General features: G+C 30.6%; 1 protein-coding gene across 5 annotated transcripts; it reads right to left on the bottom strand.

Annotated features, from left to right (window-relative positions):
- Window positions 1-2400: 2400 nt before the first annotated feature.
- LOC142322173 (hydroxylysine kinase) lies at window positions 2401-39418 on the bottom strand. 5 transcript variants are annotated; one of them, XR_012755793.1, is made up of 9 exons: window positions 39183-39418; window positions 33391-33536; window positions 28648-28777; window positions 25825-25902; window positions 24770-24921; window positions 21812-21986; window positions 18666-18931; window positions 13400-13743; window positions 2401-2815 (listed from the first exon to the last, which is right to left on the bottom strand). XR_012755793.1 is itself a non-coding variant. In XM_075360943.1 (8 exons), the coding sequence occupies exons 2-8, from the start codon at window positions 33532-33534 to the stop codon at window positions 13552-13554; spliced, it is 1137 nt and encodes a 378-aa protein (XP_075217058.1). In that variant the 5' UTR covers window positions 33535-33536; window positions 39183-39418; the 3' UTR covers window positions 12310-13551. The 5 variants fall into 5 exon arrangements, 2 of the variants coding, with proteins under 2 accessions (XP_075217058.1, XP_075217059.1); XR_012755794.1 differs by having other exon boundaries at window positions 2401-2818; window positions 13405-13743; XR_012755792.1 differs by having other exon boundaries at window positions 13405-13743.
- Between the last annotated feature and the right edge of the window lie 21530 nt (window positions 39419-60948).

Here is a 60948-nt window from a genome sequence, read left to right as displayed (position 1 = left end):
AGTTTCTGATCAATTGACTCGGTCCTTCTCTGATATGCCTGGAAGACCAATAATTTTAAGGATAACCACTACGTAGTTCAAAAAGGTTACAATGTAGTTCTCAAAAACAGGTTGGATGTCTCCCATGCCAGCGGTGGTGTAGCCATCTTCATTAGTGATCAACTAGCCTATTGAGAAATTCAACTGCATACTTGCCTTGAAGTTGTAGCTGTGACTTTGACACTTGCTCTTGGAACGTTTACAGTATGTAAAATCTATCTCTCCAGCAGTCAGGACTTTGCTGTAGAAGAACTGACGGATGTACTTAGGCAACTGTCAAAACCATTTCTACTGATGGTAATTTTAATGCTCACAGAACCAGCTGGGGCTGCAATAAGTTGGACGCTAGGGGTAAGTTAGTGGAAAGATTCCTTGAGAGGCCGGATATTGTTTTCCTTAACCTGAGCTCATACACACATCTCAACAGCTCATATGGGACTTTAAGTGCCATTGATGTAACAATCTGTGATGCCTCCTCAGTCCACCTCTACGAATAGGGAGTCCTACAGGAACTATACAGCAGTGACCACTTCCCCATTGAAAAAGTGAACACTGCAGTGTAACCGGTTTTTAATTTAATTTTTTGATGGCCTTCTCTCATTCCTTAGAGCCATCTTCAGCCTCTATGATATTCTCTAAAAGAGCAGTGGGGAAAAACCACCTTAATTTTAGAAGATGAACAGCAAATCAGTTATGAAAAAAACTTCATCCTGACCCCTCTTTGAGAAGACACAACCTTGTGATGATTCTGGTCATCACACCACACCCTCTGTTCCTAGCTCTGATAAGCTTTACCAAATGTCGTTTTATAGCCCCTCTAAATCTGATTATATATCGGTCATCAGTTTGGTCTCCATCGAGATGCCCACTGATACAAAAACTAAAACACACCAATGGAAATATTCAAGGCAAATGCCTTGGTAGGCGTTTCCATCTGTGTGTTTTAGCTCATCTTTGCTATCACCTTCACTGTAGGCTTCTTGCAAGACCTTTTCACTCACCTACTTTAATTTTTAGTCCTCTCAACTATGTAACTGTAACTATTTCTCAGAAGCATGATCCCATGCCTCACTCTAATACTGAAGACAAACACAAAATAATCATTCACCAAATAAATTCAAAACTAAACTGCAGTAACAAATATATAAATTAATCATAAATAAAATTTTTGCTACTGTTGAAATACCTCAACAAAAAAAAAAGCAGAAATAATACCTATATTTAAAAGTGGAAGTAAAGGTAGTGCAAAAAATTATAGATCAATTTCCCTTATTTCAAACAGCAGAAATCTTTGAAAAAGCAATAAAAAAATAGGATTGTAGAATTTATGAAAAAATTAGATTAATTGATGATTTTCAATTCAGTTTCTGTGGAAGTAGATCAACAACAGATGCACTATCATATCTTACTACATACATATACAAAAATCTTGACATCAGTAAACCTCAATTGCTATATTTTTGGATTTTGCAAAAGCATGATACAGTTGATCACGAAAAACTTGTTAAAAAATTGGTTTTAGAGGGATCACTAAAGTTTTATTTAAAAATTATTTGGAAAATAGAATGCAAAAGTAAAAGTTGGAGATATAAAAGCTCAGTAACAAAACGCTATGTGGTGTGCCACAGTTACAGTACTTGAACCAACTCTATTTATATTACAGACATTAATGATCTCAAAATACTAGATAAAGGTGAAATGATATCTTTTCCTAATGATGACACAAAACTGTGTAGTAAAAAATACTGTGAAGCTCTTGTAAGAAAACTAAACATATTAAAAAATTAAACAAATGGTTATATTATTTGGCTTGTGTGAATCGTCTAGATACATATCCAGAAAAGCTTGAAATCAGAATTAAAAATGAATGGATTGAAAGCACTCAATTGTAACAAAATACAGTAAAATCACTGGAAAATATAGTTAAATATTTGGGAGTATATGTAAGCTTAAAATAGGAAGTGTGTATATTAAATATTGTAAATAAATGTAAATACTACATATGTTCGCTAAATTATGAAGCACTCTGCAAACTAGTCAGATTAAAATATTATATTATGCACTTTTGAATCGATAATAAGATATAGAATTATAGCTTTGGACAGAGCATATAATAATGTAACAGAAAATTTACAAAATATACAGGAAAGGATAACTAAAATATTTTTTGGTAGAAATATATTTATTTATGAATATTCCGGAAGTCTTCAGATATTCCATGCAGGTTTCTGGAATCAGAGCCCTTAGTTAATATCTGTTTTACCAGGGGATGTGAGTGTTAAAAATATATTCATTAATTTTATTAGTATTAAATTTTTTATTAGAAATAAATTATAAAGAGTAAAACTAGATTATTGTAAGGAAGCTAAAAATTATTCTAATGATTATCTTAAGAAACAGAATAATAGAGTTATGTAAATAACTCTATTATACTGTTGTGTTGTTATAATTACACAACTTAGAACTTAACTATTTATTCAGTGATGCTTAACAAAATATGTTTCAAGGTCTTTTACTTTTCATTTTCCTGGGTTTAATATTTTTCTAAGTTCCATTCTAAGCCAACATAGTATGAAGATTTTTTGTAGTACTGTAGATAGAAATCATCATGCAGTATGCCACACACACTATCCAAGTGGGTGGAGTTTTTTGTGAGAATTTCCTCAGTCATCATTGAAATTCAAATTAAGAACACAGCATCCAGTTAAGTTATTACACCATTGCTATTGAGAGTGAGCATCTGGCAATAGGTAGTTTACTGGTTTATATTGCATTACTGCTGAAAAAAGCAAAGAAGATGGTTAGTTATTTATTATACTAACACTTTACATACATAATATCATATTATTTTCAATTCTGATAATATTATTGAGAGAGTCATCTATAGACATCTGTTAACACAATACATAATTCTCTACATAAGTTTTTTTTCTACTTGATATTGATTTCATTCTTCAACCAGCAATACATAAGGTATCGTACTGAATTCAAAGTCAAGCTTTATTTTTATTCTCAATTTTTTGTTTCAAATCTTTTACAGGTTATTTATCAACTGAATAAGTTGTAACATTGCTTTAGTACAGTCAATAACAACTGTTTTTATACAGGAGATGGCTGACCTTAGTCATATACATCAGTTAATGGGATTGAAATTATAGACCATGTGTGATTACTAACCGAGTTACCAATCTGTAACAAAGTAGTATAGTCTCAAATAAATAAATATATATACATGAGGAATTCATATCACAGTTTAAATTTTATCTGAAAAACATAACCAGGAGCCAATGCTAGATTCATCCAATCACTTTAAATTAAGTATATTAAAAACTTTGTTTTTTCTGTACTTCTGAGCAGAAAAGGCAAGTACATACGTCTTTGTATGTTAGTTGTAAAAAAATTAAGCTATAGATTATTTGCTTTAAAATTTTAAACTCTTATTCTCATTTTTATATATTACCAAACTAGCTGAAATTAACATAAGTAGGTGAACATACTACAGTAACGCATCACTTATATGCCTGAAGTAGTACAAACATAATATATTGATGAAGAAAATTAAGGCTATTTCATTTAAGACATTGAATCACAGTACTTATTCATATAAATATATTTTTTTTATGTAATATTTTTTTATGAACAGATTGAAAGGGAAAAAGGAAGATCTGTTTTTAGAAACTATACTAGATATAAAAAATTCCACCCAGAGAGAAGCTCAAGCTTTTTTCTCTAAAAAAATGAGTGGCCATAACACTTAGAGAATCAGACAATTTTTAAGTTGCAACAAAAACCCCTTTTCATCCAGAAATTAAACAACCACTAGAAAACATACTTAAGATTTCTAAAGGAACAATCTTCCCCGCAACTAGAATTTTGCTATGTTCAAGTTTTCAACTGAACTAATTTATCATAACCCCCCCACTAGGGCTTAAACTTTTGAATCTAGAATAAAAGTAATGAGGCAGATAATCATAACATAATTTTATATAATAAATGTTAAACTTAAGTTGTATACGTTTTAAACGTTAATAATAAAATGAAGATTAGTGGGAAGGAAATAAAGAAGTAGTAACAAAAGGAAATATTTTACCTACCTGTGCTTGCTTAAAATTTCTTCTCCATTTAATTATATATGTATATGACATTTCCAATATCTAGATACTGGCTGAAGTCATGGAAAGAATAACAAAATAAAATGAATTATAAATTTCAGACATGTATTTTGTTATACAGATGTTTATCAACATTTAACAATCATACATCTATCTATCTGTACATGGTAGTAATGTTATGTTATTAGATATAACTGTGTATAGATTACTACTGGAATTTATCATAACAATCCTTAAATAACTTTTACCATATGATCTCTTAAAAAGGGACAAAGTACATTTGCTGTGCAAAATTGCTATACAAATTTGTACAGTTAAATGTAAGCTCTAATCAAATGTGCATAAAATAAAAAAAATATTATAGATTATATTAAACAGGCTATAAAAAAGTTGCATGAAATGCACTACTCCAGCACAAATGTACAAACAAAAATTAAATAAATAATTATGAAAACTTCTGTTTTTAGAATTTAGGTTAAATTGATACATTTAACAAAATAAAATATGGCAAATATAGTAATTTTATTCTATTACAATTTTTTTATGATAATGATTACATTTTGTCCACATGTGACTGTATTTATTCCTATCTGAAATATACCATCTCTTGGGCGCTCTCAAATAACCAGAATTATAAGTGATCATATAATGAATGAATCATACAGAAAAAGAAATATCCAGCTGTATCAAACCAGACAAAAGAACTGTTTTTGTGTAGCTCAACACAATTCTTTGTCTTATGAGAAAGTCTTATTGTATTTTGTAGCATTTTTAATATATTTCCAAACAAATTAAAAGATTTTGTCACAAATTTATTTAAAATGAAATTAAAAGATTTCTTTTACAGAAACAATATTACTGTCAATACTTTTTTAAATATTATGAATTAAAATAGTAATAAAGAAATCTGAATTTTTGGCATCTTTGTTTAATGTGTACATAAATATGTGCTGAAATAATTCTCATTATTACCTGAATTTTAATTTATTTTGCAGTTATTTTATGTAGTTAGTATCTTCACATATTTTCAATGATATTTCAAGTGATAGTTACATTATCAATTATACTTTAACCATGTCTCTATTTTATTTTATAATTAGTTTGTATTCTGTGATACTATTTTGATCAAGGATTTGTTATAGTCTTCTATGATCTATCCAGGCAAATACTGGGACAGTTTCTTTATTTTTCTATGGTGTAGCATAACTACCCATTTTGATGTGATCTTTATAATGTGACTATTATTACATACCAAACAGAATTAAAGATTTATTTATTCAATAGAATATATAAAAGGTTTAAGGCAATATGAAATAAATAATATTTCCTTGCATTTATTGATCTGAAATATTCATTTTCTTTGACAACAAAATCTAAATGATTATAATTAATTATTAATAATATACTATATATTAGTTTTTTCTTTTTCTGTTTATCCTTTGGAACCACCATAAGGTATTACTTCAGAGGTTCTTGTTCATATTAGTTATTGTTTATAATTTATATTACCATTTTGTTAGAAATTTTTTGAGTAGCTGCCATTAGTTGGTAAAGATTAGTTAAAAATTATTCTCCTGTTGTTTATCAGCTTGTGAGGATGAAGATGATTAAATTCTTCTGCAAATATGAGTGTGTATGTTAGTATGTATGCCAAAAAATATAATTATAGACAATTCCTAGATTTGGAAACAGATCATTACTTTCCGAAAAATTAATTTGCCTGTTTTATTAACGTGATGTGATTTGCAACAAATTGGATATCAATACAGAAATAATAAAGGCTTTTAGGTGTTTTGAGGTAGATACAACTGAATCTCCTTTATTGTTATCTATATATTATTAATCAACACAGATTTACATGTATGTTGTTTTGTAAAAAAAATTGTTATAAGTCAATCAATAAACGTAAAAAAACATACTGATTATGTGCAATGCAATTTATTAACTTTTTAAGTTTCATTTTAATTTTACAATCTTTTATGTGTAGCTGCATTTTAGCTTTAACAAATGTCAATTTTCTGAGTGAAAAATAATATACGGTCAATGTTATAATGAGTGGTTTTAAAGATTTTTGTACCTCCAGGAAATGAGTGTGAAAATGGTCTACTTGTTTAGTCAATATATACAACCTTACTTTGTGTAATAGCATTAAAATAATACGAATACATATACATCCAACCTTGCGTATTTAAATTATATATATATATATATATATATATATATATATTTCTTCTGTCGCATGTATGTGACTGAACTCCTCCTAAACGGCTGGATTGATGTTTATGAAATTTTGTGTGTGTGATTAAGTTGATTCGAGAATGATTTAGATTCACAATTTGATCCAATAGAAAATGTTTTTTTAATTTATTTATTTATTTATGTGTTGTTGATCTTGGGATGGTTAAGGTTCAAAATTGGATCCGGTAGGTAGCGTTGCGATAGCTTTTAGAATTGTGCGCTTATTCAGAATATTATATTATATTATTATTTATTGAAATAACGTTTGAAAGTGTAATTAAAAAATTTACATTGTTCAAATTTGTAAGGTGCAGTATTGAAGTGAGTATTTTACATGAATTTTAATGATTTATACACGTGCATTCATTAACAATCAACTTAACCTACAAATTTAAATTGTCAGTTCTCATTTAATTCTATGCAACTTATGAAGTAATGAACGGCGTTTGAAAATAAAATGTAAGTTTGTAAAATAAATTATACATTTATAAAATTAAAATATAAGTTATAATTTTTATAGAAAATTTTCTAAAATTGTTTTTAATTTACAATTATCTAAAATTTGGTAAAATAGATGTTAAAATAAAGAATGAGAAAGATGATAAAAATTTCTACAAAAATTTTAACTACGTTGCTTTTTTTACAGTGCTTTAATTTTTTTATTAATTGATTAATTAAGCTATCACATGGTTATGAAACTTCAAAATTATTAAATAAAAAAAAAATGTAGGATGTACTTTTTTAGAATGTTCGTAAGTGCAAATTACCAGTAATGTGGATGAAAATTTATTAATTACACTAATTATTAATTTTACGACGTACACGGCATGCACAAGTAGTCCGTAACCGTCGGTTAAAAAGAACGGCGAAGGATCAATTGACGGACAATGTAAATTTAAGAGATCAGGTTGCAAACACACGTGCAATTGAAAGTAGAGAGCATTATAATGAACTTCTTTGAGTTAATGCATTGAGACAAAAGAGGCACGTCAACGAGTCACCGACATAGACAGAGCACATGGTCTACATCGCGTGCAAGAACGTCGCGCATTGACACATGCATCACTTCACCGCCTTGCGTCCGAATATGAGCCGGAAATAAACTATTCGTCACATGCACTAATTGTCATCGGCAATGTGGACAAAGAATGCCAACATTGTCATGCATTTAAATACAAAGGTGAATCGACCGGTCTTTGCTGTGCACCAGGAAAAGTTTCACTTCCACCATTGAATTCGCCCCCAGAACCATTGAAAACACTATTGGCTGGAGCCACATCTCAATCGAAATTGTTTTTGCATAAAATTCATAAATTCAATTTTTGCTTCCAAATGAAAAAAATCATTCAGAATGAGGATGGTCGTAATTTTGAATCAACATTTAAGATTCAGGGCCAAGTGCGTCATCAAAGTGGTTCTCTTTGTTCTCAGTGCCTGATGCCGATACAAAATGTTTGCTAATCTACTTCATGGGCAATGAGGAGCAACAAGTTAACGCACGCTGCCAATACATCCACATCGAGCAGATGGAGGAGCGAGAAATAGTGGCAACTTTGGAAATGTTTTTGCGTTGGCAAATGCTTCATCAGGCATTGCAGTGACCTTGCTTGACGGTGGGCGGGCTGCGCATTCAGCACTCAAGTTGCCATTGAACATTCTCACAGATCCAGACACATTGTGTAACATAAAAGAAGCATTCAAGCATGACTGAAGTTTTGCAAAAATGCAAAATTATTATCTGGGATGAATGCACTATGGCTCACAATCATTCACTTGAAGCTCTCGATGGAATGCTGAAAGATCTCATAGGTCGAATAGTGATGGTGGCGTCAGGTATTTTAAAAATAATTTTTTTTAAAAATATTTTTTCATCAATGCAATTCAAACAATTTATAGTTTATTTCAAAATTTTTTTAATTTTTGGATTTACAACGTTTGAGCAGGACAACGTCTGACGAGTCTGCTAATATATATAAATTATAATTATAAATATATTATTATATTTTTCCCCTCTTATATATATATATATATATATAAGAGGGGAAAAAGTATGAACATCTTAACAGGTAATCAAGTGTTCTGGTAAATTTGGCTGTAAGATAGGGAGAAGAGGGTTAACTGACGGATGTATACAAATACAGTATAAAGTTTCAATACTGTTTTTTTTTGTTTCTCAGTTTTTAGAAATTAATTTCCATCAGTGTAATTATCTTATTAAAAAAGATTGTTTGTCATTTTTAAATTTCTTCTGTGTTTGAAACATAGTACTTCTAAATGGTGAATTAACTTGTAAATTAAAGTTTCTTTAAACATTAAAAAAAAACATCCTATCTTCATCTGTTAAAGCTTCAGATAATCATCACTTTTTCTTCTTTCAAAGCATAGGAAAATTGCCTGTTCCGGTCTCAAGAATATATCCTACCCACAATTAAATCACCAATATATTCTTGGTCTCCCAACATCTCTTCGTCCTGCTGCTTTAATATTTCCATATCTTTTTTGGTATTCATCCATTAGTCATTCTTTCTAGATGAGCCAACCATCTTTCCTTATTATTTAGTATTCTGGTTTCTTATTTGAAAGTACCTAATTCCTTCCAGATGTCTTCATTACAGAGTTTATCTAACCTTGAATACCCCTTCACCAATCTCAGAAAATGCTTCTATTACATTGGAATATTGTTTAAATATCTACTAGGAACCCACATCTGAGAACCATGCAGTAAAACAAGTACACCCATCATTCTGTAAAATATCAACCAGGTTTCTTTGTTTGTTTTCTTAGTCAATGTACATCTATCTAAAACTATCTTGGTATGAACTAGATATTTTCCCAGAAAGTCATAGTTTTTGTCTTCTATATTGAGAGCTTCATATTATATTCCAAACAAACCTGTTGCCGTTTAAAAACACAGACCTCTAAAGTTTGTACTCACTCTACTGAATTATAATTTGATCATCAGCAAACAGCTTTGTATTTAAAAATATAGCATTGATCTTCCTGGATTCACCATCAATTTCCACCTTCTGACAATATCATCAATATATATATTAAAAAGTGTAGGAGATACACTACAGCCTTGATGTACTCCCTAATTAATATAAATTTCTTCAGATAGTTCTCTTCCTGTATCCAACAATATTCTTGTGATAAAATACATACTCTTAACAATTTATATGAGATGATTTGTCTACCCGCTCTTATTGATAATACTTCACAGAAGTGACCTTTTAACCCTAAAGTCTTTTCATAATCAATGAAGGCAAGGTGTGTCTGTAAATTACACTCCCATCTCTTTTCTATCAATAAATTCAAAGAAAATACATCATCAATGCATGATCAGCCCTTTCAGAAATCTGCCTGCTTCTCCAATAGCAAAGCATCAGAGATAGAATGCAATCTATCATTAACAATTTTCCCATACATCTTTTATAATTTTTAGTAGACTAATACCTCCTTTGCTTTCCTCCATTCATCAGATACTGCCCATACACCTGATGCACGGTACGTTGATATGTGCTGCTTCATGTCCAGCGCATATTAAACAAATGTAACAGTCTAAACTTAAAGAATGTGCCAGTGTATTTAATTAGTTAGCTTATACGATCTAATCCTGCTGCCTTCCTTTTTTATGGACATTATAACATTTCTAACTCCTGAAATGTTTTTTCATCCACAATGTTCACATATGCTCCTTCTCTTACCTAGCACCTAATTAGCCTTTTGTAATAAAAGATGTTGGAGATATTATGAGATTATTTAGGGAGATATGCATACATAAAATTTCCATTGAGTGAATTTTATGTTCTGAATAACAATTAATTATCAAAGTGTTTAAGAATTATGGCATAAACGTTTTTCTATTTGTCATTTAAGTTAATTAATTAGTCTAATTTAAAAAAAAATTGTAGTAGATAATTTCTAATTAGAAATTTAAGAAGAACGCAGAGATTAGAATAGTCAGTCACACTTGAGTAAGATGATCTGAAATGTAACGATCAGTATAATTAGTCTACACATGGAACCCACCGGGTTGGTCTAGTGGTTAACGCGTCTTCCCAAATCAGCTGATTTGGAAGTCGAGAGTTACAGCGTTCAAGTCCTAGTAAAGCCAGATATTTTTACATGGATTTGAATACTAGATCATGGATACCGGTGTTCTTTGGTGCTTGGGTTTCAATTAACCACACATCTCAGGAATGGTCGAACTGAGAATGTACAAGACTTAACACTTCATTTACACTCATACATATCATCCTCATTCATCCTCTGAAGAATTATCTAAACGGTAGTTACCGGAGGCTAAACAGGAAAAAGAAAGTCTACACATGCAATTTCTGTAGCAAAGTGGTACTCTACCTTTCATCTGGAAGGTTTTCAGTTCTCAGGTATGGGTTGGAATTTTACATAATTGACAATTTTAATTTTATGATAAAAAAAGAGTGGGTAGATAGCTGTAATTGGGCATAAGCCTGTAGTCACTGGAATCCGAATAAATGTAATTACTTCTGTTTATTGGTTGCCATATCCAAAAGGTTGTAAGCCACCTCTTATGAGATATCAATCATTTTAGATTAGGTATTCTCAAGAATATATAGGATCCAAAGGCAAACTTACTAAGGAATGTGAGGAGTGAGGTGGTTTTTCATTGTATTCTTCATTGAGTTGAATATGATGATATCAGCTTGTCAAACTCATTGAAATGCAAATAACATTCAGCTTTACAGCTGTCACTTTCATTTCATTCAATTAAGCAGTTGGCTGTGCAATGAACATCATTATTCTGAGAAAGAAACTCTGTATACTGTTATTCAAATCTCAAATCCTTTACTTGTATCATACTCATTAAGAAAAACTGATGCATATAGTATAAGACAACAAATTAATGCACCCCTTTCTGTAGAAAACAATGTAATTTATATATTATCCCCCACTCAAAATACATGAGCTAAAAGTTTGCCCTTGCTCAACTGCTGTGTCTAGTGTTCTAGTCATCATATTGTACTAGTCGTTTGCATTTTACGTACAAATGTGTCATGTTATTAGTAAGCGGATGATGTAATCTGGTTAGATATCCCCGCTCACCCATCTTGCCTAAGCCAGCCGACAGTTTGTTTGACAAAGACAGAAGCAAACCTTTAGTTTTCTTATTGTAGTATAGGGAGAATGTATCTAAGTAAGCTTAATGTAAGATGAGGTTTAGAAAAAAATTAATTAGAATTCAAATGTAATCATTCTAAAAGTATGTACACTGAGTGACTGATAAAATTACATTGGTATATTATTTGTTAGAGCCAAAAGTGTGATTTTAGAAACTTGCGAAGGTGTAAAAAAGTTTATCAAAATCATTTTTAAAAGAGCTGAAGTCAACTTTTTTGTTTAGCTAATAACTCTCAGTGATACCATAGCAATGAACATGATATTTTAAGCAGGAATTAATTGCTCAATGTAATATTTAATTATAGAAACAGAAAGTGATAGATGTAGATGAACTCAATAACTGGAATTACCATGATATTATGACTTTCTCTTTGTTTGTTATTATGGATGACAGTGTTATTTTAATATTCATAGAATACATTTTTTGTGAGGTACAAGGCAATGAAGAGGCAGAAATAAAAACCAATGAAAAAAAGATGGCAAAGATGACAAACACAAATAAACTCTTGTACCTAAAATAAAAAGCAATGAGATTACAAGCTGCCAAAGTCATATACTATTAGCTCAAAAGAATATTAACAGAAAAATTATCTTTAACTCCATTAGAATCTTGGAAGAAAGAGTGTAGAAAATATTGATCACCATGAAAAGTAGGTAAAAATAACATTGATCTTCTCTGTAATAATATATGTCAATGTAAATAATATATTTCTTTAAAATAAACAGGTAATATATGAAACAATTTTTTACCAATTATCTCTAACACTTATTAATATTTACCTATTTTGTCATGACAATGATGCTGCTAATTTGTGTAATAGTTTTTGATATTAACTCTAACTGCTGCTCTCTCTAGAAACATTTCCTTCTCAAGTTTAGTAATGAAATTAATAGGCTTATATTGACATTTTTTTGCAGTCGGGTGTATTCAGTACACAGCAAAAAATTCTTCTGTTAAGATTCCTACTTTTCTTAGTGAAATCTAGATTTGTCATTCATAACACACTTCATTTTCACTAACACACTGCAGAGGCAAGAGTTACCTTTTAATGTAGAACTTTTATCATGTATATTTATATTTTACTGTGAAATAATTAAGTCTATTTTATTGTTAAATTTTAAACATATACTAAATTTAATAAAATAAACTGGTACTGATATGAATTAATTCCATATATAATTATGAAATAATTTTCCAGTTTTATGAAGTATTCATTTATCTCTTCTCTAAATCATTAACTTTTTTTTGTTTTGAGAGAATATTTCCTTTGATTTTTCCTGTTAATGAAGCTTGGTAATAGGACATTTTATCAGTGTTAAAATTTTTCTTCTTGATTCAGAATAATAACAATTATTATCATATCATTTCTTAGTAAGAAGATTGAATCATAAGAAAATGTTATTAAAATTTGTTCAGATAGATTTGATTGTGACCATTTATATGCAAAAAAGAACTGATTTATGGTATGTTACGCATATTCTTATTCTTGAATAGGCTTATCACGAATTACCACTTATAATTCTGATAACTACTTATTTTAATCTAGAGCTTAAAAAACAAATAATCCTTTAAGTAGAATTTTTTTTAATAAAAACTTTATTCTGTTAGATAAAAACTTTAAAGTTTATACTAAAGCGTTAGTTAATATTCTTGGATGTATTGCCATTGTGTCAAGTTATTTAATATAAATTTATATCTTCAAAGATTTTTAGTGAGGTGTTATAAATCAGAGATAAGGCATATACTTAATTACAATGCCACAATGAAACAATTAATAGGCTTAGAAACTAGATTGTTTGTTAAAACATAGCTAGAATTACAACTTGAGAGCAGATAATTAAAAAGCCACCTTACTGATCACTGCTGAAAGAATTAGATTATGTGTTATTCCACTTCTTGTTTCAATAATTGTCAGCATACAGAACAGACATTAACCATTTGACTTTAATGATGAGAGTAATTATGTATTAACATGTATGCTATCATACATAAGCTTGCAGCTTAATTTTCTTGACATTTTATTATATTTTTCATCCATAATTTATAAACACTATCTGAATCAGTAGATCTAATTTTATGTAAAATTTTCCATCCTGCTGCCTGTGTACTTAGTACATAGTGATTTTCAGGATCCAAGGAATGCGAATAAATTCCTAACACAAGACTTTGGCATAATCGAGCACTCACACAGATCTAAAAAAAATTAAACAAAAGAAGACTTAATCAATAAATGGTTACATTCTTAGCAAAAACATAAAGTTAAACATAAAAATGCTAGACTTCCTTTTACCAGTGGTATATATCATGAAGTTCATGTACAATTATGTTTTTCTTTTAAATTTTAAATAATATGATTCCTCTTCTATGAAACAAAACAAAAATATTTTATTTTCATAATAAATTAATCACCAAATCCAAAAATCTGTCATCCAATTTTTTTTATTTTTTAGATTTTCCTATTTTTCAGAGATAAATACAACTGTTGAGCTGAATAGCTATCTCTTTCAATTTTATATAGTAAATTTAGAAGTATAAAATCTATATTGTGTTTGAAAACATGACTTCTCCAGGAAATTACTTGTTTTCAGACATAACTTCAAATTTCACCAAATGGCAGTAAAAGTATCTTAATTTGTCAGCCATTAACTTTAACTTAAAATTGTCTTTCAGTTCTGTGTATATTGGCAACTGTGGGTTTGTTCAGTTTGTTCTATTTGTGCTGTCTGAATTATTGAGTTTGTAATGCATTAGAAGAAATATTCTGGATTTTAAGTAGATATTTTGTAGCCTTACAAAGAATTAAAAACCAAGTTAAAGATCAAAATTTATCTGATAATGTCAAACATAATACAGCTGAGCTTATTATTTGCAATATTTGTATAAAAAATTCTATTTAAAGTCAATTAAAAGACTATTGGTAAAAGAGCTGTGTATCTGTAAACACATAGGCTATAAGTAAAATTTACTCCTTCTTGATACTCCTACTCAGGAAATCTTTTACTACAGGTAGCCATGGTGAATCTATCTTGTACATGATTTTAGAATAAAGTTAAGTGAATTAATTTCTATTCCTAACATGAAGGAATCATTCACAAAGGACTAAACGAAGTTTGTTCCTTCTTATACAATTAAATTAAGAATTTAAGTGAGAATATAAAAATATATATTTTTATAAAATACTATCAATTTTAATTGTAATTAATAATTATAATTCTCGTCAATAAAATCCATGAAATTTACTGCCAAGGATGTGGACTTCAAACAAGCTATTAGCAGTTTATTATATTAGCAGTTTTCAAAAACTGCTAATATAATAAAACGAATACTATCAAAAAGCTCACTTGAAGAAAAAAAATAATGAAAAACAAAATTTTCAAACTATGATTTCTTAAATAAAATATCAGCATCTGGTGAAGTTCAAGTAAGAAGCTTTCATTAATGATGTTTGTAAATTGTAATTTATGTTATATAAAAATAGTTCCCTAAAAGTTTCTCAACTTCAGTTAAAGAAAGCATATTCTAAAAAATTCCAATTAACATTAAAAAAAATTGAAGTTATCAACAAAGTTCTTCAATACATCCCAATGAATTTTTTGTCTTGATATAATGAAATAAAATTAATCAGATTTTTTCTTTTGAAAGCCAGTCATAGCTTATCATTGATTTCTTTCCAGTCCAGTATTTCAGTTTGAAATAATCAATATCCTGGAGGGAGTACTCCAATATCCCAAATACTGGATTACTGCTGGGCTATACTGCTTGGAAACTGGGTATATCCCATTATTACAGTAGGTCCTCCACTGAGGAGAATCTAATAATTACCTTTTAAAGGTCTTTGGAAGAAAACTTTCATTAATCTGTAACAGTCATTTAATATTTATTTAATTATTTTAATTCTTTGTTTACATCTATTCTTGAGCTAAAAATTAAGAATTGTTAAATTGTTACAAATGTTACTGCTTTAGGAAAAACTTACTCTTAATAAAACATAAATTTTTTAACTCATTTTGTCAAGAAAAATAGTAATGGTAAGAAAATGTTTTTAACAATTAACATTCTTGTTGATAAGTCTGTTTTGAGTGAATTATATATGTATATAAAACAACATCTCATACCCAGCAAAAACTACTGAAGATAAATTGATCAAAATCTGTAGACACATTCTTCTTACAGTCTATGTGCATACTAAGAAAGGATTTTTTGAAATCCTGAGTTTAAAAGGTTAAAATGGATTTTTAAATTTTTTTGAAAGCAAACTATTTTTTTAATTTCTTGGTAACAAATGAAGACATCAACTTGATTTTTGATGTGTGTAATCTTCACATATCTAAAAACCAACTTGTAGATTTTTCAAAATTTGATCTTGAAAGGGGTGAAGAAGGATAAAAAAATTTTGAACAATGATTTCAAATTTTCCGACTATACTAAATGAGATATTCAGTAGATTTTGGCTTGCAAATGCTCTTTAAAAAAATATTTAAAAACCATTTCCAGGTTTTTTGAATTTCATATTTTTAAGGGGTGTTGGCAGTGTATGGTGTGGCAGCTAAACAAACATAGCCACTGTCGCTGTTACTGTATATGCAACATGACTAAAAACATAAATAAAAAAAAAGTTGACCACAATGGGAAATGCAAGTGACTATATAGTGTGGGCAAAGCCGTGATAGGGATGCTAATGTATAATATATATGTATATTACATGTTGAAGGTTTTCTCTTAAAAAAAAAAAAAAATAATGAAATTTTTTTGCAGAAGTATAACACAATTTTCAAATAAACTAGATAAAAAGTCTTGAAAGAGTGATAGCTGAATTAGTCTTTCATTTCTTTACTACTATAAAAAAATGTAAAAATCTACCTTTCACTGATTAATCTTGAACTTTATGTCAGCTTAAGTGTTTTAATGGCAGTACTATATCATACATTGTGAAAAGTACATATCCAATACAAAAAAAATAAAATCATTATGATTTTCCATCTTTTAAATGATATTTTAAAAATAGATATTCTCATTTCTTTAAGTAATAACAGGTGCTTTGATTGCTCCAATTAGAGTTACTGATGACAAGAATTAATTATTTTCATATGGAAAAATGCCAAGCCTGACCAGGTTTGAACCCTCTCCTCATAACTGACCTTTCCTCATAAATGCATAGATGCTACCACGACATCCCACAGGTCAACAGAAAAGACAATCTACTACAATCTTTTAAAATGAGAATGGATTCCTCTTAATTAAGACATATTTATTACTTCAAGATTTTTCTCCATGTAGCTTAAGTTCTTTTTTCCTATTTGCCTCTGATAATTACCATTCAGATATTACTTCAGAGGATGAATGAGGATGATATGTATGAGTGTAAATGAAGTGTAGTCATGTACAGTCTCAGTTCGACCATTTCTGAGATATATGGTTAATTGAAACCCAACTATCAAAGAATCGTATCCACGATCTAGTATTCAAATCCGTATAAAAATAACTGACTCTACTAGGACTTGAACGCTGGAACTCTCGACTTCCAAATCAGCTGATTTGGGATGATGCGTTCACCACGTAGCTTAAGTAGCTTAAGTTAAACATAGTTAACTTTTCAACTAGATAGTAGCTCAAAGTTTGCATGTATAATTTTAATTCAGAATTCTAAATTTGGCCTCATAAATGCGCTTATATATAAACTATGATTTGGACAAAGTATTACAAAACCATATACTGTATTAACAGTAATATTAACTCAAGATGATTAACTTTTTATTTTTATACCATGTATTAAATGATTGCATTATCAGATTAGTGGCTAAGAAGCAAAAAGAATGGCACTTGTGAATTAAACTACAATTGTTGGTTCCAGTACTATACATTAAAATAAGCTAGTTCAGCACTGATATTTGAGAACCAGTCTTCTTGGCATGGAGAACCAGTCATTTTTTGAGGTGAAGGAGATCATGGAAGCAATAAGTACAAAATTTGGTAGCAAGAAGGTAATCTAGAAAGTTCCCATCAGAATTGCAGAATCTTTTGAACAGGGCAAGCAACAGTATATACACATCCAATAATATTTTTGGGTCTTTCTTGCACACAATTTTTCACAGCTTAATTTTTTCTGTAACAATCTGTACATTTTATTCTGAGAAATATCTGTAATTCCTTAGCAAGAATACTAATCATGAACTACTGATATCCTTGAATTTTTGCATTCACTTGTTCATCAAATTACCCATGTGAATATGTATCCCTCATGACCTTCTTTTTATCATAAGTATATGCAGAAATGTGTATGGGTTTTATTAAAACTATGGCAGTCATACCTTATCTTACACCTTCATTCACTGCCATAGTCTTATCACTTTTACATAATTAGTTATTGTGATGAATTAGTGAATTTATAGAATGAATTTCAGCAACATTAAGATCTCTGATTGCAAAATCAAATCACTCTGGATTTCATAATTGGCAAGATTGTTTGCTGTTAGCTATCTCATTGTCAACAGATAACAGAAAGCGAACAATAGCTTCCAAACCAAATGGTTGGTAGTTTTCCAATGAACATGTTAAATATATTAGATTTGCTTTGTTGATTCATTGATGCCATTCACTTTTTATTAATAACTGGTCTTTTACCTTGACATATACTTAATATTTAATTTTCCTAATTGCTCATGGTAATACTTAATTCTGAACCACACAGACAATTATAATTGAATTATAATTGTAATAGATAATTATAATTATAAGTAGCAGTGGTGTTGTGTTGATACTATATGCAGTAGATTCTGGTTTGATTCATAGTTATGATATTTTATCTGTTATTGCATTCTTATTTCACGTGGTTTGGTTAAATTTCTTCAAAACTTCTGAAGTTCCTCAAAAACAATTACTACAAAAAAATTAAGTATATAAACAAAAATTGTTTCAATATATAGTTCTTTTTGTTTTCAGATCATCATTTTGTGAATGAATACTAGGACTCTCAGTTAAACAGCCAATCTTGTTACTTAAATATGCACATAGCCTACTAAAATTACTGTAACAATTTTAACAAATAACTTAAATTTCTCAAATATTATAGACATGTTACAGTTAAATAAATAATTAATTAAATTTTGTCAACTTACTGGAAGTAGTTTGTACTCTTCAATTGGTAATGGATTCAGTTTATTATATCCTTCTAGAACATACGTGCCTGCCTCAAGATCATCGGCCATTAGCAACATGTAACACATCATTGTTGCAAGTTCTAATATGTAAGCAGACACATGAGTATCACCATAATCTAATATAGCACACACCTTGTATCCTTTCTTGTCGTCCTCGTCACTCAAACAATCACTATATTTTTCAACTAATATATTTTGTTCATTCAAATCACCGTGTATCAAACCTACAGAAAACAAATGATATACCACACCAATAGAAAGCGATGGGAAAGTTTCTCTGTGTTTACACAAGGAAAAACTACAATTCATGACATAGAACATAAATACTGTAACATTATAACAAAAAAAAAAAAATACTGTTATAAATCATAAACTACATTAAGATATGGTTATTAAAAGACTATTTCAATATTAATATTTCTATGTTTATCACTTTATTAAAATAATCCTAGCAAATCTTTTGAGAAAATGTTAGAATTTTCAGGCACAGTGCTACTACAACAATCATGTTTTTAAATTGTTTGTTAATCTCTTTCTTGTAACAAATTGTTTTACAAATAAATTCTGACTGCAGCTTTCCATTAGTCTATGGACTAAACTTCTTTTGATGCTTTCTAGATATAAACATTGACTAGTGAAAGATTATACCCTAAAAAACTACTAAATGAAATATAATCAAAGAATCAGTAGTGTAGTCAGACCACCACTTACTAAATTTAGCATTAAGAGTTTTGGTTTTCATCAAAGAAGGAATATTTCAGTTGTAAAGTTCCATATAATATTCCTCAACAGCTCCTCTGGCACTACAATTACAACAATAAAAAAAAATTAACATCTATGTAACTACAAAGTGATATATCATTGTTCTCTTGTAGTAACCTGTCGCAATAAAAAATAATAATAAACACCCAAAGATAATCAGATATAAGAAAGTCATTAATGCACTTCATTAAATTATTTTTATTTTTATTTATGTAATATAATGAAGTTCAATCTAATAAAGATCAATATACTTCACTAACAGTTATATTTGTATCAGCATTATAATAATAATGATTTTTTTTTTTGTTTAACTTAATTTTCATAAGATCAGTAGTAGAAAGTTAATTCTATAAATAGATTTGTAAGTGTCTAACAGCTAATCAGCATAAGATAGGTTTAGTTACTGAAGAAAGAATTTTTTTCATCTCTTTTTGCACAAAGTTTTCAGTGTTACTTTTTACATTATTTTGAATGGAAATATAACTTACTTCTTTGTAATCTTTTTTTGCTGGCATATTCATAATTCATTCAAAATTATTTTTTATCAATACATAGTGTAATCATCTTTTATTATATTACAATTTATTTTTACCAAATATGTAAAAAGAAAACTCTTTTCCACAGTTTTGGAATAATTTTCAAAAGATTTTCTTATAAAAGTTTAAAGAGAATTTTTTCTCAAAGGTTTTACATTGGTATAACTGTTTTTAATTCTTTAGGAATAATTTGATTTATCGCCTAATTTTATCTCATAAATCATTATAATTCCAGTATTGCATTGTTTTTACTTTTATGGCCAAAAAGAAGAAAAATTTTTGATTAACCATGACTAAAAAATAAAGTGTTTCTGGTTCCATGTTTATATGAACTCTTTTCATTATTTTAAAGAATACACATCAAATACAGTAGCAATCCTGAAACCTTTTGTTTTGACTTACAGCTGCACTAGGCTTAATCTATCTTCCAACTTAACCTATCTATACTATTGTATACCACTCTAGATGTCAACAGAGATGTTATTTTTGCATAAGAGTAAAGGAATATTAACCAATTACTTTAATCCTCAAAGTGTAAATAAGCAACTACAAAAAAAAGTACTCAACTGAATTAATATTTCTTCTCAATGTTCTGATCTTATAAGTATGCCATCTGATATTTGCAATTAAAAAAAGTTTCAACCTCGCACTTGATATTTCACCGGATATTACACAGCACAAAGCAATTGTGCTTTGTTTCAATTTTTGTATAACACTGAAATTCTTCAGTAAGCCTAAAATTAAGTGTTAATAACTATTTTTTTAAGCATTTATTAGTAAAAAATGATTAATAATTAATTTTCTGAATGACTAAATATTTTATAAAATGTAAGGATTTATTTTTTAACCATTAGAATTAAATCCATCGTAAAACTTCTATGAGCTTACCATTAATCTAAATAATCCTTTTGCCATGTTGTAACTGAATATTAATAATATTAACTAATGTTATGAATATTACAGGGGTTATTTTGAGTATTGACATTACCATTCAATTTTCATCAAAATGGTCACGATTTAATTGACATGCCTCCTTTGTTTGCTCTTTTGTCTTCTCTTTATTGAAAAAATATTATTTTATTGAAAAATTTTCTTCCCTCTCTATTGCGTTTATCATTAACCATCCTTGGGTTCTGTAACTGAATGTTATGATTGTTTTTGCAAGGCCAAAATAAGGAGTAAGGTTTTAACTTCTTTCTCAACACTTTCCCATCCACTTTAATGTGGATGAATCTAGGCAGGGAAACCCATTCATGTTTTTCTTTGGGAAAACCCAAATAAGGTGTTTAAGAATAGAAAACAATGTGAGAGGAGGGTTATCTTATTAAATATCATTTAAATATGGTCCTACCAACTAAACAGAATGAGTAATTTAAGAACAATATGGAAGAAATGGTCTGAAGGAGTTAGAATTGTCACAGTCACAGTGCTTATTCCACACCTGGTAGAAGTAAGTTAAGTTTTAAACTTATTTACTGAATGTAATATTAATTTATTTTGAAACAAATCAGAAAAACTTAAGTTGCTTACTTACTTGATAGTTAAATAATTAATGATTAGAATTTTCACTCTCTGAGTTTACAATGTTGTAGTTTTTACAGAAGTACAATTCAAATCTAGGCAAAGACAAAGCTATTTGAAAATGGATTTAATTGCCAATGAATTATATCTCTGCATATGTAATTTTAGTTTAGTCAAAAATTATCAAGCAACTCAGTAAAACCAAATGCTTGAATATAATTAAGATTGACATCATTAAAGGCAGTATAACTTAAATAAAGATAAAAATACAGCACAAAATAATACCTGAATGAAGAATATTTAATTTTTTTATTACTGTTTCTTCAAATTCTTCTAATACATTTAATACCATTGATACTTTTTCATTCTCTTTTACAGCAAACAAGAATTCCTTAATTTTAACTGCATTCTTAAGGCTCCATAAAGTTTCTCTATCATTGTAACCATCATGATGAAATTCCTGTTTTGATTAGCAACAAGAAAAAATAAATATTACAGATTTAAAAAGATTTCTTTTCTGTGAGTAATAAATAGAAAGATTTCATTAAATAGGTAAAATCCAGTTACATCAGTAATCTGATTTTCTTACCTAAAATTATTTTAAATTATATTTCATCAGAAATTATTCAGTCAATGACTGATTAACCTCCATCCCTATATTTGAAGGAGTAAAATAACTTCTTTTATACTAAGTGTTGTTCAGCCTTACAAGACTACTTGTTTTATTCATCATTTTGTTAATACAGGACGTTTCATAATGTTCTTCGGAGTTTCGAAAATTCATTAACAAAAAACTATTTCACTCATAAGAATAAAACAAGTACTGTACGAAAGAGTACTTCAAATAGTTTTTTCCACATTTACTAGGCAGTTAGTAAACCATTTGCTCGCTAAGCGTCGACAGTAGAGAAAATGGGTGCCACTGGAAGCGTTAAGTCGTTTTGTGTGTTAGAATTTCACTTGTCAAAGTCAGTAATTTCTGTGCAACGTGCGTTTCGGTTGAAATTTCATAGGAGCCACCAAGTGACAATTCAATTCGTGCATGGTATAAACAATTCTGTGAAACTGGTCGCTTGTGCAAGCGAAAATCAACTGGTCGTCCATCAACCTCAGAAGTCAATGTCGAACGTGTACGTGCAAGTTTCATTCGCAGCCCGTCAAAATCGACTGCGGCTGGAGGCAGAGAATTAGGAATTCCGAAAACAACAGTGTGGAGAGTTCTCCGTAAACGTTTATTAAGCAAACCGTACCATCTTCAATTAATCCAGCGTCTTTCTGATGGAGATAAAACACGTAGGCCCGATTTTTGTTTACAGTTACAGGAAAAGATGTTAGATGAAGGTTTTCTAAACAAGATAATTTTCAGCGATGAAGCTACTTTCCATATTAGCGGCAAAGTAAACCGTCATAACGTGCGAGTTTGGGGAACTGAAAACCCACACGCTTATGTGGAACACATTCGGGATTCTCCGAAAGTAAACGTTTTTTGTGCTATCTCTCGTGAGGCAGTGTATGGCCCATACACTGCCTTTGTTCTTTTTTATGTAAACAACGGTAACCGGCATGATATACTTGGATATGTTACAATTATGGCTTATGCCTCAACTACTCAACGACTTCATTTTCAGCAAGATGGTTGTCCTTGCCCATTTTCATAACGAGGTTCGACAGTACCTTAACACAACATTACCTCGGCACTGGATAGGACGTGCGTCTAAAGAAGACCAACAAATTATGCTGTGGCCACAAAAGATCACTAGACTTCACGCCATGTGATTTCTTTCTCTGGGGTTACGTGAAAGATAAGGTGTTTATCCCACCAATCCCGCGCAATATCGCTGAGCTAAAGGATCGCATAATCAATGCAATCAACTATATTGAAAATGACATGTTATAACGAGTTTGGCAAGAGCTAGACTTTCGTTTTGATGTTTGCCGTGTCACCAGAGGAGCACCATATTGAACATTTATAGATTTTAACAAAAACTGTTTGAGTCCCTGCATCACCTTATACAACTTTCATTTAGGTAAGTGAAATACCTTTTTTGTACTGAATTTTTGTAACTCCTAAGAACATTATGAAACATTCTGTATATTATTGATGTTTTCTATATAGATGACTTTCAAGTCATTGTGAAACTATTTAATCAATGTACAATAGATAAGAGTGCTGAGCCAGAATGAAATTTAGAAGAAAAAGTGTGGAAAAGTGACTTACAGTGAATAGATGAAAGTTTTAGTGATTTAGAAAATTTACCAGATGTTTACAGTAACCTCCAAAATGTCACTGTTACACAAGTTTGATAAATGAAGTTGTTATGATGTTGATGTAACCACCAAAAAAAAATTGACGATTAAAAAATTAATGTTAACTAAATAACAATAGTTTAAAATATTTTAATTCATTAGATTTCATGACTAACGATGAATAGCAATAAAATAAAATAAAAAATAACATTTAAATGACTCGCTTAGCTTTTTAGCTGTTGATACTATTGATGGCTGCTTTCAATAAAATTAATTTAAATTAAACAATTTTCTGTTTTTCTTTGGTAAGGATGAAAAAATTGATTAATTTTTCCAAGAATTTTTTTAAATTTCAAAATATAAAGTTTTATCTCATACATTTGTAATGTGATATTCATGAAAATATTATTCTATTGGAGGACATTGTCATAATTACTATTGTTATTATTGTTAGGATAAATATTGTTTTTGATAAATTTATTTTAATTAAAAAGAGAATTTATTTAGGATTTAAAAGACATTTTATATAGGCAACCCTACTGTAATCATATCCAAGTGTTTCAGGTAAAGAAATGAATCAAATCACTACGATAAATCATAGTATCAGTTGTATACATAGTTCTAAGCATAAATATGATATTCCCACCCATCTATTACCATTTCAAAATAATTCCATAGCTTAAATATATATTAGCTGACTAATACCCAACACCTTTTCTTTATTCCTCTCATTTTTTCTCTCTTGCTTGTTGAGAGATGACATATGAATTAAATTTTCTCTATTATCAACTAATCTGTGACAACTGGTATTACAGATCTTGGTCCTTGGTATCACAGAATTTGGGGAACTGACGGACAATGTCAGTCAGTTCTTATGCATAGATAATCGCACAACCACAACAACAACAGATATAGTGAATTATTTATAAAAATACAAATATCAGTGACCACATATTTCATCATAGATAAAGATTAATAATGTTAAATTAATATTACCTTCATTATGTTATTAAGAGCTCCAGCTTTTTGGCCCACATCATGAAATAAATTTGGAAGTACTGATGGTAATGAAGACATATTTTTTAGTAAAATTCCTGGTTGATATTTAAGTAGCCGAATAACATGATAGTTGACAGAATCACCTTCCTCTATAATAAAATAAGAATTTAGAAATCAATATTTATATTTGAAATAGGTTATGGAATCTGTATCCCAACCCCGTAGGGGAAAGACACCCCCCCCCAACCTTGTGATGTTATCGGTAGCCCCACTACCCCTCCATTCCAAGCCCTGAGGGGCTTTAGACCCTCTAACTGATTACATCTCACAGTCATCAGCCAGGGCTCGGTCGGGATGACACCAATGTAAATGCCTCGGCAGACATTTGTATCAGTAAAATACATATCAAATTTTGCCTTCACGTAAGCCTCAAATGGACATCTTCATCATCCTAACATGATTCCCTCAAACAAACTGACTGAAACCTCAGAAGCGCAAACCCTGCGCCTAGTCCAGATTTGACAGTACCGTTCATGACTGTAAATGCCTCAGAAAAGGAACGAATATAAAGTTAGATCAGTGCTACACTCATACCAATCAAAATTATGTCTTATGCAACATAGAAATTCAAACCTACACCCAAATAAGTGACCAATTTAGGTTAACAAATGTAATTTTGATTCAGGATCATTTTTAAAGATTTTATATGTTATGCTGTATGTAGATTAAACCTCCACATTTACTTAACACTTTAATGTCATATTTAGTAACGCTTGTTCTTCCTTTAAGCAAAAACAAAGATATTTTATGAAATTCATTAAAATAGTTAATTTACTGTAATTATTTATTGTTAATTTAAAATAATTTCCATTTCTTAATAGCTAAATTAATTTGTTAATAATTAAAAAAAGCATATTTCAACACTTTAAAGATAAGAATATTTATTTTTTTATAGAAGATTTATCTAGAATAATTTCAGTTTATAAACAATAACGTTAGATAGCATTACTAATATAATATTGTATTTAATATAAATATTATGAAAAACTTACTTGTTTTTAATGGTTCCACAGAATAATATTCACCATAAATATTGTTTTCTGGTTCTGTTGTATTAATACCATGTTTTGCTAAAACAGAATAATGAAATTAAGTAAATAATCATATGGACTGTTACCATATATATGCCGGACTTAACATCGGCGAACGGCAACGGTAGCAGCTCAGAAATCAGCAGGAGGACAGTACTCAGACGCACTGGTACAGCGTCACCCTGCCGTGCAGTTCTCCCACCAAAGCGGCGCTGTGGCCCCACCATTCTCAGGCTCCAATAAAAAATCGTGCACGAGAGTGAATTTTCAATTCATCGTCGACCAGCACCAGAAAGAAAACCAAGAAGAAGAAGATGGAAGAAAACAGAAGAAGTTTCCTGGCCACCTCAATGTGGGACTTTCCGGTGGATGCCGAAGCAGCAGACCTGGCTGGCCCGCCGAGGGAACCGCTGGACGCGGACGCTACCTTCCCGCTCCAGTTCGCCGGGCTTCAAACGACTTCGCTGGCGGACTCAGCAGCAGAAGACGGCCCAGCGTAGGATCACTCGGGAAGAACCGCCTCGGCCAAAAGACTATTGACGCCGAACCGACACTGCGGGGCTCTGGGGGCCACCACTGCCACGCTGTAATGGGGACCCAACTGCCGCTGAGGGGAAGCCCGGTCTGATTTCAATAGACGAGCCGCAACTCTCGACTACATCCAAGTCGACTTCGCCGGAGACCAGCTTCCGGACCCAACAGTTCTTCTCAGAGATAACTCAACAACCGGCCCGTTTTAGGGCTACCACAAGGTTATAAATTACAACAAACCGTCGAAGCCAATCGACGACAACAATAGCGCTTCTCCAGGGCTACTACAAGTTTATACAGTGCCAAGAATTATCGAAGCCATTCGGCGACAGGACCCCACATGACTTACTTGTACACCTATTAAATTATATATACACATTTTTTTTAAAATGAAAACTACATATAAAATTTTATTTTTTTAATAACTAATGATATTTTTATTTTTGTTATTATTGAACTATTATTTATTGTAAAACTTTTTTTTTACAATCAAAGGTTAATAATTATTAATAAATCAATATACTCGTATTTAAATAAAAATAAAAAATTAAAAAAAGGAGATGACGTCAGATTTGAACCAATTCCCTTGTAAAATCAAAATATTTCATTAATTAAAATTTTATTTCACTGTAACTTTGGAATCAGTGAAAATAAGTACCATTTATGACATATTGTTGAAAAGCTCTCAATGAGGGCTTATTACTGCAGTTAAGAAAAGTCCAAAATCCTATTTTTTTGGATTTTCGACTTTTTGGATGCTTTTGGTCGTCAATTTGAATCGAAAGGGGAGGTGCACAATTAGATGTTACACCAGTCCTAAATCCAAAATTACAACATCCAATGGCTAATCGTTTTTGAGTTATGGAGATACATACGTACAGACGTCATGCTGAAACTAGTCAACATAGATTCAGGGATGGCCAAAATGGATATTTCTGTTGAAATCTGAAAACCGAAATTCTGCGTGATCACAATACTTCCTTTACTTTGTACAAGGAAGTAAAAACACTAATACATTTTTAAATTATTTTAAAATTTTAAAATCGCTTTCACTGAAAAGATCAAATGTCTGAAAAAAAATTACAGCATAATAAGAAATTCTCAATTTTAAACTTTTTAAACCACAAACTAAATAGATAGTCATCAACAGAGTAAAGTTGATGTTGAAGACAATGTGATTGCATGTATACAACAATTTAATGAGGTCATGATAGAACTATAATGCAATTCTATACCATATATGTATACTGTTTAATGCAGAATACCAGAACATATGTATGACAACTATAGATATGGCCACCATCAAATTATTTTCGTAAAGGAATCCATGAAATAGTCATTAAAAGAAACTTTTCTTCTCCAATCAGTTTTTAATACAAACCTAAATTTATTTTTTCTTAGTGCAGTAACTCTTCTAAGTAATCTGTTTCATCTTGATTACCAGTACAGGATGATTGAGAATCAATCTCAATAAAGTTAAAATCAATCTATTAAGTTATAAGAAGGACATTTCTTTTTCTTTTTGTAATCTTGATTTCTTTTTTTTATTTTAAAAGTTTGTAGATTCTTGTTCACAAAGATCAGAATATAATGAATGTGTAGAACATGTATTGTAAATATATCCAACTCGCTAAGTAGTTGTTTACAGTACTATGATTAATTTTTGATGTCATACTTCTTATAACATTTTTTGCAGAATCTTCTCATCATCAAAATGACTGATGTAAGGTCATCAGTTATGGGTTCTTGTAAACCCATAACTGATGGGTCTTTTCTAGAGCATTATAAACCATTAAAAGTACAGTCGGTTATATCCCAAGTTACATAATCAATTTGTTGGTTTGGATAACGTAGATGAAATATTTGGAAGGAAGTATATAATGAATTCTTTCTTTTCAACCATGTAGATCTACAGAAACATCAGAAAATGATAATTTATCAATCATTATATCTGATTTAATTTATTTCAATTAGTGGGGTGACTTCCAAAACTAAAAATGAGTCAACTGCTTTGTGAGATTTTCTTAGATCTAAGATGGATCAAATATGCACAACCTCTAATTCAGTTTCCCTGTCACTAATGCCCAGTAAAAATCTTTACTTGAATTGATATTTTCATGATTGATACTTTCTTGTAACTATCTTTAGAGTTACTGACAAGCATTACGGCTAACAATTTAATTTTTATTCTCGTTTATAAATATGCTAAAGTTTGTATACTGGAGTTGGTTTGTATAAACTCAAGAAACTTACCAACATAAAGCATTAGATGATTTTGTGCTTCAACAAAATTTATATTCTTTGAATCCAGTGAATTCATTATTTTCAGTGTGTAACCGTGCACCCATGGTGTTGATATATATTGATTATCTATTCTAGATACCTAGTAAAATTATAGAAATAAATTACAATTAATATTTAAATTGTTCATATGAAGTACTCCTACATATGATTAAATTTTAATTACATATATACAATATATGTTATAACACATTTATGGAATTAGTGCACAACTAATTACTGCACCACTAATACAGAAATTGTACTATCTTTACAACTTCTAGGTTGTGCTATATAAAATATGAAAATTAACATGTTACGGTATACATTTTCTTTTACAAAAAAATCAGTTATTAGAAAAATAGTCAATTAAATAGCCTTAGCTTACTAAGATTGCCTTTCAGCTGGCTAGCATGAACTAAAACAACTGCTGATATACCAGTTTTCTATTTATTGATTTTTTATCAATTGTTCCAGTAGGATACCCAGGATATATGTTTCTTTCTGAATTGTATTTTTCCCAAACAAAAGAGTTTTAAAAAAAGATGAAATACTGAACTAAATGAATGTAAAGTTTTTTTTCTTCTGTACTGTAGAGTAAATATATATTTTGTTGTGTGTTCGCGGCTCGATCAGGATATTGATAGGTTGATAATTGCTAATTATCAGTTATATAATTAATTATACTATATTATATAATTATTAATATATATTATTTAATTATATATAATTAAAATTTATTGGTTTAAACAGACATGTTACCTTTACTAAAAAAGAATCCCTTTTAGCCCCTTTCTGGATTCCTCCCGTTATATTTTCTACTACTTTCTTCTTAATTCGTAGGAATCCGTTACTTAGGTCCGCTATACCGGTCTTGTTACAATATATTTATGTTAGTATATATACTTTATTTTATGATATTGCTTGTCTTAAATATAATTATGTTGTCATAAAGTAATATTATTACTCAATTCATATAAAGATAAGATAATTATTGAATTAGGCCAACACAAGTACATTTTGAAGATCATAAAAATAAATAAAGTCCAAGTGAGAATTATTCAATAAATTCTTAGATGAAAAAAGGCATTTGTTCAGAATCTAGTAATTTATTTCTTTGCTGTTATCTATGATAAAATAGTTGTCTACAATGTAAAATAAAACAATATTAATTAACTAGATGTATGATTGTGGTTAGATTTAAGGAGTTCATTTAAAATCAATTATTTAATTAAAAATATTAGGTCTTTTTTTGTGTGTTTGTTCTCCTGCTCCCTTGGGCCGGCTTAACAATCAAGTATTACTCAGTCGAGGGGAATGTTCTTGCAACTCTAATGAACCTCCATACCTACCGGCAGTACGTCCAGCATGGCAGATCGACTCACCAGTTCCGGATCTTTTCCTTATTCTCATCTTGCCTCTGCCTCTAACCGCTAAGGCCAGGGACACCAGGTCCTGTCCCAGCAGCCGGGTCTCAGTCTTTTTTTTCCTAAATAACTCCTCTTATTTCTTGTAATCGTATAACCTCAGCCATGAATCTCTTTATTGTCAGCAATTCCTGTGTACCTCTCAACATATACTTCGTTGTAGTTCCGGGGTAATCTCTTTTAAGTTATATCTGGCTTTTAGACCCTCTCAACGTGCATATTCAAAAAAGATTAGGCAGGGAATGTCCTCTTGACCGCAGTACATATAATTTGAAGGCTCCTTTCTTTTAAACCTGTGTAAGTATGTACCAAATCCTTCGTGACCAGAGAGGAATTGTGACAGGTACCCCATGTCACCGTGTTTTTTCCCCAACCACGGCCCTAGCTCAGGATTAGTTTCTTTGTCCATGCCCCAGTGGTAGCGGTGTTCCACTTAAATTGCCATTCTTGTAGCAAGAGATTACCATGTCATCCCTGTCCATGCCCTTATAGATCAATTTCATTTGGGTAGCCCATAACTGGATCGGCGGTACTCCGGCCAGGACTCCCACCGCATCCGCCGATATAGTTCGATACGCTGCCACAATCCTTACATTCGTCTCTGCTGTGGTGTTACATCTTCACATTCCTCTTACTGTTTAGTGCCGAAAACCAGGCAGACATTGCATACAACACTATAGAAGTCACTGCTATCATCAAAAACTTTCCTTTAGCTGCTCTGGATCTTCACTTGGCACCCCATCGCCCTTTGTGAAAGGGCGTCTAACCCCATCGATGGTAACTTGAATTCTTCTAATCTTAAGTCAGCCTGCCAAAACCATAAGTTGCATTTTTTGTGGAGCGATTCATAGCTCCCTTGTCGCCAACCACATGCGTATTTGTCTTATGGCCCTATTCGCCTTTTTCTCCACTTCATCTTCTGTGGGCCGATCAATGAGCATCGCGAAATAATCGGCATAGACAACGAGTGTCATCCCCTCCGGGAAACCCATTCTCAAGCCCTCATCAAAAACCAGGCTCTACAAGAGGGGGCTCAGCACTGTTCCTGGGGGAACCCCCACACATCTGGAAATGTATTTCTCCTTCTACTAGTGTCAGCAGCTCTCTGTACTGTAGGCAATTACTTATTGAGACTCTTAGGTTTGAAATATTAGGTCTGAAATTGTGTAGTTCATCTAGTAATTTAAAACTGTTTTATACTTTTTAATAAATCTGAACAAATATTTTATCTACAATTGTTTCAGTCATAACCTCAATCACCCTAATAAGCAGAATACTGGGATATATTCTAGTTTTATTTAATATAGTTTTAACTATTATTTTTTTATTCATTAATAAATTATTCATATGGGAATCAAAGGCATCTCCCTATACAACAACCACATTGTAATACAAATTGCACCAGGGTAAAACATTAATATATTTTAAGTATATTAGGATAATATTAGTATAATTTAAGATTTTCAAAAATTTTTTTTATTTATTTAAAAAATTATAATAAAGTTAATTTTTTAACAAATTTTGAGTTTTTAGAATAAAAGTTTTAAATGACAACCCTATTTTAAATACTAGTCAATAATTACACAAAGATATTTTATCTGTGCTCAAGACTCTGGCAATTTATCAGTTTAAAAATTTATGTTCAGGGTGGAGTTTTAACTTCAGTGTTTGATTTTCCAATATTGTTAATGTTAAAATTAATATATTTATTTTCATTTATATTTAAACTTAAGAGATTATTACCAAACCATGCTTTAATTGTACAGGTATAATATGCTACTATAGTATTGATCCCTTTGGTAATACACAAAATGTTAGATTTGTTGTATTATTTGTGAATTAATGAATAAAATCTGAACCTTTATTATAAATAACTTCTCATCAACTAGAAAACTAAGCTACATACTTATGTCTCATACATTAACACATGTTTATGTCACATTTTATGCTTTTTCTCAAAGATTGTATTTTTATAACATTTTTACATTGATATTGAGAAATTGATCCTACTGAGAAGTTTTGAATAAATTACATCGTAACTATATTGTATCTCTATTACTTCAAACTCACTATACAAAGGTGATAATACTCTCGGTGATGAACTCACATGATGATCTAACCATCACATGCACCTACCCTGTTCTTTAAATATTAAATGAATTAAACTTCACCAAAACACAATCATCAAATCCACTATTTTATTTATTATTTTTAACTAATAAACCATTCCATTATTTATTAACTCTACTCAGAACTAACTATTCTGACACTGAGAACTTGTTACCCTTTACAAATTTTATAGTAACAATACAACATTTGTCAAGTAATATTTTTCAATATAATATATAATTAAATTTTTAACAAAATAATTCACTAGATTCTGTAGTTATTTCCTGCTTTCTCTACAACATGTTTAAATTTTTATCAGGACATAATACCTTTATAATTATTACTTTAATTGTAAATGAATTTTTGAAATATATAGTTTACTCATTAATATAACAAATTATCTTCTATCAGCCTTCACTTTATTTAAAATTTTAAATTACTCTGTTTTAACTATTATTTTTTTATTCATTAATAAATTATTCATATGGGAATCAAAGGCATCTCCCTATACAACAACCACATTGTAATACAAATTGCACCAGGGTAAAACATTAATATATTTTAAGTATATTAGGATAATATTAGTATAATTTAAGATTTTCAAAAATTTTTTTTATTTATTTAAAAAATTATAATAAAGTTAATTTTTAAAAAAAATAATTTTTTGATGTTACAATTTTATTTTACTGAAGGAGATAGTTTTATATGTTTGATTAGTTTCTATTTGATTCTTACTTGACTGATAAAAAAAAGTTTAAGATAAATTGTTTTCCTTTTCAGAGCATAATGCTAGTGAATTCTAATGCTCACACAGGGATACAACCATGTAAAATTAAAGAATTAGATAATAATGACTTAAATCTTATCAAATGAAACATAGTTTTATTAACTTTTAAGGTCAACATTAATCTCTTACAATACTTATTTTTATGTTACTATTCAGACAAACTAAAGTGACAATTAATTCCTGAAGATTTTCAACTTATATTAATATTTACTCTTAATCTGACCTAAAAACTTTACTTGTAATCTGTACCTGTTTCAGCTCTTTCTGAATGAGATTATAAAATTTTTCATTATATAATTTCAGAAGTTGAGTGGATGCAAATAGATAGACATTCAACAAAAAAAAGTCAATATATATCAAAGTTAATAAGAAGTTTCAAATTGCAGTACTTACGATCACATGGTAATTTTTGTCATCATATGCATTTAATTGAGTGATTTTGCTTGTTTCAATTCCATACAGTTTTTTGATCAGCAATATTATTTGTTCAATCGAGTGGATGTAAGGTTTCTGTATATCAACAATGTTATTGCTCATCCCTTAAAAAATGCAAAAACAATCATTAAAAATGATAATAATGAAATTATAAATAATGTCATCTCAATACATTTATTTACTCTGCTTCATATTTATTGTTCATATTTATTCAATTTATTGTTAGCAATAATTTCATTTTAATATTTATTTACTGATATAAATCAATCAGGGTTCTAAGTTCAAAATAAAACTAACACCGTATATTCTAAATGTTTAAGACTAAGTCAGGATCACATATTTATAATAAGCAAACAAGATAGGAAATGTAAAAAAATTAAAAATTTAAGATTTAGTAAAACCATACAAAAATCTACCATAAATAATACTTCAGCATTTGAAACAATTTTGTTTTGGACTAACAATTTATAATCAATCAACATATGGCTTTAGGAATCAGAACACTAAGTATAGGTATTGTCTATAAATTTATCTAAAAAATGTCTCAAATAAGTATATAATTTGAAAACATTTTAAAAACATTCAACAAATTCAAAATAATCAGGCTAAATTTTTATATGTATAATTTACAACAATCTGATTGCCATTTCCAAGACACATCTTTACTCCATCACACATTATAATCTTCATTGCATGAATAATAGACGTTTCTCTCTGAAAGTACTAAGAATCTGTTCAGATTCTATGAAATGCCAGTTAGGTCTTAGATTTCATGAAAGGAAAATCCTGAAATTCACCTCCCCGTGGTAGAGAGGGGACAATGATTGTACATATTATACTGATGTTATTGAGGGGTTGGTTCTGGTGGTTAATGTATTGTAGCCTCATACTGTTCTCAGAAGGAAGCGAAGTGTCAAATGTTGCCACACCTTCTCTTTTTTATTACCCTTCTCATTTCTCTCACTCACACATTGTCATCAATCCAACAATTTTCTTTTTTGAAAGTTAAGTGTCAGCTATTTCCTGAAATATCATTTTTAATTTAATGTTTTTGGTATTATTTTTTTTTATTGTAGGCTTGTTATATTTTTTTTTAATAATTTTTATATTTTTTATAATTATTTACAGTAGGCTACAATATATTTATTTTATTTTTACATTAACAATTTACAAGAGTTATTAATATTATAATAATCACTACAATATATTATTTAAATCGAGGAAAACAACTACCTTACAATAAAAACAATTATAAATAAATGTTGTGCATTATTCATCAGAAAGTGGTTGAATTCTGTACATTTTATCTTCTTCAGAGTCGCTATTGGAAATGGAAGATGAACCAGATGATTCTTCTAAATTTATAATTAAATTGTCTACGTCTACGTTCAAGGGAATTTCTCGTTCTACAGCTTCATATATAACTCCTCTAACATGTTGCACCACTTTTATCCAGTCTTGAGGGGTTACATTATTTATTCCTTGCAATGTAATTTCTTCTACTACTATTATTGTAAACTTTTTATTATTATTTTTTATGTTTCTCTTGATGAGACTCCATATAATTTCAATAGCATTGAAGTGACAATGACAGGGATGCAATCGGATGATTTTTTGACCTGCTTCTTTTCTGTATCATCTATGTTGTAGGTAGGTCTTGAAGGTTTTTCCTGAATAATTTTCAAAAGTTGTCCTTTGGTCACTGAATGGTTTACATTGAACTAATGTGACTCGCCAGTCAATTAACTCATTTTTGATTAGCAAAAGTTGCTGCTTTATCTAGTTGCGCCAAGTGAAATGATGTATTTATCATTACTATGATGCATTTATCATTACTATGATGCTACTCAGTTTTAACTTTTTTTTAAATATGGTTCATTTCTTTGAATCATTTTGTGAATGTTTCATTATTCATCTCCTTGTAATAGTTGTTCGTTTTCTTTTATTTGAACATTACAGCATTTCATTCACCAACCCATTAACTGTTCCGGCAAGACAGACAATTAATCTGCCACCTCGACCAATAGACACAGCATTAGTAATACAATCAAGAGTTTCATCAGTCCATGCTTTTCGATTTGGGTGGTTAGCCATTAATCCAAGTATCATCTAACCAAACAATTTCATTAAAATTAACAATTTCCATTTACTTCAGAAAAATACAATGATGAGCAACAATATTTCCTCTTTCAAGTAAAATTTTCCTACTATTAATTTTTTGGTACTCGAAGACAATATTATACAATACATTAAATAAAAACAAGTATTTTTTGTAAAAAACTCAGTCTCTTATAGAGCTGGATATTCTTTCTTCAAGTATTAGTTGTAAATGTGTAGACGAATGGGATCAGCAGCAAATGTATCTAAATCAGTTACTGGAGAATCTCTTGGTCATACGTAGTTTGTCCGATGTTGATAACTTAGATGAACCTTTCTAGCGTTATGTTGCCAAGAAGTTAAGTGAGTTAGCTTCTGAAAAAATTCAGGAAATTGAACAACATGGTAATGCTTTGTGGCAGGCCAGATGGAATGTGGCAGAAGGCGAAGTTATACGCATGGTCTCTTTCCAGATGTTGTAAGTTTGCAGGGCACCTCTTGGGCAAACCTGAACAAGTACACGATGCAGTATCTTTCTTGATATGGTGCTTTTAGAGACAGGCTGTAGAAGTTTAGCCTGGTGGACTCAGGAATGTGTCCACAATGCAGACTGTTGGATGACATTCATCATGTTTGTATGAATGCTCCAAGTACGAGTTGACATGCATGGAAACTATTTGTCGGCTCAGTATTATTGGGTCATCATTAGATCTCCGTGTTAATTGGTGAAACTAGGTCAAATGGGTCATAATGGAGAACTTCATAAATTACTAGCAAAAGAAAGGAATGCTGAGGGGGTCTAGGGTGTCGCTTGGGATTTCCCGCTTTCTGTTTCTGTTTTAGTTGTGTTAACGTTTTTGTTTTGTATTCATGGCTTTTTTTATGTTTGTTGTTGTTCTTGTATTCTTTGTTATTGCACGTTGAACTCAACTCTTTATCTTTCAGGCAGGTAGTGGAATTCAGTTTATTTGAGACTTTTCTAGTTTCACATCATACTGTATTGGCTTTTTCTATTAAACCATTATTGCTTGATTTTTTGCCTATTTTTTTAATTGATCACCTTTGCGATTTAAAATTTACTTCTCGAAATAACGCGGTTAGCCTACGACGCGGTTGTCACGTAGTCCCCCGATAGCGGGGTAACATTGTATTAAAAAATTTTTATGATAGTTACTTCATTAATTAAAAAGATTGTCTTTTTTTAATTATATGATATTTTAATTTTACATTATGTATATTACAAGTGACATATTTATCAAAAGTATATTATAGTATGAAAATTATATGTATTATACCTTATGTATTATTTATTACCTTAATATAATATAAACATATTTTGTCTTTTTCTGTAATATGTGCATCTTTAATTACTTTAGAAGTATAATTTTGTAAAACTGCAGAAATCATTTCTGAAACTCATTAATTAATTTTAGCTGGCGGGAGAATAAAAAAAAAGAGAACCATCGACTGCTTTGCGGTTGGTCCGTAGGAGCTATATTTTTTTCTGTTTAGCTTCCGGAACCGCCGTAAGATATTACTTCAGAGGATGAATGAGGATGATATGTATGAATGTAAATGAAGTGTAGTCTTGTACAGTCTCAGGTCGACCACTCCTGAGATGTGTGGTTAATTGAAACCCAAAGAACACCGGTATCCATGATCTAGTATTCAAATCCGTATATACGTAACTGATTTTACTAGGATTTGAACCGTACAGCTCTGGTCATTGCAAATCAGCAGATTTGCCAACCTGGTGGTTTCCTAGAAGCTATTTGGCACCAACCCCAAGAGTATTTGGAAGCACCCCAAGAGGGTGATAGCCTCGTACATTTGAAATCATGTTTTAAAACAAACTGAAATTTAGTAATAAATGGACTTCAATTATTATTTAAATTACTTCGTATCACAAGGAGAGAGCTAACAACATTGTTGGTACTGGGATTGATTTTAAAATTAATATGGTGGCATTCACGTTATTATTAAAGTGAAAGGTAAATTGTTACTAATATATTATATGGTCATAAAAATACTTAAGGAGGCTGTCATATTGTAGTTATTTTACAAATTACAGTTATACACAAATAAATAAATCAATGGGCAAGCTTCGACATCCGGATTATTTATTATGCCTATACCATTCTTCATATTCTTATAACAAAATCTATAAGCAACTGAATTACACAAGCCGTTCCAACGTTCCCTCAACTATAAAGATATGGTAAATAATCCAAATTAAAAATATAATTTTTATTTGATTAACCAGTATGCAAGATTGAGTTTGAGGATAGACTTTTTGGAAAAGTTTTCAGATATCTGAAAACTTATTAAAAATACAGACAAAAATTTATTAAGATACAGATTACTGTATTTGAAAGGTTTAAATCCAAAAAAAAATGACTCTTTCTAATTTGGCTGATTCATAATCAAATTACTTCAAATACTGAACAATTAATTATTTGTCATAATGTTTAAAAAGGAATCGCCAATTCTCAAAGTACTAACGTTTTATTTTTCCATTTTATACGCTTTCTGTGAAGAAGTGATATCTCATAAATCTATAATTCTTAGATATTTGCTCCGAACATTGTGTCGATTTGTTACGAATACAACGTTATAAAACAAATATTATTTTTAATCTATAATTTAAGATAAATTTTGAATAGAATAATTACAAATCCACCCGTAATACTGTAAAATTTGATTATGGTTTTTTTTTAGTTATAATCAATAAATTTAAGGTCTTCGTAATAAGAGATCTGAATGTAGGATTTTTTTTGTATTTACTTAGAAAACTTTTCAAATAAAGTGTGTGAAAACCTTTAATGGAAAAAAAAATTGAATAGGCTATCCCTTTTATTTAATTTTTTTGAAAAATAATATACTCGTACACAGTTTATTTCGATGATACGCGTATATGTATCTTCAAACTCATTTGATTCTTAATGTTTATCATGCGTTTTTCCAAGTGGGTTTAAATAAAGGTACACGCTTTCAGTATTTTCTCATAATTTTGATAGCGTGACAAATCGGATTTTTTTATTTATAAAATAAAATTATAACTTAAGTAATAAAATATAGTGATAGCGGATTTACCAGAGTAACATTTTAATTTTTAAAATTTAAAATAAAACAAAAACATTTGGCAAGCGTTTTTTTATAAACTCGTAAAGAAATCGAAATGTGTTTTTTGAATGAAATACAGAACAAAATTTTAATTTTATTTTTAAATAAACACAAATATTTAAACTTAAAAATCTATAATTATTAAAATATTTGCCGACTTACTTAATAAAGCGATATATACTTCAACGACTGTAAGCTACAAAATAATTGTAATATAGTTCCATTAATAAATTTTAATGATTCAGATAACTACAACATTTCATAATAACTGTATTAAAATTAAAAATGTTTAAATAACCAGCAGAAAATAACACGGGTTATGATAACAGTAAGTAGTACGATATATTTACTGTAGATAACATTAAAAAGATCTTTTTGTTATAGATAAATAAAAACTACAACCTGTTCACTCCCATCCCACCACTTCATTCTAACACAATTTTCGTAAAGTTTATATAGATTTTCATCTTCAATGCTTATCCGACAAAAATTAATCGATTCACATAAAATTTAATAATTATTTCACTTACTTTAAGTAGCAACAATTAGTATAATCACAACGAACGTATAATCAAAACGTCTTTAACGCTTGAGTGATGTATTAGAGATTCTTGAAAATCCGTTTAGAGTCAGGATTTGTAGAGAATGATAAGGAATCAGTGTAATATAATAATAAGCACTATTATATATACTTGCACGCTTAGAGAAACGGATACCGCGTATTAACTCTGACAGCTCCCTGTTATATAACTGTGGTCGACCGCTATTCATGTCCATTGACAAACGCTAAATTCTATTAGAATACTGTCCCACTATATATAACTGTCCCACTATATATAACTGTCCATTTTCGTGTAACCGAATGACAAATATTTTAACGCAAAAAATACCGTACAGTATTGTAAAATATAGATTTTATTGATTTACCATAAAATGGTAAAAAATAATTTTTTAGAGAAATTTATCGTGGGTCATATATTTGTATAAAATTTATACAGAAAATTTATCATAAAGAATTTAAATTTGAAGGATGTTTTGTAGAAAAAACTGAGTTTAATTTAAGTTTGTAATCAAAAAGTAACATTTTTTTACATATATTTTTTGATTTGAGTGTTATTTTCTGCCCTTCCTAGCATTACTAATCTAACATTCGTAGTTGTCGCGTTTCTGAGTAACCTCTATTCTCAAAACTACTTTTTGCACTGACTCTTCCCGAGTTGGGATCGTCGAATAAATAGCGTTGTTAAACCTCCTCTCATTCACCATACCTACTATCATGGTCTTTTTTGATTTGTCCCTCCCGTCCTAATGGTTATACAATTTCTTGAAACTAATCCTTCTGATTTTTTTATTTTAACCATTTTAGAGTTTCAACAAATTTTATTACCGTTAGAGAGGGAGGGACAAAGCAGAAGAGGCCATAACAGTAGGGATTGTGAGTGAGAGAAGCTTAACATCTCTATTTATTGGACGATCCCAACTCGGGAAAATTCAGACCTAAAAGTAGTTTTAAGATTGAAGTTATTTCGAAACACGTCAACTACGAAGAATGACGATGCTAGGAAGGGCATATAATATTAGGGAAAATAATATTACATGGGAAATAATATAAATAATAACCGGCCTGTCTAACAGTAACCTGGACCCTCGGGGCTCAGGCCAGCCTAGGAGAATCCCGGAGCCAACTCAGGGACTTCTCGGAGCCTCTTGGGGCCAAGGGGCATACTCCCTGACCACAGAACTCGCCTTGCTCGCCATTCCCTATTTTCCAGGGGGTACCGCCGCCGTGGACACCAGTATAGTTTGCTTCGGTCGTCATTACTGTCTACCCTGGGGGCTCCACCCCCTAGACCCGCGTATTTTACGTTATCTTCGTGGTTGGAAGAATGATGATGATAAATAATTATTGTATTCAGACTTTCTAGAACATGAATACTATACTAAAGTACACACACCTTTGACGACGAAATATTAATAATTTATTTATTTGCCACGGTGGCTGAAATATAATAATGATGTAAAAGGATTAATCTATTTTTTCCTTAATGAATATCTAATTCACAACGTCACCCTTTTTGGGGACGAAGAAATAATGAATATTTTTAATATCTTAATCTTCAAGAAAGGCAGGGCCTCGGTCGATGGCTTACAATCTTCCCTGAAATAAAATGAATGTATCCTGCAAATTTGAAAATAATCGGTCGGTCTGTTTTCGCGTGATGACACAGCAGACGAACTTTATATACATTTCCGAATAATCGTGGTCTGTTAGATGGAGAGTGTACCTGATGCGTGAAAAAGTTTGCCTTCAACCTACTAACTAACCCCGTTGGAATTTTGAAAATTGGACGATTGCTTGGAGAGGTATTATAAGAATACACCATTGCACCTCCCAAAACAGCGACCCTGGGGTTACCCTGTTTGGTACCGGTTGATCCTGATGATTGGTCTAGCCTCCAACGCATAGCACTAGTATAACCTCACACACAGTCCCCACGGGATGCCTATTATTGTTAAACAGAATTTTTTCTTATTTATTTAATATTTTTTTTAACGTAAATTTAATTTTATTATTTTTGTAATATTTAATTGATTTGAATCATTCAGTTCAAACCCAGCTCACACTGAGACAGAGACTCACAGTTCATTAATTTAATTCATTAAAGTTTGTGCTTCAACCCGAAAATTTCCACTACTATATATATATATATATATATATATATATATACTTTCTTTTTTTTTTTTTAAGATGAAATTTATCTAAAAACCTTGTGTCATGCCAAGAAACATGGGTAAATATTAAGTTGCTATTGATCAAGTAGTTTTATGTTTATCCCAAACAAACAAAAACCCTCTTCCTCTTTAGATTATAGTGTAGAATTTGAAATATTTTATTATTATTTATTTCAGCCTAAAAAAACCTGATTAATGCATAGATACAAATAAAAAATTGTGTATGCCTCATTCTTCCATCCCACAATTGAATATTTAATTGTCTAGGTATCTATTATAGCCCTTTAACTAACATCATATTTTGATTTATAATATAAATAAGTTGTTTAACTTCTACTGGTCATTGAGTTGTCTTAAATAATGTAAGAAAATACAATTTACTAAAATTAATTATGTGGTCTAAGTGCTATTATACTAAAATTTTCAACAACTGTTCACATGTAGGATTAAGGTTCTTAATCAGTAGAATTATAATGAATTAGTTATTTAATCTAAAAACATAATTATAATAATTAATCTTGCTGATAACTACAGCATATTCTAATAATCATTTTTTTATTCTGGTATCAAAATAGTTATTTATAAATTAGTACAAATCATTTATTGATAATCAAACTTAACTGTAAAAAACATTCCAACCCCAACCCTAAAAATATTCCACTGTATATAATTATTGGATTAAAATAAAATCTTTCTCGTTAATCTTTTATGAATAATCATTGAACCAAATTTGTATAAAACAGTTTAAATGAGGTTAAAAGTAATGTTTAGACAATGAACTAATTGATCTGAAATGCTTTAGAATAAAAAAATGAGAATAAATACAAATGAGTTAACACTGTAGCTATCTAGTCACACTGATGGACTTTATCTCTCTCATTCTCTGAGTGAATGTACTCAAAAGAAACAATAATGCCTTTGTAAATTGATAATAATGTACAATAACAATTTTAATCAGGTCAGTAAATTTTAGTTCTCCAATAAAATAATTATTTTTGATCATGCTTCTTTCATCACGTAATTTGTTATCTTCTTATCCTGTATTTTTTTTTTCTATTTAAATGACATACTAAATTTTTGATATAAAAGGAAATGACTCCTGGCTAATGCAATTTACTATTAATATATTTTACTAGATTGTTTTAAATTGTATTTAAAAGTTACTATTAAATTCTGCTGTCATCATGAATCAGGTATAACACATTTCTAAATATATAGTCAGTAACTTGTTTAGATTAATATTAAATTCAGTTATTTTATTATTAAAATCAAATAAACAGAATTATAATAGTCTACATTAATACAAAAAAAAAATCATTTTTAATATAAAAATCTTTATTAATTTTTAGGTTTATAACAAATTCAACAAATCATACAGCTACCAATATATTCTAAGTTCCATTACAGAGTATACTGCTTTAATATTCAAATTTATAACCAGTTCTTTGATAATATATTTATAATCAAAGATACAAATGATATTTTTTAACAATATTGCATGTTTCTTCACTGTCTCTCTTTTACCATGATATTATTATAAATGTATATATATATATATATACATATATATATATAATAAAAATAAATCAAAAAGTTAGTTGATAAGATGTGTATTATTTAACTGTATATATATTTAATCCATAAAAAGGATTTTACATATTTCACATAGTGAACATTTGATTTGTCGCATACAAAATAATTTACAATATAAGCATTTTATTTTCTCATTACTTTACTTAATAAAAAACACTTATAAAATTTGTTGCGACGTAATGATATATGATTTTTCTTTTTTATAACAATAAAAAAATTAGTCCTGTAATTTGGGCAATAAACATACAAAAGACATGAGCATAAGAAAATGTTGGTCACCTCTACCTGGGACACACCCTTAGAAAATCTGACCAGGCACAGTAGCAATTCCTACAAATTCTTCTAAAAAACTGAAAATGCAAAAACCAGTTTTTGTTTACTGGCTCTATTCCCGATAAGTTTGCATAACTCCCAACAAGTTTAATCAAAGAAATCTTACACATACAAACATATAAATATGACTGGGTACAGTAGCAATTTCAAAATTCTTTGAAAATCAGCTAAAAAGTGGGGATAATATTCATAAGTATGTAAGTACATATGTTGGCGTATTTGAAGCTTAATAATCTTTGTCTGGATAAACAAATTTTAATAAATTTGGCATAGAGATTAATGTATGTGGGCAATTTGTTGGTAAAATTTTGGCCTTAATCTCTAAGGAGTAAGGTAGATGGTTTGTTTGAGGTTAATTTTCTCAAAATTTTGCAAATACAACCCCACTTTATATTAAGCTAAATCTTACCTATTTTTAAAAAAATTTGCCTCAAAATTCTCCCCGTTAACCAAAAATCAAGAAAAAGCTATCTTTTTATTTATTGCATATTTTTTAACCGAATTTATTTTTGTTTTCAAAGCATAATAATAGTATAAGTGGCCAAAAAATACTTTGGTAGCAATAGAAAAGGTGGGAAAGCCAATTAAAGTTTTATATTTATTTTTTGAATTTTTAAAGAATTTTACTGTATTACAATAAAATTTCATTTAATTCATACACACCCCCCAAAAAGAAATCTTACGTAACTTTTTATTGGTTTTACATTTGTCAGTGCTGTAAAAAAAAATTATTTTCTTCCATAACATAAGAAATGGAAACAAATAGAAAGATTTTTTCTTGAGAGGTGATTTTGTGGGTAGGAGCAGAAAAAAGTAAAAATGATAGTTTTTGAATTTTTAAATTTTTTTCATGTATCATTATTTTTTCTGTAAATAAAAATAAATAACCAATGCTAGGAAAGTAAAAAAATTGTCAGCTCTTTTCTAATAATTAAGCACAATTTTATTGCTCTCAGTATTTTTTTGATTTCTGAGTTTTTTTTACACCCATCATTTTTTTATAAGATCAAATGAATTTTGTTATCGGTATTATTATTTATATTTACTCTGATGAATCACTAGATTTGATTACATAAATTATGGATATTCAAATTATAATTATGATTATTTTAACCAGGGAGGTAATGCATATCCACAAGGTGGTAATCCAGTAGGAGGTAATGGTTATCCAGGACAGCCGATAGCTGGTCAGCAGCAGCCGCCGCATGGAGGATATTATAATGCAGCCCCACAAGCTGGTTATTATGGTCCAAATCAACAACCTGGATTTCCCGGAAATCAACCACAACAAACTCAACCTGCTTTTCCAAATCAGGACAACCATCAAGGCGGGTATAAAACTCACGGTTATTAATTGTTTTACATGAATTTAATTTTTACTGCCATTTTCATTATACATTATACAATCCTCAGATAATTTTTTTTATCTCTTTCATAATATCTTTAACATTTCTTTTAAATTATAATATCTTCACGTCATAATTATTTTATTAATTTTATTTCTAATGTTAACTTTAATTTTCATAAATATACTCTATATTTTTTGTTGTCTTAGATAATTCTCTTTGATCTTAATAAACATTAACAGGTTGACTACCGCACTGAAAAATGCAACATTTCCAAGGCTGCTATATTTATTTTGCTAAAAATATCCATCAGTGTCACCATTTTTTTTACAATTTCAGTAAGGTTTTGTTACCTTATTACTAAATTTGACACCAATTTCACTTTGTAACTTTACTTTTTGAATTATTCAAAGATAGAGTTGAGACATCAATTTATGTCTCATAGTAACCGTGGACAAGTCACCAATTGATGTCTAAGAATGTTTAACATATTTTAATTTAACTATATATTTTACTTAATAACTCTATTTTTATTAATTGCAATGGTTTTTTTTAACATAAATTACTAAAAGTCACCCTCCTCTGTAATAAAATCATATTTTATTGACAATTATACTTTGAGATTTTTAAAGTAAAATTTGAATTTAATATTTTTAAGAGTACTTTATATTAAAATCTGACTAAACTTTGTCAGTAAACAACTAAAATTAATTCACATCTTATTAAAACACTTTTCATTTATGTTTATTTTGCTTTTATTTAGTGATTTTCAAGAAAGACATTTTTTAATTTCAAATTTAAAGTCTGTGCTACATAGAACACAAAAATATACACAATTTTATTTTTAAAATAATATGTAATTTGATACAACAAAAATTAAAAATAAACAATATTATTGCATCTGAAGTGTGACATTACACGGAAACATCATTTGATCTCTCATAGCAGTACTGGATTGCGAAACTGAGACATAAAAATGATGTCTCAAAAGCAATAATGTATAACTGGTTGATACATCATTTGATATCTCTTGGCAGTCAACCTGTTAAAATACTTGGATATTAATTGTAAAATAAAGAAAAAGAGTATTTCAGTAATAGAAGAAGAATAAAATTAAAGAAGATATTATTAATGTTAATTCATGTTACATGTTACTTTTTCGCATATAATTATTTATTTCATATGTATGTAATATATCGTTCATATATTTATTAATACTACTAAGATTTATTTATAATATTTATACATTTTTTATAATATTGTTTTTAAACGTTTATTTTTAAATATAAATAAATTTTTTATACATTTTTGAGTTTATATATTTTATAAAATTCAATAACACTCTTTACTAACGAAATAATGTAGCCGAACAGCAATCTTTTAAACAGGTTCATTACCACGATAAAAATCGCAACTAGCCAAAAGCAAAAATGAGAGACTCATTTCTCAGTAGTATGTGTGTATTCGTTGTCGAGAGATGAAATTATCTCTCGCTAGTCAAGAAAATTTAACAATCACGCGTATTGCGAGAGATATTTCAATACCTCTTTGTCAACGTTATTTGATGTGCCATGCAACTAAGAAAAAAACGTAGAATTCGAAAATACTCTTAGCAATTTTTTAGCAATAATTTTGATTAAGTTATAGGCCATAAAATTTTTATAAAATTTCTTTTATTAGGGACCATATTCCGAACAATATCTGTTTTTAATTTTTCTGTCTCAAACCTTATGACAATTTAGGTTTTTGCCGTCGGTAAAACACTGACTCTGTTAACATTAGACTCTTGCCTTCCCACTTGTGATGTAAAAGTAACGACGAATTTATATACGTATGTATTCGGTATTTTCCAGTCGGATACCCGTTACTGAATATTCGTTACTAAGATACTCGATACTGTATAGCAGTTTACCCGTATCATACTTATAAGTGCTATGTTATACAAAGAAAGTTTGTATGACTTCATCGTAAGCATTTTAAAAAAAAGGTCTTAATAGTTTTTACTATGCCAACAAATATTAAATTACAATGAAACAGATATTCGACTCATTCAATCCAACGATTTTTTTCTAATGTTTTTTTATTTATAATTATTACTTATTATATTCTGCAGAAAAATATTAAAAAAAAGATTTGACTCACCTTTTGTGATTTAATTAATTTTTGAATCTTGAATCCAGTAAAATTTTCAGAAAAAATTGTTTACAACTACAAATATTACACGAAAAATGTCAAATATTATACTGAACAAATTACAACTGCACACAACTGAACTGATACATCACGATCACAATCCAAAGGTAAAATTAAAACTTGCAACCTGTATTTACTTCTCTTACTGAATTTTTAAATTTCTTTTAATTTGGTTTTTTTTTAAAATTTTAAATGTGATATTTATATCTGAAGTAATCTTCCATTGACGTTTAAAAATAACATGTTTTCCATTCTTTTCGATTTTAATGATGCACGTCTTACGGATATGTGTCCTGATTTGGGAAAAAAATCTTTCAGTTGGCACTGATGTAGCCATAACAGACAAATATATTTTTGCTAAATGAGTGATTTCCGGGAACAAAATCGCCCGTTTACGCCACCAACGAAGTAGATCTATTCCATTGGGTAGCCTTTCCTCAATATATTGCTTCATCGATATGATACTGGCAGCAAGTGTGGACATAGAGGAATTTTTCGTTGTTCTCATGTTGAAGTCCATCCAGATGGAATCTTCATCTATTGCATCTAAATGATTTGGCTCTTCTTTCTGGTGTTTCAGCATCATTCCTGTCGGTGACATTTTTTTCTAAATTATCTTTAATAGAGTATTTGGCAAATTCATATGAAGACACATCACTAAACGCTTGCCTTTTGAATCTAGGATTCAGAAGAGCCGCTCTTCGACAAGATATTGTATTCTGTTACTGTAATCTGGTATTGAATTCTGAAATTAATTTTTCAAGTAAAGGTTTTGACAAATCATTGTTTAAGATGCTACGCAAATTCATCTTTTAACAGATTTTCGACGGGATTGTATAATAAACCAAGTACTGTTTCCAATGGTTCTTGCAGATTTAAAATTCATTCCAACATATTTACCGTTTTATTCCAAAAAGTTATAACATCTGTTTTAAGTTTTACTGGTTATATTACGGTTCTCAGTTGTTCCTGCACGGCGATCAATTTATTTGTGGCTAGAGGACTCCTATGGAAATGTTCCGCAAGTTGGCAAGCCTGATTGGCCTCAATGACAACGTGAATTTTTTGCTCTCTTTTAATACTGTACATAATTCAGTTCAGCGTGTTTTTTTCGGTCTTTTACCACGTCTAAATATCACCTTTGAAGTATAGTGCACATTCTAAATGTGTTGGCTTTCGCATGACAGGTTTTGGTGATTGTAAACTAACTTTAAGTTCATTCTGTGCCGTAGTTTAGCTCGTAAAGCTCAGGATTAGATTGCTTTCGTTTTGGAACGGAACGCAAGGATGTCGGAGGGTGCAATACCCTCCTACTTTTCGCAGTATACGGACTCACGTCCTTTGCTGCTGGGTGATTCTAATGGACTGACGGTTATTAATAGTGGCTGACGTTTATTCGTTTTGTGAAGTTTGGATTGCGTTCCGATCCAATGGAGGATTTGTCGGTAGGGGCCCGGCAGAACGATTTGCTAATAAGCTTATCTTCCGTGACGCGCACCATTTCAGCCTAGAGTGGGCTGAAATCCTTCATTTAAGGGGGCGTCCTCTCTTAAGGAAAGGACGTCGGAGGCGATTTTTGGGCTTACACTTTATCATTTATTTTAATTCAATTCAATTTAATTCGGTTTGAATTAATGAAAATGTGATTGGAAGGATTGCTCTGAGCTGTTGCGCCCAAGAGCTACCTCAGTCGGTAGGAGTAAGGATTCGGGATGATTTGGATATTTGTTTTCATGTCTGCCTCTCTAGTCTTCTTGTTAACCTTGTTAGTATCCAGTATGTTCCAGAGGGAACTATAATGCCGAGAGACAGACTGTTGTCTTCTTTCTTCTGATTCTTTTCTTCTTAATTCTCTTCTTTCTTCAAGGATGGGTGGGAAGCGAAAAGGTTATGTGGGATCATGGTACCAGCGGTTTTGGCGCGGTTGTTAGTATCGTTAGGATTGACTAGTCTGAGCGCGATATACCTCTATTAAGGATTAGATGTCTGCCCGCCGTAAGGGAAGGCAGGAGAGATATATATAACGCAGGTTGTTTTCGAGCGCCCGTGCGCCGGGGTGGTGACAATTTTGAATAAGACGCCCCCCTATTATATATAAACTTTGATTTGATGCAGATGCTGGTCTAGCCCTAGAAAATATAATGGTCCGCGGAGGGTTTGGGGGCTCTGGTGGGCTTTCTTTTTGCTTTCAGTCTTCCTCATATAATTGAAATATGATAATCACTGCGCATCTTTCTTGCGTATTACGAAAGCCAACGCAATAAATCTTAAATTAATATTACGCCGAAGAGCTACTCCGAGACCAAGCAAACGCTATCTGTGGGTGGGATAAGGAACTAATGGGAGTGGCTGATAACAGAATGTTTGTCTTGTTGATAATTAGGTGTGCATTGAATTAACTAAGTGAATAACAAACATTCCTTATCTATTAGATTTATTCCAAGTTATTAAACTGATACGTTTATAATATTTCTATTCGTTAACCATATAAGACCTGCCAGTTGGATACTGTAATACTTTGTACTGTAACGCTGTTGTACTGATATCAGTTGGATACGTAACCCGCAGTTCATATTTATTTGAAACTTTAATCCAATAAAATTTAATATTTTATACTTGGTAAAAATGAATCATAAAGTTGAAAAACTAAAACGGGCAAACTTTGTGTTATATTTAATGACCACAAATACAAGCATTATAGAATACTAAATAATAGTGACATTTCGTGGCGCCGCTTGGAAGGAATTGCTCATTCAACACAAATGCAACCTCTGACGCAAATGCAACAACAGTGTTAGCGAATAATTGCAAACAAACGGCCCTAATCCTACCTTCAAGTCGCTGTCACCTGCTGTATCAAACACACATATAGCATAACCCTACAGTCGCTAATTATTCACTCCTGCGTCATCAACCGACCCGAGCCGTCCTTCGTCTGCTACGACTCCCACCCGGTGGATGCAAAACGGCCACCCATTTTGCATCCACCGTTGTCGGCCGTAGCATCGACACCGTCTCTCGCTGCGTCTTTCGCGTTCTCTGCCTCTTCTCTCGATCTTTCATCTACAGTGATATCAATAGCAACTTATCGTCCAGTTTTAATGGAACCAACCTGACAATACTTCAAATATCAGTCGGTTTGTTCTGGATACTATTGCTCTTCCATTTCCTCCTTTGGATGATTCATGTGATCTGGTTGTGTAGAATAAACGGTTAAAGAAAGAAATCCCCCAATTACAAGAGCAACTCTGTAACGTGCTAGACCACTCAATCGAGTCTGACATCAGGTTTCTTCAGTCTACTGACCAGGTCTTTGTTCCAAATATAAACAACGTGAGTGACGTAGCATCAACTAACTGTCCACACCGCTAATCAATCTTCCATGTCCTCAGATTGTGGTACCCATTGTGACATTTCTTTTGCTGCAGCATGTCCTAGTCTTGATTTTACTTGAATATTGGTTGACAATGAAATGCAAACAAACGTTCCGTGTCAAATGTATAATGTTGAAGGAGGAGACCCAGAATATGTTAAACTCGATTCGAGTATTGGAGGAAGAAATAAAAAGTTTTAAAAGCACGCAAGTCAACACGACTACCGCAGTGGAAATAAGACTGAGCTTGAAAAATAATTCTGGTGTGTGAGATGAATTACAGGAGAGAGAGGACCAAACTGAATTTACTCTAGTAGTAAATAAAAAAAGGAAAAAGAAAAACAGCAATGCGATTTAAAAAAGGTATGTAAAACGATTTCAGAAAGCTAGTGAAATTCACAACATTCACAACAAAAAATAACCGAAAAAATCAGCATCCATTTCAAAAATGTGACTGTGTTGGGGGACAGTCATGTGAGACATATACCAACAATAATGAAAGAGTTCCTCTCTTGAGAAGGGGGAGTTAGTGGAGTATGCAAGCCTGATGGTGGTCTACTAGACGTCGAACCAAAATCCACTCTTCCACCGGATCGTTGCTTCGTTGGAGCCAATGACGTCTCTGCGGGGAAGCAAAATGCCATCTTTAGGCATACGGAAGACCTTATGAAAATATGTAGTAGTAACTCCAAAGTTCCAATCTCATCTCTGCCAACACGATTAGACCTGCTCCCCGACAGTCACGTTCACGAGACCGTCATCCTGGTAATTAATTACATCGAGGAACTCTGCCAGAGCTGTTGAAATGTGGAATTTCTCAATATTGGGAGTATCGGACGACATCACTATACAGCATACATCACTATACTATACATGGACAGCATCTTCGAGCTAGTGGGAAAAAACTGTTCTCAAAACTAATTTTGGAGAAACTCGCTCAGTCATTCCCAGATTATGATCTTCCCCATGCCAGTGACCGGCCTGCCCCTGTTTCTGCGACTGCCTCCTCGGAGACTCAAACGAGACTGCCAGCACCAGCCTCCCCCGCACTCTACTCTTTGACTCTTATGCAAGTACTGTAGTGAACAATCTCCCTCTTCAACGCTCGACTCCTCCGGACCAGTCAACGACCAGCGTCAAGAACACCTCTCTGTGGTGTTGTGATTCTGTGTACCAAAAAAACGGTAATATACTAAAGAGTATAAAACAAAGTTAGGCCAGAGAACATCGGGTTCATCCTCAAAAGTTGTACCTCAAAATTATTCTTTTTCAAAATTCAAAATTTTACATCCAAACGCTTAAGTGGCCACTAATAAGAAGGATGAGTTAACGATAGAGTGCCAAGAGCTTCAGCCAGACATATTTTTATTTTCAGAACACGGCTTTACATCAGAAACCATTTAATTCTTCAGAATTCCAAATTACAATTTAACAGAGTTATTTTCGACAAAATCATCAAGGGGAAGGTGTGGCAATTTTTTTAAAACACTCATTCGAATAATTGAAAATTTCCTACTCTGTCGACCTTGATTTCGACGTCTGTGCAGTCAAAATCCAAACCAAGGTGCACGGAAAAGTGGTAATAGTGGGTTTATATAGACCTCCAAACCAATTATCAAATACAATTTTTTTTTTTTTTATAGACTCGAATTTCTTCTTAACATTCTAACTTTGAAAAGAAATAAATTCACTTTAATAGGTGATTTCAATATATATGTATTAAGCCACGCTGACCCCCTTACCCTGTGGCTTCGCGATGTTCTGAACTTTTTTCATTTAAATTGGACTGTGAACGAGCCAACTAGAGTGACGCCCTATAACGCCATAACGAACATACCAAATTCCTGGGTTTCAGTAGTGAAAACGGACATTTCCGACAAATACGCCCAGGAGGTTGAGTTTAATGGAAAGCCAGAAACAGAAAGTCCAACCTTCACAATAAAAAGATTAATTAATAAAGAAAGTATTAAACAGTTTAACTACTTAAAAATGAAACTTGAGATTTCTTACAAAAATGTAAGTGTCCAAACGAGAAATTCGATAAATTCTACAATTGTTTTAACTAATATTTAGAAATCAGTTATCCTTTCAAAAAATTCAAAAATAAATTTCAAGTAAAGCAGAATTACTGGGTGACTCCAGGTATTCTTGTGTCAAGAGAAAAGTTTAAGTTTTATTTTTCTATTTATATAGACACCCAAAATGAAAGATTGAAACATTTCTTCAGAAATTACAGGAAGATTTTCAAATAGGTTATTCGCGTGGCTAAATCCTACGATATTAATAAATCATTTACGATAGCAAAAGATTTTTCAAAAACCGCATGGCAAATTATTCATTCTAACACAAAGGGGAAAAACAATCAAAAAGTCAGAATCCAATTTCCATTAAAGTAGAAGATAAAACGATTGCAGATCCACAGGAAGTTGCAAATGAGTTTAACAATTATTTTGCCTCGGTTGCTTCAGATGATTCGATTCAGTGGCCTCGCCACAATTTAGCTATTGTCATACAACCAATTGCTTCCATGGCTGTTATACCTGTTGACGAGGCGGAAGTGACACGTTTCATACAAAGATTGATTCCGAAAAAGATATGTGACATTGATAGCATGTCTGCGTGGTTACTAAAGCAGTGCTGCGGGCACATTATAAATCCACTTACAGAGATTATCAACTTATCCTTTGTAACAGGACTTTTTCCTGATTACTTAAAAACAGATAAAGTAGTTCCTGTAATTCAAAAAAGGTGGCCCACATAAAACCAGTAACTACCGCCCTATTTCCATTCTTCCAACTCTGAGTAAGATTTATGAGTCACTTCTTAGAGAGACTTCTCAGCTTTCTGGAAAGATTTAACATTCTTGCTTCGGAGTAATTGTTTTTTAGGAAAAATAAAAGCACAATTGATGCTATAGTAAATTTTATTGATAGCGTTGTCGTGGTTTGGATAGGCGAGAACGTGTGCTCAGCATATTCCTTGACCTTTCCAGGGCGTTTGACTGTGTGCACCATGAGACACTGCTGCACCCGTTAGAAGCATGTAATGTGCGGGGTCTGCCACATAAATGGGTGGCGTCTTACATCCAGGACCGTAAACAGTGTGTCCAGATCTCGGGTGCCACATCTAACAGAGTATGATTGACCCATGTGGCCCCCCAGGGATCAATCCTGGGACGTCAATAACCTGAAATGTTTTGTCCAGTATGGAGATGCGATTCAGTATGCTGATGACATGACTCTCTGCTTTAGAGATAAATCTGAATAGGGTGTTTCGGCTCCAGAAGAAAGCTGTTTTAGAGTGATTATGAAATTATAATTCAGAGAGTCGTGTAGGGACGCCTTCTCGCAGCTGGGATTTCTGACTTTGCCCTGTATTTATATCTTGGATGTTGTAGTATATTGCCGTTCAAAATCCAATTTAGTGTGGAACTTAGATATACATCTTTATGATACCAGAGGAAGGGACAACTTGCGTGCCCAAAGGCACAGAACAGTGGCTTTCGAACGTTTGCCGTCGCAAGTTGGTTCAGATTAATTAATAGGCTCTCAGAACATTTAAACAAATTCCCATTCAGAGTCTGTTTAAATCTCGACTAAGACGCCTTTTGATGTCTAAGGCGTTCTGCTCTGTTTATGAATTCATGGATGGCTGCTGGAATAATTAATCAAAATTTTTTAAGGACAGAGCCTGATGTCAAAAGATGTGAGTTGTGCATTTGATACGTTTTGTATGTTTGAATGGAGCGACTGAATGGACAGAAAGGTCTTTAAAATAAAAATTTTAAACATTTCTGTAGATTTTTAACCACATTTTCTAATTATTCATTGTTGACGATTGTGATGTAATTTTGTATTGTTTTTTACGCAATCAAATGTTTGTTATCCGCAATAATTGTTTATTTCTGAGTAATAATTTTTGTTGGATCCTAACTGGTTGGAACTGTTAAATTATCAGTGTGAGCAATACAAGAGAAACGTTCCCATTGAGTTAATCGTATCGCGACTTTGATCATATTTCTTGCATTACCAATCGCAAGTCTTGTCAATTTTTGTTTAATATATTCTGCTGTATATTCAAAACAGCATAAAAGAGCCAGTAATTTCCTACGTGTCTCCTAGAATACAGTGAGCCATCACTGCTTGTAATAAGTTGTAGCACGAGACATCCACCATCAGTCAATGATATAAATTTGCAATTTTCAATTCTTTCTTCAATTTTTCTGTGGCCACTACATATTGTGCATCTTGAATGGCGCATAAAAACAAATCGTTAACGGATTTTGTAACTCGGTTCGAGATATTTAAATAACTCGTTAAAACCGGAATATTCAACTGCATAAATTGGTTGCAGATCTTTTATTTTTAAATTCAAATCAATTTTTTTCCTCTCGGAAAACACTCATTGGCTTCCTTACAAACGAAAAGTTTGTTTTCTAACTAGGTTATTATCGTTCTATCACAATCGGATTGAGAAAAGCGGTTGTTCCAACTATCGGTATCGCTTACTTTGGTTCCACATTTTTGTTGCCCTTGATCGCTATTGCTACTATACTGAGGAGATTGAACACTGACGATGTAGATACAGAAATATTCATTTTGACCGTATGAACGTATGTGCGTACGTATCTCGCATAACTCGAAAACGATTAGCCGTAGGATGTTGAAATTTTGGATTTAGGACTTTTGTTGTATACCCCACATTTTTATTCTAATCGACTGAACCCAAAAGTGTAAAAAAAAGCCCAAAAGTGTCCAAAAAAGCACAAAAGTGCTTTTAGACCAACCCGGTGGAGACAGTGTTATCCTGGAATTCAAAAATACAACTCTAGACAACATATTAATCAAACTGCAAGCCCTGTATGCACCTGAAACATTATCACCAACTGCAGCAGGGCCGGCCCTAGGCGACAGGCAATGTAGACGACTTCCTATAGCAGAAAAATTTAGGAGCGACAAAACTGCCTGAACTAGAGTGCAAAAAAGTACACTCAACCCACAAAAATATATTTAGAATACTTTTCAAGTAATGTAAAGTAATAATATTATTAAATTAGTTTTATTATTGTTTTAAAAGTATATTTAAATTATCTCTGAAAATAGTAGGTACGTTTTTTAACTATTCAGAGGATGAATGAGGATGATATATTTGAATGTAAATGAAGTGTAGTCTTTTACAATCTCAGGTCGACCATTCTTGAAGTGTTTGGTTAATTGAAACTGAACCACAAAGAACACCGGTATCCACGACCTAGTATGAAATAGTAGCAACTAGTTTTAGTTTGTAAGTTCATTGTTAGCTTGTTAAAAATGTAAATTTTGTTTCTCAATAAATTTATCTAAAATTAGTTTACTAAAAAGAATATGGGAACTGATTTTTGATGAGGTCGAAAAAAAGCTGGAGTATATGTCGTTAAACATTTGTGCTAAATTTCAAATTTTTGGTCAACAGATTTTCGTGATATGAGGCAGAGACTGTATTTTTATTATTATTATTTGTGCCATACTTTCATTATACCAAAGCTAGTTTCCTACAGTACTATACAAATAAAGCTCTAGAATCAGCTCCCAAAATATATATTTCTATAATAAATTTTTTTCTTATAGAATATAGAGAAAATTTTGTTTGAGAAATTTTTCAAGAATTTAGGTCCAATTCAAAGATATTAATGTTCAGGGCCAACAGAAATGTGTTTTTTTGGACTAAGGTAAGTGTTGAAACACATACATTTGCAACCTACCCAAATATTTTGGCTGATTGTTATACATTCCTTCTACAGCCGTACTACTGCAGCAGCAATAAATCTGTAGCCAAGAAAGTAAAAATATCAGATCTTTGTTTAAATATAATTTTATTTTATATAAAAATATATCAAACTTTTATATAAAGAAAAATAATTATAATGATTAAATCATAGTCAAAATCACTAAGAAACAAATACTATTTTAGTCCATGATTTTAATCAATTTTTTTTCTTTATTCTAGGGAATAATGAAAAGAAAAACGTTTGTTACTCTTAGAACTGTAGATAACAATAATTTTATGGATTATACTAGGTGTTGACTACAGTGTTATACTATAACTCAAATTAATTAAATTGAATTTATTTAATTGAAAACTAATCATAACAGGTGTTTATTAGAAATTGAAATTTTTAAATTATTAAGAATCTTATAGTTGGAAAACTTATGTATTAACCATGATTTTTTCTTGAGGTTAATATTTTTTCTTACCCTTTTTTATATCAGGTGGGTGACCAGCCAGAGTGGAAATTTTAAATGATTTATGCTATGTCATTAAATCTTCTTTACCAGCTTAACTCTGTAAACAGTGTGGGAATTGAACTCCATGCTGTGAATGGTTTTAACAGTTTCTAGCACACAAGTCTAATAGTAATTTTGATATTTTTTATATCTATGAGGCATAGTTACATTTATCAGAGTATGTACATGCACAGAACTCATGTTTATGATTTGCCAACAACCCACACGCTAAACATGAAATCCTCTAAATGACCAGAAGATTAGGTGGAGATTGTAATATCCAGTACATAATAGTTAATCCAATATTCTTCCCAAAAACCAATTTAGTTCTCTTTATTGTGAAGTCCTTTCACCAGTTTATGAGAGAGCTAACCAAAAGTTAAATTAATATTGCTTGGATTCAACAAGACTGACAGTCAGGCAGTCCATAAAGTTGCTGCAAGAGGTTTGCAGAAATCGAATCATTTCCTAGGACTTGTGATAACCTTCTCCAGAATTAATTGGTTTTTACATCTGGGGTTTGTCAAGGAGTCTCTCAGCCTCCAGGAACTTCAAACTAAGGTGATAATTTCTGTGGTTGTTATATTCAAAAATAGGAAAAACATTTTCCATATAATTGATTTCTTTAACCATCTGAAGCAATTACTGAATAAAAAATTATCATTTTTAGTTAGTGTTTAATTACAAGAAATTAAAATTTTTTACATATTTTCAAGTATTTAAAATTTTAAATAAACATGTTCAGTTCAGTATTTTAATACTAATTACTTTCCCTAATTTCTTTTTTACTTTATTGTTAGACCTATTTTTAAAAAATAATTAAATTTTATTAAATTAATCAAATTAAATTATAAATTGGATATTCTTTTTCATATATTCATATAAATAGACAGAACTGGCTGTCTAATAAATAATCATTAACAAGCATGTTTGTTAAAGAATTGTGTGAGTAATCGTGTAACAAAGAAATAAGCACAACCAGACCCCATGTCATCAACTTCAAAGAAAATTAATAAGTTAACAAAAACAATTATTTGAAATAAAAACAACATTTTAAACATATTCATTTGGTAGTAATTTTTTTTTTATTAAAAAAAATATTCATTAAGAATTAAAATAAAGGATTAATTCATAAAAAATTAATTCATAGATTCCTTCCCAGAGTAAAAATATTTATTAGACAGCCAGTTCTGTCTATATGAATAGATAATATATTTGAATTCATATTTTATAAATAGGGCTAGTAATAAAGAAAAAAATTAAGGAAATAATTATTAAAATTGAGTGCATGGAACCTTTATTTTTGGACAACATATAGCACTGATCTTCAATTGGAACACAACTCCTGTGACTGTGAAAAGATAAATTATTTAAATTTAGCCCATTCAACTATAAAAACTAATTTTTTTTTTAATAGAAGAAAGTACATGCATTTCGCACCTCATACTTACATACCCTTTCATTTTGTTCTTTGAGGCAGCTAGATTAAGGGAATAGCAGACAGAATGACTAAGGGAATTTACATATGCTTGCAAAAAATTTTTATCAAGCATAAAAATGATAAAGATCTGAAGAGCCAGAAAATAATTACCATGTTAGTAAATAACATAACACTGTAAAGGAATTTGCATGTTATGCAAATGATATAAATAAAATATCTTTGAAAGGATAATTGTCACTAGCATTACAATAGCATTATGAATATTAAGAGAAACCTAATGAGCACAAGTCATTACAGTTGTTCAAGCCCATTAACGATGAAGCAAAATGAAAAAAATATTGGACAGACACACACACACTGTATAATGGTGTACAAAGTTATAGGCTTATTTAGCTTAACCAAATGTAGTATTTTATTATGTAGTAATTTTATTATTTACTAATGTTGATAATTTAAAAGTAGGACTTGAAAGATGTTTTTAGATGTGGGAACAAGCTTTCATCTATCAAACAATTGATTTCATGTGCAGAATTTTCAAATATTTCTTTAAAATAATTGAACTGAGCATTTTTTAAATTGAGCATCTATAATTGAATGAAGGAAATTAAGACATCAAACAGTACATGTTCCTCAGACCAGTAGGAACTAATTTAGCTAATGCTGGTTGAGATTAGCCATGTGATTTTTCTGTTAACCAAGACACCAAATATGATTAGTCAAAATATAAAATATAAGACTGGGTAAAATGTTTACACACAAGATTTCATTCAAGAAAAAGATACATGTATATTTCACTATAATACTCTTATTAGATACCATCTAATAAAAAGATGGTACCTTTTACTCTGATAAAAAGATCCCTAGGTTCAATCATGGAAGACCCAAATAATTTTATATTAATATTTTACATAAAAGCTGCTGCTTGACAGCAATCACCGTCTGTTTTATTTGTCCCATTGTCAAGTTTTAGTGTCACAAATCATTTCATGCTGTTATATTCAACTAGATGCTGGGTTCTCTTAATTCAGTCTCAAATTTGCCCTTTACACAGTATGTTTCATAACTCTTCAATCTTCTTATCAAGCCTCATTTTCTACCCACCTCTCACCTTCATACATTTCTCTACTCTTGTCTCTTACGCCTATACTGTCTTTGCTCTTACACTGTTTACATTCATTCAAGAATTCTAATGTCATAGTTTCTCATTCTATCCTTATGTTTTATGCAGTACTTACCTTAAAACGTTCATTTCCTCTACTTGAATTCATCAGTATAAACTTTCTATTCCTGATTTTTCTCCAGATATACTCTTTTTAATAGTCAAATCTTTCTTATTGTCTTAAAATAATGTTGACCATACCCTTGGCATATTCCTACAGTTCTCAACCAGCAAAAATTCAGAAATATTATGAACAAACAGTGTTTCTACATTGGAGAAATTCATACTGTTCTGATGGCTCAGATAGTGATACATCATCCCATGCTTGTTCTTTAGTCTTATAAACTCACCTATGATCTTCATAAGCTGTTTTTGCTTCCTTTTTCTCTTCCCTTTAAGCATTTTCTCACATTAATAATTATTGTATTAAATAAATACTGTTTTGCATTAGTTACCTTTCTGATTGCAATCGACTAAACCAAAAGTGTCCAAAAAAGTCCAAACTCCCCAAAAAGTTAGATTTTGGACTTCAATTAAATTCAGAAAAAATTTTGTTTCAAAAATAATTCTGATAAAGTCTTTTTGAATTTTAAATTTCAGTAAATTCCGAAATAAATCATTAAATTCTTAAAATGTTGCCATGTTGGTTATCTACAACTATCTCCAGATTTTAGCCCAGCTCTTAGAAGCTCACTCAATCCACTACAAGAAGTGAACAACACACTGGTGGCTGGAGTTCCCAGTAAATGTGACAGATTTAGTGAACGAGCCAACATTAACAACTATTGCTGGCTGATAAAATTCTGTGAAGTTAACATCAGAGCACTACCCTACAATCATTACCAGGATATGAAACTTAAATATGGATGCCATTCCTATCTCTCAGAACATCTCCTGGTTTTAAACAGATTGAAGAAATCAGAGTTGAGGTAGGTAAAACAAAATGAAGTAGGTAATAATACATGTATATCATCAATTTTTTTTGTATAAAAAAAAATTTATGAGAAGTAGTGGTAATCCTAAATTTCTAATTGCTAAGTTCATGCCTCATACATTTTAATGATAGTTATGGTAAACTATCAAAATTAAGAGAAAGTATAACTTATTATTGATTAATTTTCAATTTAACTGAACATTAAACTCTAGTAAACATTAAGAACTAACAGCTAAAAAGTATACATTATAACAATCCAAAGGGCAGTTGCATTTAGTATTGTTTAATTTAACTAAAAATTTTAACTGATTTAGACAAAATAAGGGAAATTAGTCAAAATAAAAGGAAATTAAATAGATAAAGCATAAATTTGGAATATTGATAAAATTTAGATGACAAATTGTTTAACTTGCAAAAACAAATATGACAGTATTTACAAAAGATCTTTAATGCAAAGCTAAGTTAGAAACAGATTCAGTTTGTCAGGAGGTCCATATACACATCTTCATAGTACATTTATACAAAGTAACAAATATGTAGCTGATTAGATAAATATGTTCTATATCAGCTATAGAACTAAAAAAGGTTATTTTCTTGCAGTTCAAGTTGAGATGTCAGTTTAGAAAACATTAATTCTAAACCTGTATAACTCTTATAGATAAATACAATGAACATCATCAGATCATCATTATCCAGCCAGTTGAAATAGAAAAAACTCTGTTAGTCTCATTTCTTTTATCTTGTAAACCCATATTTAAGTACATCAGATTTGTTTTCATGCACAAATGTTTCTTGAAGTTATGAAGTAGAAAGTTCCAGAACCAAAACAACAAGTAAAAATTCTAATCACGAATTATATATTCTTGGCCCAAAAAGAGGTGGTCTGTACCTGCACACTGCTTTGAAAACTTATGTTTTTATTTGGAGA

Source organism: Lycorma delicatula, chromosome 3 (assembly GCF_047948215.1).
Source record: "Lycorma delicatula isolate Av1 chromosome 3, ASM4794821v1, whole genome shotgun sequence".
In the NCBI taxonomy this organism is placed as follows: Eukaryota; Metazoa; Arthropoda; class Insecta; order Hemiptera; family Fulgoridae; genus Lycorma; species Lycorma delicatula.
The sequence above is the reverse complement of the archived record's forward strand: the minus strand, read 5'-3'. Positions and strand labels throughout refer to the sequence as shown.

Bases quoted from the DNA above. Each gene is read 5' to 3' on its own strand.
- LOC142322173 (XM_075360943.1), bottom strand. From the start codon at position 33,534: ATGAGCAATAACATTGTTGATATACAGAAACCTTACATCCACTCGATT. The intron at 28,778-33,390 runs GTAAGTACTGCA...TAATTTTACTAG, and splicing joins ACAAAAATTACCATGTGATC to GTATCTAGAATAGATAATCA. The intron at 13,744-18,665 runs GTAAGTTGACAA...AATTTTTTTTAG, and splicing joins AAGAGTACAAACTACTTCCA to ATCTGTGTGAGTGCTCGATT.